Source organism: Carcharhinus amblyrhynchos, chromosome 4 (genome assembly GCF_965287045.1).
Source record: "Carcharhinus amblyrhynchos chromosome 4, sCarAmb.v2.hapA, whole genome shotgun sequence".
NCBI lineage: Eukaryota > Metazoa > Chordata > Chondrichthyes > Carcharhiniformes > Carcharhinidae > Carcharhinus > Carcharhinus amblyrhynchos.
The window spans coordinates 104,084,921-104,157,009 of NC_137327.1; positions in this window are offsets into that span (position 1 = coordinate 104,084,921).

Here is a 72,089-nt window from a genome sequence, read left to right on the forward strand (position 1 = left end):
GTTAAGAATTCATCCTTTATCCCTGACAGTTAAGCTTAATTTGAGGAATCAATACCAGACTTTTGCTGGTCTACAGCTGAATCTGCAACGGCACCTCTTGGTGCTACCATGTGAGATGGATGAATATATGATTTATTGCTGTTTGCTATTAGCTGTAACTCAATTAGTAACATTCTCACCTCTGGGTCAAAACATCAAGGGAATGGTCTTACCAAAAAATTCTAAGTGCCAATCGAGCATGAAAACTGGAGAACATCATATCTGCTTTTTTTTAATGAGGCCACAAATAAAATCTTATTTCATTCTGTGCATAATTTTTTACACAATCTGATTCCCATCCGTAAGGGGAAAGGGATAGCTAAGCTTGCTGGAAAGCCAGCTGCCCATGCTAGATGGTGCAATTGTGCATGTGCAGATCTATCAGTCATCTCCCAATCGGATGTGATACTGGAGAGCTGCCATTTTAATGAGATTTATGATATTCAAATGTATTCAACTACAGTTTGTGACATGGTGCAGTAGACTTCCCGACCCACAATGAAAGTCGGTGTGAAAATTGCAAACTGTCCTTTGGGCATTCATCACATTTTCTGCCCATCCATCGGGACTTCCACCACTGATGGGACCAGAAAATTTCACATGTTGATAGAGATCAATTGTTATAATTAGTCAACAACTCCATTCTTATTGTATTAAGTATTTACCAAGATGGTAGAAAACAAACTGTTGGGCCCATAGCCTCTCCTTAATCTAGCAATAGCTACGTTCCTGTGACATTAATTGTGGTTGAATTCTGAGGTTCCAGAACTATTCTGAAGGAATACTTCCAACAGGGAACACAGCTCCAATGCTTTGATTTGAAGCTGCGCTGGAACTGGGAAAGAGGAAGTGTCAATTTATGATAGAAGAAACATAGAAAATAGAAGCAGGAGTAGGCTATTTGGCCCTTCGAGCATGCTCTGCCTTTCATTTTCATCATGGCTGATCATCGAACTCAATATCCTAATTTCCCCTTCCCCCCATTTCCCTTGATCCCTTTAGCCCCAAGACTTGTATCTAATTTCTTTTTGAAATCAGACAATGTTTTGGCCTCAAGTACATTCTGTGGTAATGAATTCCATGCAGTCACCACCTTCTGGGTGAAGAAATTTCTCCTCACCTCACTATTAAAAGGTTTACTCTTTATCGTCAAACTATGACCCCTAGTTCTGGACTCCCCCACCATTGGGAACTTTCTTCCTGAATCTACCCTGTCTAATCCTGTTAGGATTTTATAAGTTTCTATGGGACCCCCTCTCACTCTTCCACATTCCAGTAAATATAATCCTAACTGACTTAATTTCTCCACACATGACAGACCTGCCATCCCAGAAATCAGCCTGGTAAACTTTTGCTGTACTCCCACTATAATAAGGACATCCTTCTTCAGATAAGAACACCAAAACTGCACACAATACTCCAGGTGTGGCCTCACCAATGCCCTATGCAATTGTAGGAAAGTATCCTAGCCCTATACTCAAATCCTCTCACTATGAAAGCCAGCATACCATTTGTCTTCTTTATTGCCTGCAATCCCTGCACGCTTACTTTCATTGACAGATGCACGAGGACTCCAGGTCTTGTTGAGTATCCACCTCTCCCAATTTACATCCATTCAAGTAATAATTTGTCTTCCTATTATTGTTACCAAAGTGGGTAACATCACATTCATCCACGTTATACTGCACCTGCCATGCAAGTGCCCACACACTCAGCCTGTCCAAATCATGCTGAAGCATCTCTGCATCCTCCTCATAGCTCACCCTCCCGCACAACTTTGCGTCATCTGCAAATTTGGAGGTAATACATTTGGTTCCCTCTTTCAAATGAAAATGTAATTTGAACAGTTGGGATCCTAATACAGATCACTGACTGCCAATCAGAAAAAGACCCATTTACGCCAACTCTTTGCTTCCTATCTGCTAACCTATTTGTCTTTCTATTTGTCTCAAGATATTATCTGCAATCCCGTGTGCTTTAACTTTACATAGTAATCTGTTATGTGAGATCTTGTTGAAAGCCTTCTGAAAGACTAAGTCAGCCATATCCACTGGTTCTCCTTCGTCAACCCTACGAGATACATCCTCAGAAAATTCCAATAGATTTGTCAAGTATGATTTCCCTTTTGTAAGTCCATGCTGACAATGTCTGATTCTACCACTGTCTTCAAAATGCTGATTTATGAAATCCTGATAATTGACTCAAGCAACTTCCCTAGTACCGATGTTAGGTCACTGCGGCGGCACGGGGGCACAATTGCTGGTATTGCTTCCTCACATTGCCAGTGACTGAAGTTTAATTCTGGCCTCAGGTCACTGTCTGTGTCGAGTTTGCATGTTCTCCCCATGTCTGCATGGGTTTCCTCCAGATGTTCCAGTTTCCTCCCACAGTCCAAAGATATGCCGGTTAGGTTGATTGGCCATGCTAATCTGACGTGAGTGTCGGGGGATTAGCAGAATAAATATGTGGGGTTGCGGGAATAAGGCTTGGGGTGGGATTGTAATCAGTGCAGTCTTGATGGGCCAAATAGCCTCCTTCTGCACTATAGCGATTCTAGGATTCTATAATTCCCTGTTTTCTTTCTATCTCCCTTTTTGAATTGCGGGCTTATATTAGCTACCCTCTAATCTGTAGGAACTATTCCAGAGTCCAAAGAATTTTGGAAAATAGCCACCTATGGATCTACGATTTCCAGGACCACTTCCTTAAATATTCCTTGATGAAAATTGTCAGGACCTGGAGATTTACCCACTTTTAGTTAATCTCCCTAAAACCATTTCTTTACTAATGCAGATTTCCTTCAGCTCCTTGCTAAAACATGTTTCCCTCAACACTTCTTGTACATTATTCATGTCTTCCCTTGTGAAGACTAAAGCAAAGTTTAAATTTAATATCTCATCCATTTCTTTGTCCCTCGTTATGAATTCCCCTATTTCTAGCTGTAAGGGCCTACATTTGTTTTTGTCAATCTTTTTCTTGACACATATCTATAGAAACTTTTACAGTCAGTTTTTTTGTTCCCTGCTAGTACTCTATTTCACTTGTACTCTATTTTTCCCTTCTTAATCAATCCCTTGATTCTCCTTTGCTGAATTTTAAACTGATCCCAATCCTCAGGCCTATTGCTTTTTCTTGCCAATTCGTATGCTTTTTCCTTGAATCTGATGCTATCTGTAATTTTCCTTGCAGTCACGGTTTGGCCTCAATTTCCTTACAACTCTTGCACCAAACAGAAATAAACAACTTCTGAAGTTCACCTATTTGTTCATCAAATGCTTCCTATTTTCTGTCCATTGTCTTTCCTTTTAGTAATGTTTCCCAGTCTATCATGGCCAATGCATGCCTCATGCTATCATAATTACCTTTATTGATATTCAGGAAGCTGGTCTCAGAATCAACTATATTATTATCCATCTTGACAAAGAACTCTATCATATTATGGTCACTCATCCCCAAGGATTCTCTCACAGCCATCTAATCCTTTCTCATTGCACAACACCCAGTTCAAGAACCCTTGTTGGTTCCTCAACGTATTGCTCCAGAAAACCATCCCATATGCACTCCAGAAATTCCTCCTCTATTGTACTGTGACTGATTTGACTCTCCCAATCTATATGCAGATTAAAATCACCCATAATCACAAATGTTCCTTTAACACGTGCATCTCTGATTTCCTGTCTAATGCCATTCCCAACATTACCACTACAGTTTGGTGGTCTGTTCACCACCCCCACCAATGATTTTTGTCCCTTGTTGTTTCTTAACTCGACCCATACAGATTCCATATCATCTATGCTGATATCTTTGCTCAATATCGTATCAATATTATCTTTAATCAACAATGCAACTCAGCCACATTTTCCCTTCCATCTGTCTTTCCTAAATACTGAATATCCTTCAATATTTAGTTCCCATCCTTGCTCACCTCAGAGCCACGTTTCCATAATGCCAACTATGTCATACCCTTTTACATTTACATGCACATCTAGTTCATCCATTTTGTTTCAAATGCTCTGTGCATTCAGGTACAAAACCTTGGTGGGCACTTAACTGCTCCTTGACACCAGTTCTTCCTCTCCCCGCTATAGAGCCAGGGTCACTACGGTGACTTCACAAGAATGCTCTTTGGTAAAGACTCTTTTCCACCTTTGCTGGATGTTCTTTTCCTGCTTGTCTCAGTCGGGTTTCTTCCTCTCTCACTATACAGTCAAGATGACTGGAGTGATTGTCTCCCAAAATGCTCCTCCCTGAAGTGTCTCTGAAGAAGATTGGCTTTTCTTTCATTAGCCAGCTGGTTTGATTCTAGTCCTCAAAGGAATGACAACATGGCTCAAAAGCAGAGGAGGATCTTATATCTAATTGGTATAGTGCATGTTGGAAATCATAGCCTCACCTACTTGGATAGCATGGCTGCTTGAGGTACAGTCTTCCTTCTACAGGGAGTCTACAGGATGGAAGATAGCTGGAATCAAGGATGCCAATACATTCACAGCAAGAAAAGCTGCCTGAGCATTTCCACTGTACACGCTGAGGCAAACCTGAGATAGCTCATTCGTACCTTGGTAGGACTTGTTGGAAATAGAAATGCTTTACTGAAGGATAGGAGGAGAAAATACCACAGTTCTGAACTTGAGGATTTCATCCCAAAATGCAAATGAGGAAGAAAATTGAAACACCTGGACAATATTATTTGTGAACACAGCGGCCCAATGTCAAAAATAACCAATTAGAAAGGAGAAGAACCAGTCGAGTAAGGAAGAAGATTGATGGGCGATCATGGTCATCATGCACTTACGTGAGCATGTCTGTCCGTCAATATATTTGCTTTGGGATGTTTATGCTTTCTGTTTGTCAATGTACTGGCTGGCACAAATCTCTTTAGGCAGCTGTTCAGTAGCAGGATCTAGTTATAGATATTATACATTATTTTACATTATACATCAGTCCCTTAGGGAAATTTCACTTCAGCTGTCTTCTTGTACAGTGATTCAAGCAACAGGGAACATGACTGCGGGGGTATTTACTTGCATAGAATACATCCATTCCAAAAAGAAACAAAATGAAAACGTTAATCTGTGTTGCCTGATCTAAAATAAAACATAAAGTAACAACACTGCGCGTCAGTAAGATTCGCTAGGAGAAATGATTGGCAGACAGATTGTGATAATACATAAAATGAAAGCGTGAGGCAATAGGTGACCTTTTCAACTTTGCACAGTCTGCTTCTCAATATCATGAATTATAAAATGCTCTCATCTGTGAGTTATAAATTAAAATCAACATGTCAGTTGTGCAAGGAGTACCATTTACAGGACTAAAGGAGTAATAAGCATCATTTGTTCATGTGAAGAACTTAATATTTCCTGATAATTGTGTGCTTATTACAAACATTAAGGAAACATTGAAGGGGAGCTTTTAATGTAGCTAAAAATAGTCTAGTAGCAGAGTGAGGATAAGGACACATGAAGCTTGACATAATTTAATTTTCAACCAAATGAAAAGCTGCTGAATGGACTCAGGGATGAAAAGGAGGATACTTTCAGGTTGACTTGTGGTCTGCATGTTGCATTGTGAAAGCACAAAGTTTTCTATATGAACGTTAGCAGCAGCCCTCAATGGAATACTGTCTTTGCACTTTGATATTTTCCATTGCAATCAAGATACAACAAATGATATTTGCACAGATCTACCCACAATGGCAATTGAGTACAGCTGCCAATAGAATCAGACATCTATGTACGTGAAGGGACGACAATAATAACAAATCGTTCACAGATCTCGATACAACAAAACTGCCACAGTGCTCACCCACTCCCTCCACAAGTGCAGAGACACATGTCTCAGTGGGACCTAATTCGAGAGCAGCCTTGGGGCCTCAGTGCCACAGCAAGCAGAAAGAAGGGGACATCCCAGGATGTTGGCATTCAGAGGATTGCTGAAGCTGGAATCTACTCAGTCCCAAACAGATGAGGAGCCTCTGACTCTGGAGCCTCTGGTCATACTTCATATGTTTAGGATCTATGAACTGTCTGCACTGCACGTCACCATCATCCTCCTGAAATGTAGGCACTCTGAGCATCCCTGCAATCCCACGAGATATCACAGAGAGTGTGCACTGCCATCTGTCACAGCACAGCACTGGTCACAGAAGCCATGTGAAGGTAATGGATGTCTTCACTGGATATGCTCATCACTCCTCATGAATGTAGTGATAATCAAGCTCATCTGCCTCTTTTGCACATCGCCATGGCTTCATGGCCAACAGCCCTAGCCTCGAGTTTCTCCTCCACTTCATCCCCTTTGACAGCCTCCTCACCAGAGGAAATGTGTCTCTTCTCCATCTCATTCCCCATTTCAGTGCCAGGTTGCGCAAGGCACAATCGGTGACCATGATATATGACATCCTCTGCGGATTACACTACAGGGGTCTCCCAGATTGGTCGTGGCACCAGAACCTCAACTTCAGCATTCCCATAGTTTGCTCTGAAAAAGTGTGAATATCAGCATGAGTCTCAAAGGACCCTGTCTCAGCTATGCTCTGTAGCTTCCACATAGGCACCATCAGTCACCTCTTCAGTGGGTAGCCTTGTCCCCAAGGGGACAACCATGCAGCCTCTGTAGACCTGAAAAATGTCAGGGATCTGAAAGTGGCTCAGAATATTGGTCGCACTTCCTGGGAATTGAGCACACATCTGGATGATGTGTTTGGTGTGGTTGCAGAATAGCTGAACATTCAGCAAATAGAAACCCCTGCAGTTCACATAGTTCACCATTTGATGCCCTGGTGATCTGAATGCCACACGAGTGCAGTTGATAACACCCTATACCTGTGGAATGCCGAAGAACTGCACAAAGCCCCTCATTCTTACATCCTGGCTTGCTTGACGCCAGTCAAAATGGACAAAGTTATGTATTTTTGCGAAGATTGCACCTGTTACCTGCTGGAAGCACTTGTGTGCCGAGACTTGCAAAATCCCTCGGAGATCACCCGTGAAGCCCTGGAGGAAGGCACTGGCATAAAAATTTAATGCTGCTGCAATTTTATCGACACTGGTGGTGAACAACCTCCCTCTAAGTCCTCATGAAACCAAATCCTGCAAAAGATGGCAAACCAGTTCCCTGGATGTGCACAGGGGTGGCACGGTGGCACTGTAGTTAGCACTGTTGTCTCATTCCTCCAGGAACTTGTGTTCAATTCCTGGCTTGGGAATCCTATCTGTGCGGACTTTGTACTTTCTCCCCATGTCTGAGTGGGTTTCCTTCAGGTACTCCGGTTTCCTCTGAAGGTGTGCGGGTTAGGTGCATTGGCCATGCTAAATTGCCGCTTGGTGTCCCGGGATGCATGAATGTGAGGGATTAGCGGAGTGGATGGGTTATGGGGATTGTTGTCAGTGCAGACTCAATGGGCCAAATAGCCTCCTTCTGCACTGTAGGGATTCTATGGATTCTATGCACAATCTTCGGTGACACTGGTTCTTGAACAGCTAACGGCATGTTAGGCGCTGTCTGAGTCTAGTGCTACTGAGTGATGCATGAAACAAGTCTTTCCAGTCTCTTCACAGTTCTGGTCCTGCCTTTGGTGAGCCAGACGCCTTCATTAACATCTTCTACTTCTTTCCTGTCTCTGAGTGAGAAGAATGATGGTGTGATCATCAGGCTCCATGTTCTGTGCAATCTCTTCATTGCAGTATCAGAGAGCAAGACTTGATCCCTGCTCACCTCTGAACTCCCCTTGGAGGGGAAGTCTCTAGTTGCACACCTTTTGAATTCAGCTGTGATTTGCATTGTTCTGGCAGCACGCCGCCATGGATGGATTTTTTGACAGAGGGTTTAATTCCAGCGTATGTGCCCAATGATGAGATACAAATTTATTCTATTGATATTCCTGATGTTAAATTGTAGAAACCCTGGCCTGACACTGACAGGGGGAGGAGGGGACGATTGCTGCCGACTTTCATGCTGATGTAAAATGTGACTTTAGCTTCATCATAATATTTCCCGCTCCTATTACCGAAACTGCCCGACACTAATGAGAGCGGCAAATCCCAGCCACTGATGAATCAATTCATTGATGCGACAGAAAGAATAACACTTACAGTACGTTCTGGCAAATACCAGACAACAGGAGGCTCAAATGCACTCGTTTTGATTTAAAAATAAATCTGGAACTTGCTGCTCATGTTATGGAAGCAGATAGGGTGAATGATTTCAAAAGGAAATTGAATAGGAACTTGAAGTAAAATAAACTAGCAGGGATACAGGAATCAAGCAGGGAATGGGTTTGACCTCAGGTTGCTCAACAAAGCGCTGGCAAAGATTCGATGTGCGGAATTTTACCATCTTGCTCGGGCTTGTAAAATCCCACCCGAGGCCAACAGAGAATCCAGTTATGCGGTAAAATTCCAGCCGATGGATCAAATGACCTCCTTCAGTGTTGCAAATGAATCTGGCTATTTGTTATTGATGTCAATCTGTCTTCTGGAGTTTGCGAAGGTTCATTTCTTAACATTCTTTTGATATTTTTAGCTCTGCATTTGGGAATTTCCTTCAGTCGCGTGACGGTGGTGCCAGAGGATAGGAAACACTATAGTCCTGTTTAACAAAATAGCAGATGTGGATTCCAAGCCCGTCAGCTTAATGTGGGAAGATTAATTGGCATTTGGACAAGAATGGGCTAAAGTCAGCATAGATGTGTGAAAGATAAATTGTAGTTGACTATCTTGATTGAGTTCTTTGATACATTAGTGGAGAGGGTGATGAGGGTATGTGACTGATGTTGCGCATTTGAAATTTCAAAAGGCGTTTGACAAAGTACAACATGAACTAGTCAGCAAAATCAAAGCAGAGGGGATTAAATGGATTGTGGCAACAATGATACGAAACTTGCTCAGGGGCAGAAACCAGAGTGAATGATTGTTTTTAGAATGGACGGATGTTGGGGAGAAATATAGATTTGTGCTGCCTATGCGTCAATATTAAGAGCACTGCTCCTTTTAATTGATATCAATCATTTATTTGGGGTTATGGGGCATAATTTTAAAATTTGCAGATGTGACACTCAGATGTTGTAAACACAGCAGGATGATAAGACTGGGGGATATAAACAGGTTGTAATAATGGAATTGGTTGTCCCTCCCTCCTGCTAATCAACCACGGTAAAAAGTCTGACAACACCAGGTTTTAGTCCAACCGATTTATTTGATAGTAAACTCACAAGCTTTCGAGGGGACTGCCTCTTCGTCAGGTGAATGGAGAGTTCTGGCCTCAGACAGAGCATATAAAGCACAGACAGTTTAGAGATTACTGATTAAAATGCGAATCCTTACACCTAACCTGCTGTTCAAGACCTGAAGTGGCTGACAATGTGAGTGGAAGGAGCACTGATCACAGGTTACAGAGGTGTGTATTGTCTCCAGACAGTACAGTAAGTGAGGTTTTGCAAACCCAGGCAAGTCACGGGGGTTACAGATAGTGCGACATGAACCCAAGATCCCTGTTGAGACCGTCCTCATGTGTGCGGAACTTGGCTATCAGTCTCTGTTCAGCGACTCTGCGCTGTCGTGTGTCATGAAGGCTGCCTTGGAGAATGCTTACCCGAAGGTCAGAGGCTGAATGCCCGTGACCACTGAAGTGTTCGCCAACAGGAAGGGAACAGTCTTGCCTGGTGATTGTCGAGCGATGTTCATTCATCCGTTTTCGTAGCGTCTGCATGGTCTCCCCAATGTACCATGCTTCGGGACATCCTTTCTTGCAACGTATCAGGTAGACAATGTTGGCCGAGTTGCAAGAGTATTTACCATGTACCTGGTGGATGGTACTCTCACGTGTGATGATGGTATCCATGTCGATGATCCGGCATGTCTTGCAGAGGTTGCTGTGGCAGGGTTGTGTGGAATTGTGGTCACTGTTCTCCTGAAGACTGGGTAGTTTGCTGCGAACAATGGTCTGTTTGAGGTTGTGTGGTTGTCTGAAGGCAAGAAGTGGGGGTGTGGGGATAGCCCTGGCGAGATGTTCGTCTTCGTCAATGATATGTTGAAGACTCCGGAGAAGATGTCGTAGCTTCTCCGCTCTGGGGAAATACTGGACGACAAAGGGTACTCTGTTCACTGTGTCCCGTGTTTGCCTTCTGAGGAGATCGGTGCGGTTTTCCGCTGTGGTGCATCGGAACTGTTGATCTATGAGTTGAGCACCATATCCTGTTCTTATGAGGGCATCTTTCAGGGTCTGGAGGTGTCTGTCACGATCCTCCTCATCTGAGCAAATCCTGTGTATACGGAGGGCTTGTCCATAGGGAATGGCTTCTTTAACATGTTTAGGGTGGAAACTGGAGAAGTGGAGCATTGTGAGATTGTCTGTGGGCTTGCGGTACAGTGAGGTGCTGAGGTGGCCATCCTTAATGGAGATGCGTGTGTCCAAGAATGCAACTGATTCTGGGGAATAGCCCATGGTGAGTCTGATGGTGGGGTGAAATTTGTTGATATCATCATATAGTTGTTTCAGTGATTCTTCACCATGAGGCCAAAGGAAGAAAATGTCATCGATGTATCTAGTGTCTAGCAATGGTTGAAGATTCTGTGCAGTGAAGAAGTCTTGTTCGGGACAGCACCGGTGCTGTGCTCCAGGTAGTAAGCTGAATATGAGCCTGTAAGTGTCTCAATATGTGTTGCCAATAAAGTTTATGTTTGTTTGCAACAAGCCTGCTCCTACTTCAAGTTATTACATTATTACACTGGTGAAACAGGCAGACATACTGTAGATGGAGTTCAACACAAAGGAGTGTGAAGTGACACATTTTGGTATGATGGATGAAGAGAGGCAATATAAACCAACAGTGATAATTTTAGAGGGGTTTAGGGGTGGAGATACATGGGTGTGGATGTATAAAAACTTCTAAATATGGCAGAGCAAGTTGACAAGGTTATTAAAAAAGCATATATAGAACATAGAACATAGAACATAGAACATTACAGCGCAGAACAGGCCCTTCGGCCCACGATGTTGCGCCGACCAGTTACAAAACAATGACCCACTAACCTAAACCAATCCCTTTTCGTCCATAAACCTATCCACGGATCTCTTAAACGCCCCCAAACTAGGCGCATTTACAACTGCAGCAGGCAGGGCATTCCAATCCCTCACCACCCTCTGGGTAAAGAACCTACCCCTGACATCCGTCCTATAACTACCCCCCCTTAATTTAAAGCCATGCCCTCTCGTGCTAGATTTCTCCATCAGAGGAAAAAGGCTATCACTATCCACCCTATCTAAACCTCTAATCATCTCATATGTTTCAATAAGATCCCCTCTTAGCCGCCTTCTTTCCAGCGAAAACAACCCCAAATCCCTCAGCCTCTCCTCATAGGCCCTCCCCTCCATACCAGGCAACATCCTGGTAAACCTCCTCTGCACCCTCTCCAAAGCCTCCACATCCTTCCTGTAATGTGGGGACCAGAACTGCACACAGTACTCCAAGTGCGGCCGCACCAGAGTTGTGTACAGTTGCAACATAACGCTGCGACTCCTAAATTCAATCCCCCTACCAATAAACGTCAAGACACCGTATGTCTTCTTAACAACCTTATCTACTTGATTCCCAACTTTCAGGGATCTATGTACACATACACCTAGATCCCTCTGCTCATCCACACTATTCAAAGTCCTCCCATTAGCCCTATACTCAACACATCTGTTATTCCTACCAAAGTGAATTACCTCACACTTCTCCGCATTAAACTCCATCCGCCACCTCTCGGCCCAGCTCTGCAACCTGTTTAAGTCATATAATCCCTGGGTTTTATTAATAGAATCATAGAAATGAACAAAAGAAAGAAAATTATACAAAATCCTTGAAAATTCTTTAGGCTGAATTGCAGTATCATGTTCAAGTTTGGGCATCACACTTTAGCAAGGATGTTAAGGCCTGAGAGTTGATGTTGACGAGATGGTACCAGGGATGAGGCGGGATTTTGGCTCTGTGGAGAGACTGCAGAAACTGGTGTTGTTCTATTTCAGGCAGAGGAGGTTCAGAAGAGGCTTAATAGAAATGTTCAAAATCATAAATTGTTGTTTCAAGCGACAGGCCTTTATAATGACCAAACACAGATTAAAGGAAGGAAGAAATAGCAAAACATCTGGATAGAAATTGTCCCGTTGGAAAGACGCAGCATGTGTTCATGAAAAGCATGTCATGTTTAACTAATTTACTGGAATTCTTTGAGGACATTTTATGCACGGTGGACAATGGGGAACCAATGGATGTGGTGTATCTGGATTTCCAGAAGGCATTCGACAAGGTGCCACACAAAAGGCTGATGCATAAGATAAAGGTGCACGGCATTACGGGGTAATGTACTTGCATAGATAGAGAATTGGTTAAATAACAGAAAGCAAATAGTGGGGGTAAATGGGTGTTTTTCTGGTTGGTGATCAGTGACTAATGGTGTGCCTCAGGGATCAGTGTTGGGAGCACAATTGTTTACAAATTACATAGATAATTTGAAGTTAGGAACCAAGTGTAGTGTGTCAAAGTTTGCAGATGACACTAAGATGAATGGTGGGGCAAAGTGTGCAGAGGACACTGAAAGTGTGCAAAGGAATTATAGGTAGTTTAAGCGAGTGGACGAAGATCTGGCAGATGGGATAAAATGTTGGCAAATGTGAAGTCATCTGTTTTGGTAGAAATAACAGCATGATGCCGCTGTGCAGAGGACTTGGATGTCCTTGTGCATGAATTGCAAAAAATTGGTTTGCAGGTGTAGCAGGTAATTAAGAAGGCAAATGGAATTTTATCCTTCATTGCTAGAGGGATGAAATTTAAAAACAGGGAGGTTATGTTGGAGCTGTATAAGGTGCTGGTGAGGCCCCACCTGGAGTACTGTGTACATTTTTGGTCTCCTTACTTGAGAAAGAATATACTGGCACTGGAAGGGATGCAAAGGAGATTCACTGGGTTGATTCTGGAGTTGAGAGGGTTGGCTTTTGAGGAGAGACTGAGTAGACTGGGGCTATATTCATTTGAATTTAGAAGAATGAGGGGGTATCTTATAGAAACATATAAAATTATGAAGGGATTAGATAAGAAAGAAGCAAGGAAGTTGTTTCCACTGGCGGGTGAAACTAGAACTAGGCAGCATAGCCTCAAAATAAGGGGGAGCAGATTTAGGACGGAGTTGAGGAGGAACTTCTTCACCCAAAGGGTTGTGAATGTATGGAATTCTCTGCCCAGTGAAGCAGTTGAGGCTATCTCATTGAATGTTTTTAATGCAAAGATAGATGGATTTTTGATCAGTAAAGGAATGAAGAGTTATGAGGAGCAGGTGGGTAAGTGGACCTGAGTCCATGAAAAGATCAGCTATGATTTTATTGAATGGCGTAGCAGGCTTGGGAAGCCAGATGGCCTACTCCTGCTCCTAGTTCTTATGTTTTTATGTAGAACCAGCATCAGAGGTAACAGGAGGGAACATTTATAAATAAAGCATTGATACAAGGTTGTAGTAGCTGAATGTAGTTTCAATCACAACATTCAAAAGTGAATTAGATAAATATTTGAAAGGAAACAAAAATACAGGACTATGGGGACAGAGCAGAGGATTGAGATTAGTTGGATAATTCTAGCAAAGAACAGGCCCTAGGTTAGGAATTCTGCTATGTGTAACTCCCCAAAGTCTGTCTACCATCTACAAGCAACAAGTCAGGAGTGTGATGGAATATTTTCCACTTGCCTGGATGAATGCAGCTCCAGAAACAGACATGAATCTCAACACCATCTAGGATAAACCAGCCTGCTTTATTAGCACCATATCTACTCCCTCCACCAGCATCGCATCGTGGCAAAAGTTGTAGTATCTACAAGATGGACTGTAGCAAGTCACCAATATTCCACAAAAAGAATTCTAAACCCATTACCCCTACCGTCTAACTGGAACACCACCATCTGAAAGTTCCCCTCCAAGTCACAGGCCATCCTGACTTGGAAATACATCACCTTCCTTTCACTGTTGTTGGGTCAAAATTCTGTAACTTTTTAACATTGTGATTACCAATATAGCCTTTTATAAGCAAGTGTTGATCTGCTGCAAAGCACCTCACCTCAAATATGATCCTGTTTGCCTTAATTTGCTTCCCAGATGTTTTTAACCACATTAGTTATCATGGGAGTGGTTTGCAGCTTTTCAAAATGTCATGTTGTTTTTCAAGTTTACATTGACAGGTTTATAAAAATACTCAACAGCTAATCAGAAACAGAACCTACATAAATATAGTTAGCTTATGTCCATTGAAGTTAGAAAATAGCTTTATTAAGTAATACCTGAAGTAATTCACTTCATTTACAACTTTAAATCTGTTGACAAATATAACTTATTTTAAAAAAAAACTTCCATCTGAGGCTACTTAATAAGCTAAGGCCTGTGGGTTGGGAATTGGCTAACTGACAGAAGACACACAGAGCTAGGATAAGAGTATTGGGATCAGAAAGATATACTAACATTGGAGGCAATCCAAAAAAGGTTCACTAGTTAGATCCCAGGTATGGAGGGATTTTCTTACAAGAATGAGTAGGTTGGTCCTGTACTCACTGCAGTTTAAAAGAATGAGAGGCAACCTTATTGAGACATATAGGTTTCTCAGGAAATAACAGGGTAGATGCTCAAAAGTTGTTTCCTCGTGTGTGAGTGTGTGTGTGAGGTGGGGGGGGGGGTGCTCATGCTCAAGGGAGCAACATCCCCTGCCTCCCAACTCCTGGGGGGTCCCCAGTTGCTCCCCTTTCACACCAGCAGGGTCTCCCTCTAATTCCTCCAAACTGGGGAGCTACTCTAAACTCCATTGGAGTGAAATTGTGCTGGTGGGGTGGAAGATGCTATTGGGCTCGGAAAATTCAGTCCTGGGCTCACTAATCACATCTAAATCGCATTAAAAGGAGATTAAAATTACTTAACTGGTGTTCCTGCCAGTTTCCTGCGTAGTCCCGGCTGCGCCAGATATCCAGCAGTGGGAGATGCGCGTACATCAGGAATGCATGCACAAAATCCCGTGAATCGGCACACGTGCACATCTCCCAGCCTGACACGACAAAAAATTAATGGTTTGTATTGGGCAAATTACCCCCTGTATGATTTCAAGAAAAAATTATATTTCGCTCTTGGGACTAAAGGGATCAAAGAATATGGGAGGAAAGCGGGAACAGGCTACTGAGTTGGATGATCTGTCATGACCATAATGAGTGATAGAGCAGATTTGAAGGGGCGAAACTCCTACGCCAATTTTCTATGTTTTATTTCAGATCAGTCATGATCTCGTTGAATGATGGAGCAGACTCAATGGGCTGAATGGCCTGCTTCTCCTTCCACGTCTTATGATCTTATGGTCATCAGAATCATAATAGAAAACTGACTACACTGTCAAAATAAATGAACTCATAGTTCTTTATCTAGAAAAGAATAGAACACTTGACATGTGTTTGGCCTACTTCTGCTCCAATTTTCAATGTTTGCATGTAATAGTTTAATGGAAAGAAACATGTATTATGCTCTGAAAAGACTGAATTTATATTTTTGGGATTCTTTCTTTCCACTGTTTAATTTAGCAGGATGCTGTGGATTTATTAGATTACTCGCTCTATGCCCTAGCCTTATCACATTATGTTTCACAGTTTTATTCCTTCCACCTTTCATTCTCATCCTTCTTGATTTAAAGTCAAGTAAAGTTTACTTATTAGTCACAAATTGGCTTACATTCACACTGCAATGTTCGTTTTCACCCATTTCATGTTCAGGAGTAATTCTAATAAGATTGAGAGTGCTCGAACATAAAATCAGCAAAAGAGGAACAGCCCAGCCAGGATATTATCTATTCATCCAAACAACAGATAAAGTAAAGTTTATTTATTAATCACAAGTTGGCTTACATTCACACTGCAATGAAGTTACTGTGAAAGTCCCCAGTCACCACACTCTGGTACCTGTTTGTGTACACTGAAAGAGAATTCAGTGTGGCCAATGTTCCTAACGTGCACACCTTTAGACTATGGGAGGAAACCAGAGCACCCAGAGGAAACCCACAAAGCCCCAAGGGGCACATGCAAATTCCACACAGACAGTGACCCAAGCTGGGAATTGAACCCGGTCCCTGGCACTGTGAGACAGCAGTGCTAACTGTGCTACTGTGCCACCCCTTTTATTACTTAAAAGAAAAGACTTACTACTTACAAGAAAGCAGTTTCTCAGTTTTCCACTACACTTTCTCAAAACTTCTAAAACTTTACTTACCGCAACTCAGCCTGCCAACAGCCTCAGCCTGTTGGCCTTCAGAATCATTGCCTTAACTTCCAGGTGCCCCAAAGTCTTGCCTTGCTGACTTATCCATCCAGCCTCCTGACCCTGTCAGCTCATCAGCACATCTTTCTCCAGCTTCTGACCCTGTGTTCCAGCCTCCTGACTCATTCACCCAGTTTCAACCAGGTTAACCCACCAAGTTCCCAAAATCTGCTGACTTGTCACTTCTATGCCCTGACACTACTGAGTTGATGCATTAGCATCATGACTCGACTCTCTCAGTGCTCACGATCTCTGATCCTGACTGTTCACTCGTTTTCCCAGGCTTTTGAGTCTCACTCTTTCCATTGTTTTCTTCCAATAGGGTATCTAAGTTTAGTTGAAGACATGGTGACTAACTTTTCTATTTTTCACTTCAGCTTTAGTAAAAGGGGACTTCAGTTGAACAGAAAACTCTCTATGTTGAATATTGTTTTCCTTTCAAGCTGCAGAAGGCAATTGATTCAATATTGACATTGTCTTAAGCATCTTTGCTGAATGAAATTGAAACTGTGTGGAGCTTGCAAATTCTTCCTGTGTCTTCATGGGTTTTGTCTGGGTGTTCCGGTTTCCTCCTGAAGTCCAAAGATGTGTGGGTTAGGTGGATTGGCAATGCTAAATTGTCCCTTTGTGTCAGGGGGACTGACTAGGGTTACAGCAATGGGACCTGGATGGGATTGTGGTCAGTGCAGACTCGATGGGCTGAATGGCCTCCTTCTGCACTGTAGGGATTCTGTGAAACAAAATGTCACAATATGTATCATAATGCAGATTGTGGGATAAAGCAAAAGAAAATGGATGCAGTAATTTGCGAATCCAGTTTGACAAACTGACCTTACACCAATGTTAAACCCATGCACACCGTCAAGCATATTTGCTTAAAAATATATTGTTTGACGCTGCTCAAAATTAAAATCTGAAGAAGTTAAGTTTCAGTGTATCTTTGTTTCTTTGCTATCACATAGTTTATACTCAGCAATGTTGAAGGAGGAAAGAACGTTCGTGAATATCGTGAACAAGAGAGCAAAGTTGAAGATATGAGAACTTGTTGAAGGAGGTGATTGGTGGTGTGTTACAGATCACTTTGCAATGGCAATGTGTACTTTTTACATGCTTGTTGTAATCCAGAGCTATATTTGGTGATAGTAGAGGCACCGACTTCCTTTGCATCACATGGCTGACCAGGAATCTCCCCTGCTCTTAAGGGCTGGAATTGGCATGTTTTCGATGGATGATAATCAGCCTGCTTGGGCATGCTAATGAACGCACATCTCCTGACCTTGAAATCCTGACAGGGACTTGAATGCAGAGCTTCAACCTTAGAGAGAGTGCACCACAAACCCAGAAGGAAGCTTACAGGAGTGCAGGCCAAGATAAAGAAAGAGTATGGTCATGTCAGACAACTTGAAATTGAAAATTGGAAGCTCTTCCAAGAAACTGAAGAGGATAATGCAAGATGAGCAAAGGACCTGCCCCAAGGCAAATCATTATTACTCCAGTTAGTAATGAATAATAATCCAAAATACAAACAAATGAATCAGTTTTACTTGTAGCAATAAGGTAAATTCATCATAGTTCCAGATGACCATCAAGTGCACTCCCCTTTGAGGAGGCGAGCTGACTGGTGATTTTTAACCTGAGGATCACTACACATTAGACAAAGGGCAGGTTGAGAACTGGGGCGGCAAGGCAGCATGGTGGTTAGTACTGCTTTCTCACAGCACCAATCACCCGGATTCAATTTCCAGCTTGTGTCACTATTGGTGTGGAGTCTGCACGTTCTCCCCAGGGCTCCGTGCGTTTCCCCTGGGTACTCCGGTTTCTTCCCACAGAGCAAAGATGTGCTGGTTCGGTGCATTGGCCATGCTGAATTTCTCCCTCAGTGCCTGAGTGTGGTGACGAGGGGATTTTCATAGTAACTTCATTGCAGTGTGAATGGAAGCCTACATGTGACAAATAAATAAAACCTTCATGAATAATCTCAGCTGGTACAGGAATTGAATCCACGCCGTTGGATTTGCTCTGCACCACTAACTAGCTATCCAGCCAAATGAGCTAACCTAACCTACTCCCCAGCTGCAGCAATATTATTATGTTGAGGAGGAGTTGATCAGTTCTCAGTGAAGGTGACCTGCCAGAGAATGGAGAGTCTTGGGAAGCGAGGATTGTTTAATTCCCTCCTCCGTGCAAAAATAACTTAAAAGATGAGTCTCTGACAAAGGGTCATCCAGACTTGAAACGTTGGCTCTATACTCTCTCCACAGATGCTATCAAACCTGCTGGGTTTCTCCAGCATTTTCCATTTTTGTTTATAGATGAGTCAGTCAGTTTCACTGTGTGATGGCTTCTCAGTTTGTCAGTTTCACTGGTGAGGCGTTCTCCTCTCTGCCCTCACCTTATTGAAACTGAGGAGTTCCACACAGTTCGGGGAACCTTTGTGCTGGCTGTTAAATGCCAGGATGCTGGGTTAATTAATTTCTCTGTTAATTACCTCTTTGAATATTTTAATTATTTACCAGTGAGTTCTACAGGGTTCTTCACTTTGCTCCAAAGTTGTCCAGATTTAACCGAGAAGTGGGTGGCATCATGCCAGCTTCATGATCCAATGCAACTTTCCAGGCTTTTAACCCTTAGCCTGCATCCATAGAAACCTCCCCTTCGCAGTTAAAATTCTGTCCATGATATCCTGACACTGGACATTCATTACCTACCAAAAACCGCTCTGCAATCAAATTTGCCAAGGTCAAAACAGGTGAATTTTTTTTTATAGGGACTGAGATAATATTAGCCTTAGCATCTTTTGTCATCCATAATGTTTCCCTTAAATCTTTTTTCTCACCTTTTCTATCATCCCCACTTTCCCACTAATAGCCTGAGGTGTGCAATCATTTGGGCTTTAAATATGGCTTCAGCCTCGGCTTTTTAAAAAGTTAAAGCTTATTTATTGTTCACAAGTCGGCTTACATTAACACTGTAATGAAGTCACTGTGAAAATCCCCTAGTCACCACACTCCATTGCCTGTTTGGGTACACTGAGGAGAATTTAGCATGGCCAATTCACCTAATCTGCACATCTTCAAACTGTGGGAGAAAACGGGGGCACCTGGATGAAACCCATGCAAGTACAGGGAGAACATGTAGGTGCCACACAGACAGTGACCCAAGCCGGGAAACAAACTTGGGTCCCTGGCACTGTGCGGCATCAGTGCTAACCACTGTGCCACCCCAGCCTCGGCTTGCTGCAGGAAGAACTGTGGCAGAGCTAGAAGAGAATAATTGGTCACTTAAGGGCTTCAATTGGCCCTGGTTTGGGTGGCCTTCCAATGCTTATGCAGGGTGGTGCCTGAAAAGATGCCAATTTTATGCCGTCTGTTCACCTGGCAATCCACCTGCAGGTGACCATAAACTTCTGTCCTATATAAATAAATCATAGGTCTGAGGATCCACCTATATAGGGAATGGTATGTCTGCGCTAACCATATGGATACACATGATCCAACTGGAAAAATGTTGGTGACTTATTCCTTCCAGAAAGGAAGTAAAGGTCATAAGGCCTAAACTAGTATTTTTTTCCCTCAAACACATAGAAAATTAGAATTGATAGCCATTTAAAAATAAATAAATATTAGTAGGCTTTACTGAAAGGTCAGAAATGTTTTAAATACTGATATTGCTGTCATTGATATTTATTCTAAAAATGTTATAAAATGCAGCATTTATTGCAGAGGCAATAACGAAAAAGCTTTTCAAAATGTATTGAACTGAGATGAGTAGCATTTCCAGAGCTTTAAGTAAAGAACAACCATTCAAACTTTATTTAACTTCATTGTTAATAGTAATAAAATAAATGTGACAACACCGTACAGATCATTTTTAATTTAATGATATTACTGTTTATGTAACATCTTGTAATACTGAATAGTTTTCACCTGAGATTGGCAACTGTGAGAATAAAATGCATGTGTTTGTTTTTAATTGGAATAAATTGTTACATTCTATACTTTACTTATGTTATTATACAATTGCTGATATTTTTCTCAGCCTTAACACAGAGCAAGAAGTTGAATTAATAAATAATACCAGAGGTTCAATGAAGACATTGCCGTTGTAGCTATTGCTGCAATATAGGAGTGGCATGGTGACACAGCGATTAGCACTGTTGCCTCATAGTGCCAGGGACCCAGATTCAATGCCAGCTCAGGTCACTGTTTGTATGGAGTTTGCACATTCTTCCTATGTCTGCATGGGCTCCCTGCGGGTGTTCCAGTTTCCTCCCACAGCCCAAAGATGAGCAGGTTAGGTTGATTGGCCATGCTAATTTGACCTTAGTATCAGGGGATAAGCAGGGTAAGTATGTGGGGTTATGGGAATATGGCCTGTATGGGATTGTGGTTGGTGCAAGCTCGATGGGCTGAATGGCCTGCTCCTTCACAATTGGGATTCAAAGGATATTACATTTTTAAGCTTTCAAAATGTTTCTTTCCATCTGTAATCTTCAAAACCTCTGTAGAAAATTAAGAAGTAGCTTTAAGAAGAAATAGCAAACAGGAATCTTCACAGAGTTAACCGTACAGAATGAAATTGAGTTCCATGCACCACCAAATCATATCCCATTCTCCCTGTTTCATAGAATTGCTGCTTCAACATCCAAACACAGGTTTAATACAGAAACCCACGTAGCTCCTAATGTGCTTTATTGTTTAGACCCTGGAACTGATTTTGTGCAAGTGGGACATATGAAGGCCAGTTGTGATGGCAAACAGACATTATAAAGGTTGTGCCGCAAAAAGTCAGCACCATGTGCTTTCACAAATTAAAAAAAAAGCAAGATGAAGAGGGTAAGAGATTCAGGAATTTATGCAATTTCTAAAGTAGAATATATATGCAATAGAATTTTTATCAATGCTTCATTAATAAACATAATTGGCCTCCGTAATTGGTCATTATCCTTATTCCGTTTCCCATATTTCTGAGGATAGGTTGTTGGACAGCACATTGGCACAGTGGTTAGCACTGCTGCCTCACAGCACCAGGGACCCCAGCTTGGGTCAATGTCTGCAGAGTTTGCACATCCTCCCTGTGTCTGCTCCAGTTTCCTCCTACACTCCAAAAGATGTGTTAGTTAGGTGCATTGGCCATGATAAAATTCTCCCTCAGTGTACCTGAACAGGAACCAGAGTGTGGTGACTTGGTGACTTTCACAGTAACTTCACTGCAGTGTTAATGTAAGCATACTAGTGACAATAATAAATTAAAACTAAATTACACCAACCTGCTCTGGTTTCCACTGGAGTTTCAAAGTGAGGAGTGACTTGATTGAAATATCTAAGATTCAGAATGATATTGACAAGGTGTGGAAACAATAATTCTCTCTTGTGGGTGAGTCCAGAGCCATAGGCCGGAATTTTATCGCCCTACCCATCACAAGAATCCAAGTGAGGGGTGAACCTTGGGAATGTCCATTGACATCGGGGGGGGGGGGGTTTACTGTTTTGGGATGAGTGAGACTGTAAAATCCCGCCTGTAGAGACGTAGAATGCAGTAAAGGACAGAGATCAGGAGAATCTTCTTCTCTCAGGGGGTTATGCTACTTTGGAACTCAGCCTCAGAAAGTGGTGGAAGCAAGGTCACTGAATCTTTTTAAAGCAGAGAGAGAGGGATTATTTTGGGCAAGAGAATCAAAGACCATTGTGGGTAGATGAGATGTGGAACATAATGCAAACAGATCAGTCATGAAGTTAGCTTGAAGGGCCAAATGGCCTCCACCTATTTCTTGTATTCAATATTTACTTTATATCCATTTCTACATTTACATAAGAACATAAGAACATAAGTAGTAGGAACAGGAGTAGGCCATCTAGCCCTTCGAGCCTGCCCCGCCATTCAATAAGATCATGGCTGATCTGAAGTGACTCAGTTCCACTTTCCCGCTTTCTCCCCACAACCCTTAATTCCCTTGCCTACGAAAAACCTATCTACCCGTGACTTAAATATATTTAGCAAGGTAGCCTCCACCACTTCAACGGGCAGAGAATTCCAGAGATTCACCACCCTTTGAGTGAACAAGTTCCTCCTCAACTCCGTTCTAAACTGCCCCCCTCTTATCTTGAGGCTGTGCCCTCTAGTCCTGCCGTCCTTTCTGAGCGGGAAGAATCTCTCTACCTCTACCTCTACCCTATCCATCCCCTTCATTATCTTATACGTCTCTATAAGATCCCCCCTCATCCTTCTAAACTCCAACGAGTACAGACCCAGTCTATTTAGCCTCTAAATCACTAAGGTGTCTACTATCACCTCTGCCATTTCCTTCAGAACCCTGGGATGCATTCCATCCGGCCCTGGGGACTTATCCACCATCAGTCCTGCTAGTCAATCAAGCACTACCTCTCCAGTGACAGTAATCGCATTCAGGCCCTCAACTCCTACCATCCTTCTATCTGCCCACTTACCTTAGAAAAATACCTTCTCCCTGGCTTCTCAGTGGCTGGAACTTTAAATGTATCTGCTTTATGGCAGCTGCAGCCATACAAAAGAGGTATCCTCCTTCCCTCCTGGACAGAAGGCCACGGCAGCCGAGTGCACTACATAGATCTTTTCTGGCCTGAATCAGAAGGCTTGATGAGATAGGAGTGCCTGAATTTCCAGTTAAGTAACTATGAGCAGAGAGGCAATCCGATTCAATTGCCAGTCTCCCAGAAGTTATGGCCCAATGTGTTTTCAGCTTAGTTTTCAACCAATTTTATCCAATGTTAAGCTTGGCAAAAAAAACGATTCCTTACAGATGTGTAACCGCTGTAAATATTTAACTTCTCACCTTCCAATACATGTGACCATGAGATGCCACTATCAAACCAAATATCCAGGACATCCTCTCCCTTGACATAATTAGACACATCAGAACCACCACTGGTAAAAAAAAATTGTTGTTCCTAAGAAGTCATATTGCACTTAAAGAACAAAGAACAAAGAACAAAGAACAACCCAGCACGGGAAACAGGCCCTTCGGCCCAACGAGCCCGCGCCGCCGCATCACCCTACACCTATTCTACCCTGCATGTCTACGAATGGGACCCTACTCAGTCAGATTCAGGGAAGAAATAGTGTCAATTTGGTAAAAACCGATTAGCCTAAGAGCACATCTTTGGGGTGTGGGAGGAAACCGGAGTGCCTGGAGGAAACCCACGCAACCACAGGGAGAATGCGCAAACTCCCACAGACACAGGCCCAAATCCATGTGTCTGCACAGCCAGCAGTGCTAGTAACTGAGCTGTTGCGGCGCCTGTCTACCGGTCCAGGATCAAGCACACACACCGACATGAAGTACTAGGCCACTCCTGGACTTCCAAGAGCAGCCCACGCACGACCCGCCGTGTGCATGCCCCTCGCTTGACACGAGGTGGACCTCCACCTGTGGAATAAAGACAAAAAAATATTAATCATACAGCCTGCCCCTTCCGGTGTCTCCCGAGGTTTAACCCTATTTAAAAGCCCCTACCATATCCCTCCATTCTCCAACAAAGCATTGACTTTGTTTCCCTCTGCACAGATGCTGCTAGATCTGCTGAGTTTTACCTGAAATTTCTGTTTTTATTGCAAGCAAAACTATTTTAACAGAGTGTAAACCATTGCAGAACTCTAAACGAAAGAGAATAATGAGATAAATGATACGAGCATTCCGAGAAAACAAGTAACCATTCCCCTATTGCGGTCTGTAAGTAATGTGAGGTGATTTTTTGATTTTCAGCTTGTATTTCATTTTGTATTTAACCAATTTGACCTTTTTAGTTGTTTACCTGAAGGCTGACTGCTTGCTTGTTGTTGCTTGTTATTTGAGCAGGTCATACCCTGGGAGCTGTTGCTTACACATTGAAGAAGACAAAGACAGAGAGGCTGAGAATTGTTATTTTAACCTTAATTGTTTTTTTTCTCTGCATCATGCATCACTTGAAGTGCCACTAATGCGTCCCTGACCTTGAGTCATCCAAAGTAATTGTGGATGGGATGGTAATGCGCCAACAGTGAACGGCAGCCCTTCAGTCTGGAGTTTTTTCTGAAAAATGGATTAAGGCACCTCATCTCTGATGGAATACGTTACTTCGATTTGATTGATTTGGCAAGACTTGGCAAAGGCCCTTTGTAGTACAGGGTTAGGGATTCCATCACTCTCAAAGAAAAGATGGTGACAGGACTGTAGTGTTTGGCCATTTGTGCAGAGTATCAGATAACATCTTATCCGCAACAACCGTATGACTGCAGAAAGCTCGTGTCACAGGTAATGAATGTAATTTGGTTATATTTTCAAAAGGGGTATAATATTTGACCAACAAGGATGCTGATCAGCAAACTTCACGATTGACAGACCACCAAGACTCATTTTTCACACTATTAACAGAAACAGAGGAATTAAATGGCCCACTCAAGCCCCAAGACTCAAATGGCTCACTCATTACATTGACTGGAATGAGATATATTTCTCCACAGGCTCACCAGTGACATAATTACTTTACAAATTATTTAATTTTAAACATCGCCAACCCACAGACAAAATTTGTTTCTCTGTGACCAATTACAATGACAAGGTATTGTTTCGCAGAGTTAGGAAATGGACAGACTGCACTGTATAGAAGATATTTATGTTCTTGTGAACATTTCCGGCCATTGTTAAAAAGGAATGGATCAATCTCAATTTTAAAATGATTTAAACTGGGTATAAATTAGAAAGTTTTCCATCATATTGATGTCACAACAGGACTCATGAATTTTAAATTTTGGTTCAAATCTCTCCCATATTTAGCTCTGACATTTCACTGATGCAAATGTACTTTGGGATTAGTGTGCAAATAACAACAGCTGAGGTTAAAAGGGTAAATGTTTAGTACAAACAACTAAGCTCATTCTTTTAAAATGTTTTGACATTTTGAAGCCAACCTTTTGTTTGTACACAACATCTAGACCCGATTGAGCATTATGCTTCAGAGATTTACAGAGATGATACACCAGCTTCTATGGGCTTAACTAAAGATTCATGTTTCAAAATGTCTGCCCTCACCTGCTTACAGCTGTTTGCCTCAACCTTTTTCTTTGAAGTGACCACACCCAGACTTAACTAATCTTACACAGTAAACTGTTGAATTCAACAGGCAGACATAATCAAACAATGAACAATTGAGCACTACAGGCTCCTGAGGGCATAGGCCCAAATTACTGAGGCATTTATCATTGCAACACCCTCTCATCCCTGGAACTGACCTAATGAACATTCACTGTATCATCCCCTAAGATATGGGGACTACATCTGTACAAAATACTCTCTTGGTGGGGGGTTTACGGCCTCACTCGTCCTGAAACCGTAAAATCTTGCCTGACATCAATGAACCATTCCATGATACATCCCTTGCCCACTCCGATTCTAGGGGCGGGAAGATTGGTAAAATTCCATGTGGTCTCACAAAATTTGTACTCAGCTGTAGCAAGATTTCCTCATTCTCATATTCCAATCTGTTGGCCATAAAGGCCAACATGCTATGTGTCTTCTTAATTGCTTGCTGCATCACCACGCTAACTTTCTGTGTGCCTTGCACAAATTCATCCAAGTCCCTCTGAATATCAAATTTAAAAGTTGCACTCCTTGTAAAAAATAGTTTTTGTTTTCTTATTACCAAAGTGAATAATCTCTCACTCCTCCAGATTATACTCTATCTATCACCCAGTTGCTCATTAATCTAATATGTTCATATCTCCTTTCAATTTCATTATGCCTTCGCACAGATTACATTCAAACTTGGCTTTGTATCATCGAACTCCATGTAGATTATATAGTCTGCCACAAATTATTTAACTGTAATTAAAAAAATATGGATTTCTAATAATGTCGTAATCAATAATGTTTGAGCCAAGCGACAGCAAGATCGTTTTATTGGAACTAAATATTTAAATGTTGTTTTTCAAATATACCACCTTGAAAATACGTTTTCCTAATCCATGCTTCTGTACTCCAATATTGTAATTGCAAAGCACCTGACTTCTATTTTCTTCAGGCACCTTGGAACATAAGAGCAGGAGTAGGTCATTTGGCCCTTCAAGTCTGCTCTACCATTCAATTAGATGATGATTGACCTGGTTATGGTCACAACCCCACTTTCCTGTCTACTGCCTCCACACCACTGACCACCCCCCTCCCCACCCCCCACCAATTGTTGATCCCTACATCTGTCAAAAATTGTTTGTCCTTTCCTTGAGTAAATCTGATGGTCCAGCCCTGATTGCTATCTGGGAGAAGGAATTCCACATGCTGATGACCCTGAGAGAAATATTTCTCCTCATCACAGTCTTAAAAGGAAACCTCTAATAGCGGAGACCTGCTATAAAAGGCTCATGTAGTCACCTGCACAATAGTGGAGTGGTGCACTGGGCTCTTCAAAATGCGATTCCAGTGCCCAGATTGCTCTGGTGGGGCCCGACAATACAGCCCTGTGATCTCTTCCTGCATTGTTGTTCTGTGCTGTGCCTCGCACAACCTGGCACAACAGAGAGGTGACCTACTGGAGGAAGAAAAGGAGGAGAAAGTGGAGGCTGATCAGCTGGGCATCGCTGGGGAGGGGGCCGCCTGGCAGGGGGAGGAGGAAAAGGAAGATGAGGAAGAGGAAGAGCCCGCCAAGGAACACAGCACAGGTCCTGGAGGGCTGGCAGCTTGAATGAGGCGTGCGAGGGTGGCTAGAGAGGCCCTGATCATCAGATGGTTCAGTCGCTAGGGGCATGTGTCTGTGGGTTCCATTTCTGTGTCCCCACTCCCAAGTCCTTCTATTTTCTGCAACGTTGTCACACCAGAGTGGTGTGCCAGGCTACACTGTGTTAGTGAGTTTCTTTGGCAAACAGGAGAGTGATGACAACTCACTAAGCACGGTTATGATGACGCCTTGGTGAAATCTAGTCTGACTCCTCCCTGAGCTCCGCATACACACTGGCAACTGGGCCCACGGCTGTGTGGTGGGTAAGGAATCTGAAACCCCCAGATAGGGCTCTGGGCAGATGGGGTGGGGGATGGGGGGGAAATCACTTATGGGTTCTGCAGAACCAATGGCTTCCTTCTCTCAGTGACACAGCATTGAGGGGCCTCCCCAACTGACATCAACACGAAGCTTCCCTCTGGTGATGATCAATGGAAGAGGATTCCTATTCGAGACAAATCTGAGACAAATGTCACAGGCGGGTGGTGAAAAAGCATTCAATGATTACAATAAAGGTAAGTTCTAACATAAAAACTTACAAACCGAAAATGTTAAAGATCTCTCTAACTAGTGCAGCCTTTCAATCCAGCCATCTTAGCCCAACTATAACTTCCTAACCTTACGTGGCCTACCACTTAAGTCTCAGTGGCTCCCCACAATGTACATCAGAGGAGGAAGGAGCCAGCTGCCTACTGCATGCAGTTAAGTGATGCGCGTGGCGGGCATCCTCTGGAGGCCTTGGACCTTAAGAGTCCTGGCCAGCTTCCAGGTGTCTGGGGCATTTCCATGATATCCTCTTCATCGTGCTACCCTTGGGATGCCCCGATGTCAGGAAGAGGGGAGTCAGAAGGTGTAGCCACAGCCACAGTCTCCTGGCTGAAAGGCCCTGACATGGGCGTGGGCCCTTCCTCCTGACTTGGGGTTCCTGTGGGACCCTGGGTCGCACGATGGGATTACGGTGCTTCTGCAATGAACTCCAGAAGCTCCGATGTCACCTCGCACTCCCAGTCCTGGAGGACTACCTGCGGCCTCCCCATGTGGTCGAGCTGTCTGTGTTGGCCATTTGAGTCAGGCCTCACCTAACAATGGCCGCAGCAAGTGCCCTCTGAGGCTGGGCCATGCTCTTCTGCTCCTCAGCCATAACCATCTGCGACTGGGCCTGTTCTGAAGGGCTGCTTCTGTCACCCACTGTGTCTCAGCGTTGTCCGCTGGGTCTCCTGCAAGCTCTCGAGCCTCTCAGCCAGGGGCTGCAGAATTTCGAGAAGTTTGTTCAGTCCCTTACCTGCGGCCTGCTGTGACTCAGTCACGGCCCTCTGGGACTCTGCTGTGGCCTGCTCTGTCTTGGCCATCACTTGGAGCCTGCCACTCATGGTGAGGATTCCCTGCCCCAGGCGTTCCACTGTGGACGCCGCCCTTGCAGTGTTGGCCTGGGAACCGTGCAAGACGGGCAATAGCTGATCTGTATGAAAGCTTTGTCCTCCCAACAGCCTCGCAGTTGGTCCAGTGTGGCCGTCAGCCCCTCCTGCATTCCCTGGCTCTGTTGCTGCATCTCCAGCAGCTGAGAGAGAAGTGATCTCAGAGGCCCAGCATGCAGCTCGGAACAAGCTGAATCCTCGCCTCTGGAAAGCCCCCATGTGCCCAAGGCCTCAGATGTTCCATTCTCCAACCAGAGTGAGATATTGGGCCTTATTTTGCCATCTTGATTTTTAAGTGCTGGGCGGACATGAAACTAGGAGTGTTTCAGTTCTGATTTTTAGGCCCATTCTGAGGTGCCCCCATATGCACTCTGCCTGAAAAATATCAGTGATTCCGAATCGTGCTGCAGAAGCCTGTGGGCGGGACTTATTGCTCCCAAAATGCTACAGATCCGATTGGCGCCTCCAACTGCACATGCGCAGTAAAAAAAACATTGAATACTGCTCCCCTGCCACACCCCTTCCAGGCTGGATAGTGCTTTCCCCTGGTCCCCACAAACATTGCCTCACCCTCGCATCATTACTGACCACCCTCCCCATCTCCCCATTCCCTTGCTACCTAGACTGATCGCCTGCCCCTCCCCCCTTCCCCTCACTGATCTCAGGCAGAGTGGCAGCGGACTCCCCCCCCCCCCCCCCCCCCATCCCCACTTCCCCCATCGATTTCAAGCAGAAAGCCATTGGACACTAGGCACTTACGCCCTCACTAACTGGAGTACCCGAATCGGACTTCTATGGAGTATGTCTGTTTCACGCCGAATCTGGATGGGCGAATGTGGTAGCAAAGGGGGAAGTGTCGGTAAAGTTGGGCTTGCAGCCCATTAAGTCAATTTAAATGCATGCCATTTTCAGGCCATTTTCAGACCTTGGTAAAAGGGCAACTGGTGTGAAGGTGGACGCAGATTGGGCTACTGACCTCACGCCCGACTTTACCAAGTTTATGCGCCCAAAAACAGGTGCAACGTGATGGTAAAATGGGGGTCCATTTTGTTAATTTTTAACTGGCTTTTATGCTTGCTGCTATATAATTGTGTATTCTGTTAAGGTTTTGTTTCTGTGTTTAACATTGAAAAGTATTATCGGCTTTTCTTGAGCATGCATTGCTTTGCAATTATATATTTAAGCTCACAGTCTGCACAATAAGCAACTTCACTCATAACAGTGAGGTAGCTTAAGAGGGTGTCTAGCAGGTAGCTCCTGGGGAATGAAAGTGAGAAATGGACACGGATCAAGTTTCTTACCGTTGGTGTTCGGAAAAGGTTTTTGATTAATCATTCCCTTTTTTTTGTGATTGTCTTTTGCTAAGGCTGAGCTGCCACTTCTTTTCTCCTTTGAAAAGCCTGATGTTGACCACTCAATCCAGACAATGCTTAAATAAATCTGGATGAAAAACCTGCTCACAGCTAGCGCAGGCAGACAATCACCTATTCAACACAAGCAAAATGGGTTGGGAATGTCCTGAAACAGCAGGGAAACTAAACATGCAAACAGCGCTGTTTTAAATTATTCAGAGAATCTCTTTGATACAGAAATGCTCCATAATTTGTTGCAGTAGTCAATATTTAAAGTGGCACTTTTACAATGTGTCATCAAGTGCCAGCCAAAGTAATAGAGGAGAAAGGATTTTATACATAGCAGATTGAGGTGGATGTGGATTCACTTGGAGATGAATAAATTAAATTGTTTCTATACAATTAACATGATATCAATAAACAGGAATACTTCTCATGGATGTAGTGAAATATTATCTATTTGGAAGCATAGTATTGCTTATTCCTTTCCTAATCTGCCATCTGGAAAATACATCATAAGGTGGGGTGGCATGATGGCACAGTGGTTAGCACTGCTGCCTCACTGTGCCAGAGACCTGTTTTCAATTCCAGCCTTGGATGACTGACTGTGATAATGGGCCGAATGACCTCCTGCGCTGTGGGAATTCTGTGAGTAGGCTGAGACAACATCTGATATTGATTTTTTTTTTCTCTATTTTAACACTTGAGTTGGGAAATATGTGTTCAAATGTTTGCAATTATCAACTGTGAGCATTATTTTACTGATTGTGGCCACTTGAAGGATATTTTATAAAGACCAACCTCTATGTAAAGAATGAAAAAAATGTTGCAAGCTTAGCCCTCATCCTATAGGCTGTTCCTCAAATCAGATCCGCATTATTTAAGGATATAGTTCAATATTAAAACAATTAAATTATATAATTGAAGCATTACTTAAAGCATAATACAAAAGATGGTTTTTGTACTGCTGGTGGCAGTGGTAGGGTTTTAGGGGTTGTGAGGGCTGGTGGTGCAGGGGTGTGCTAAATATTGAAGTATTTATTTCTCTATTTCTCTGAATCTAGGAATTCAATTTCAGCAGAACAGAGCATTCAGATAGAATAGGGATATAAAGCATGAAGATTTATTTTTCAATATTGAGCTCAAGGTGACCGACAATGTGTATTGCCATTTCTGAAGGATGTGTGCGTAACAGTCTTTTATGATAATAGCAGTAATTTTTACAATTGGAATTTCCCTCAGCCCATATGCCACAGAAGCACTCATCCACGACTTTTGCCTCTAGACTTAATTATTTCAATATTTCTCTGGGCACTCTCTCATTTTCCATCCTACGTTCACACATATGGGGCGGCATGTTGGCACAGTGGTGAGCACTGCTACCTCACAGCACCAGGGACCCAGGTTTGATTCCCAGCTTGGATTACTGTTTATGTGGAGTTTGCACATTTTCCCCGTGTCTGCATGGGTTTCGTTTGGGTGCTCCGGTTTCCTCCCACAGTCTGAAAGACGAGCTGGTTAGGTGCATTGACCCGAACAGGCGTCGGAGTTAGGTGACTAGGGAAATTTCACAGTAACTTCATTGCAGTGTTATTGTCAGCCTTGCTTGTGACTAATAAACTAACTTTAACTTTATTTACACCACCAACACTATGATATCCGTATCTTAACTCACTCCAAATCTCATTTGCCAATCTTCCCCATGTGCTTGCCGTTCTTTACTGACTTTCCAGCCTCAATTTTAAAGTTCTCATCCTTGTTTCTGAGTTCCTCTGTGGCCTTGCCCCTGCTTATCTGTTCAGCTTCCTCCAGCTCTACCAGCCTCTGTGTTCCTCCAGTTCTGGTCTCCTGTACTTCCCTAATCATAATCGCTCCACAATTAACAGTGCTGCTCCAATAGCCATGGCCCTACCATCTGAAATTCCATCCTTAAAGCTTCGAAGGACTTTCAATTCTTTAACCTATTTAAGCTGCTCCTAATATCCTATCTCTTTGATTGAACTTTTGGTCATATTCTCCTTCTACGGCTCAGTGTCAAGTAAGAAACAAAATTTTTTTTTATATAGATATCACACTTTGTTTTGATACATTAAATGTGTTGCATCAATGAAACTTCTTGTTACTATTTATATTGGCCCATTGAATTTTAAAATGAGTTAAATATTTAAACCATTCAGAATGCAGGAGTCAAGACTCCTATTGTTATGAAAGAGTGGACTCTACAGCCACAGATTTACCTTGCTCCCATGTTTTCATGATGAATTTTGTCAATTGCTTTTAAATTAGTGGAATGTTCTGGGCCCCGCCTCAAGCGGGAAACTTGGCAGGTGGCTGAACTTAATTTAGTGGAGGCCAAAAATCATCCCGGTTTTCCCATGCCGGGATGAACTTCAGCAATTAAGTTCTCGGAATATGTTGGGAAGCCCCTTTGCATGTATTTACTTGGAGTACATGATCATTAGAGGGCTGGCTTGCCAGAATTAAGTTACCTGCCTGTGAGAAATTCACATTGATGACTGCACATGAGTGACGTGCACCTGGAGAAGTTGATTTCTTCATAGACTCGGATGTGAGTCGCCATTACAAAATTTGGTTTTAGCTGGACAAGAGAATGGGAGGGTTCAAGGGCGCGAGTGGCATGAGCATTTGGATGGTTATGGGAATAGAAGGGAGAGCACAATTGTCAACACAAATGATAATTGCTCCAGGATAATGGGAAAGTTGAATGATTACATGGGGGAGGAATTAGGAGATACTGATGTGTATGATGATGGAGGATCTTGAAGTGGATCGAGTTGGGTATTGGCAAATCTCACACATATCATGCTTGAAGCTGTCAAATTTCTCCTGGAGTTCATAAAACCTTTCAGTATTCAATATGGGAGGGGTGTTGTTTCAGGTGGGAGGAGTTAATGCTTCCTTTTCATTGGGCTGAATGAAGAGGATGCCTATAAAATATTTATCAGCTCCATGGCAGAGGAAGAGAGAGAGGAAGGGAGGAGATACTGCTCCCAAGTAAATGGTATTGGCTATTAAGGGCTTATGTGACAAATCTTTCTTTTGCAAAGGCAATGGCCTCCATTGAGTGTTGAGGGAAATGGAGTCAAGGTGAATAGTGTCTGAGGGAAGGTTCTCGCATCCATGCACATTTGGATATGAGGGAGGAACACTCAGCTGTGGTTTTCCGGGATGTCCTTCACCATGAAGGATGGAGTAGGGAGGCCATGCTTAGGTGGATGCCAGACACAGAGCTTAGCATTAACTTAATAGCTCAAAGATAGAGACAACTGGATCACTACAATTTGTTCACTGGTTCACTCAGGCGTAGTTGATGATAAAACCCTGCCATTTGACTGTCTCTAGTCCAGATTAGGAAGAACTGGCACAGTTTATACTAGGGCCAGATTCAGCAATGCCCAGTGTAACAAGAGGCAGCAGGCCTCAACATGCTGGTGACCAGAGGCTAGTGTGACAGCGAGCACTGGTCTGAACTCGGCCATATTACAGGTGATGCAACTAACTGCAGATGGGCAAGACAATGACAGAGGTGATTTACGATGTCATGGAATATGCTAGCCTCTCCATGAACATTGGCTTCTGCAAGGACTTGGAGGCAATTTCACACCAATGGCATTAAAGGGCATTTTCCAGTCTTTGACCTCCAAGAGCATTAGGGAGGAGACAAATGCCCTGGTCAGGGAAATGCACCAATTTCTTAAAATCTCCTTGGATCCCTAAAACCAGGCAGCCAGATCTTTAGTTTTATAGCAATCTCAGGTTTCCCACAAGTGCAAGGGGCTATTGATTGAATACCTGTAGCAGTGAGAGCTCCCTCAATCAGCAAATCACATTCGTCAACAGGAAAGATGTCCACTTGTTGAATGTGGAGGTGATACATGATCACAGAAGACAATCTCTTCATGTGTGTGCAGTTCCCAGGGAGCATTCACAATGCCTACATTCCAATCCACTCCCAAGTTCCACACATTTTTGAAGAACCTCAGTGATTGCAAAGCTGGCTTTTTCAAGTCAAGGGTTACCCGCAGAAGACTTGGCTAATGATATCTGTTCATCATCCACAGCATTCCTGTGATGAGAGATACAATGCTGCACCAATTCCACCACTAAACAGAAAACAGGCCTCTTAAAGATGAGGTTTAAACGTTTGGACTGCTCAGTTGGGGCACTCTAATGTTCCTCACAGAGAGTGTCCTAGATCTCCTGTTGTCCATTGTGCTCTGCGCACCCTTGTGCAATGAAGGAAATATTTCTTTGCAGAGTGAAACATTGGGGAACAAGATGTCTTCCCTGATGATGGGGATGGGGAAAGGGATGGTGCAACTGATGGCCAGGATGTCACAGATGTACATGCTGAAGTCATTGCAAAAGAGGCAGTACAGTGGCACAGTGATTCGCACTGCGACCTCACAATGCCAGGGACTTGGTTTGATTCCTGGGTTGGGTGACTGCGTGTGTGGAGTTTCCATGTTCTTCTCGTGTTTGCTTGAGTTTCCTCCATGTATTCCGGTTTCCTCCCACAGTCTGGAAATGCGCAAATTAGGTTGATTGCCCATGGTATATTGCCCGTTAGTGTTAGGGAGATTTCAGGGGATTAGTGGGGCAAATATGTGGGGTTATAGAGGTAGAGCCAGTGTGGGATTGTTGACGCTACAGGCTCGATGGGCTGAATGGCATCTTTCTGCACTGTAGATATTCTATGATTCTATGAATCAAAGGTACAATATGACAATCTAATAGCTGACAGATTCTAGGCAGAGTAAGATGTCAATAGATATGCTTTGCTATTTTGTTTTCAATGCTGTGCTGGCTGGCAGACTGCAGCTCCTCATTTGTAACACACATCATAGTTCACTCTCGTGCACCTTGATTTATGACAACTAAGTTAAATTGCACTATTTATTGTCAGTCCTGCTGGTGGTGTGATCCTTTACATGTGCCAAACTGTGCTGATAGACAGACCATTTGAACCAAATTCATAACCCACAGACCGTAATCAATAAGGAAAGGCGATAACACCTCCTCCATGATTATTCTCAACACCAGTGATCCACAGGCCATGTCCTCAGCCCCTTACTATACTCCTTATACACCTATGATTGTGTAGCCAAATTCCCCTCCAACTCAATTTTCAAGTGTGCTGATGACACAACCGTAGTGGGTCGGATCTCAAACAATGATGAGGGTGGAGTACAGGAATGAGATAGAGAATCTGGTGAACAAGTGCGATGACAATAATCTCTTCCTGAATGTCCACAAAATGAAGGAGTTAGGCATTGACTTCAGGAAGTGTAGTGGAGGACATGCCTCTGTCTACATCAATGGGGACAAAGTAGCATAGTGCCTGTATCTGCAATTCTTACTCCTGCTCCTCTTCCTCAAATGGCTCCCAGGCTGCATTGCCATCAACCTCCCCTGGGCCTGTGACCTCTTGAGGTGAAGAGGAGTATCCGCCTTGCCTCTGTCACTACCAGCATCCTCCCCAGGTCACCCTCAGTGAATTGGGGAGCTGGTCATGTAGTCACTTTTTCATGTACTGCCTGCCTGCTTGTCTATCCTTGTGTTTTTTTATGGAGCTACCCCTCATTAGGGTAGATCAGCTGCAGGTAGTTTTACACGGCATTCCAGCAAGTTACACACAGTTTGCTTGTTGGCACTGAGGGAAAGGTAAGTGAGCGTCTGCAGGTGTGCTGATTGGGGTTAGAGGGAGGTGGGGGTTGGTTGGGTGGGGGGGTGGTGCGTGATGGATCAGTCCTCTATGATTAGGGACAGGAGAGAGAGAAGGAGGTGTCATACAGCCATCAGAGTCAGGAGGAGTCAGGTGGTTAGGTGCATTGACCCAAACAGATGCTGGGCTATGACGATGAGGGGATTTTCACAGTAACTTCATTGCAGTGTTAATATAAGCCTTACCTGTGACTACTAAATAAACTTATAAAAAAAATGATGTGGTCCTTGTGCAGGAAGGTCCGGGGTGGGGACGGAGGGGGTTTCACTCTGCCTGAGATTGGAGGGGAGGGAGGGGAGGAAGGGGAAGGGTGGATCTCTCTGCTTGAGGTTGGTAGGGGAGAGGCCTGCGATCAGTCTGGGTGGCGGGGGGTGGTGGGTGGGTAAGAGGGTCAGCAATGTCTGTGGGGGCCAGGGAGAGGCATTATCCGGCCCGGGAGGGATGTGTTAGGGGAGCAGCATTCTATCTTTTTTTTGCGCATGCGCAGTTGGAGGCCCCAATCATAGCCACAGGGCTTGGGGCACATTAGGCCCTGCCCACAGGCTTGTGCAGCACAATTCGGAATCACTGATATTTTTGCAGGCAGAGTGCATATGGGGGCACCTGAGAACAGGTCTAAAAGTCCGATCTGAAGCACTCCCTGTTTCAAGTCCGCCCAGCACTTTGAACCAAAATGGTAAAATAGGGCCCAGTCTCTCACACTGTAAGTGCATTTGACAATTGCACTTTGTATGTTCATCTGATAACTGGAGACAAGGTGGGGGAGGCCTGTCGCACCTTCAGCACAGTTAATGTCCCATTGTCCTTGAATAGTTGGGCAGTGAGAATTCTAATATTTGGTACACTGTTGATCCTGCTCCCCTCAGTTGAGAATATCCTTGTCCTGCAGGCAGAAAGTTTGAGTGTTATCCCAATGTGTGCATTAGCAGTTTAGGAGTGTGCATACCTAGGATTCCTCCCTCGCAATTGATTAACAAGCATGGTGTCCTGCAACTGATAGAACATTGAGAATATGAAGCGGCTGCCACACATCCAGTGAACTTGTCCCATCTGCTGCTGAGTCCTGCAACCCAAACTGCTGTCTGATATTAGTCTGCAGTTGCATACTTGTAGTGAGCTGAGATTATGACTTACCATGGTGGAGCACAGCAGATCTTTCATCCTTTTTGGGCATTGCTGGTCGGATCTTTTGTGCACTAACCTCTGCTGCGACCATTACCCCGGCTACTATTGTCAGAATGGAGGGCCCCCTGCTGCCTTTCCTAGGAAAGAGCCTCCCCCTGTCTTTCCTGCACAGCCTAGGGGAAAACTTGCAGAGAAGCATCACCGAACGATGGGTGCATACGCTGCCTTATCTGCAACATTCGCATCAATGCAGACTCTGGAGCTCCTGGCTTGCAGTTGGTGAATGGCTGTTTGAGTGCCCTTCAAAGATGGCACCAAGGTCTTTGACCCACTGAGGTAAAAGCAGGAACAACAAACCTGTACCCACTGCAAGATTATTCTTATTATTTGCCCTTTCGCTTCTCCGTCCCTTGCATTGTTTTCCCTTTAACTTCATGAAAACATTTTTGACAGCTGGAGTTAGGTTCCAGGCTGCCGATCATTCTCTAATATTTCACTTGACCTTTCACATATTCATTGAGAAAGTCTGTGTCAATAGCCTATTCAGCAATGGGCATGATGTGGTTGGGGAGAAGATCATGAGATGAGAGATGCCAAATTCAAGCCCAGTCCTGCTATCAACCAATATGGAAGCACATTTTCGAAACAGCATTATGGCTAATATTTCCTTTCCCTCGTCCAGTGATTCCAAGTGAAGGGTGAAAACTTATAGAGGTGGAAAATACACTAATCTGTGTAGATATTTTAGCAATTGGATTCTAAATTTAAACAACATACTGCAGAAAAAAGGCCATTCACAGCCTTCTATTGGCATCTACCGCTATACACAATTCTTGAAATGTGGACTTGGTGCAACTTCCGAGTGTTGACAGGGTTTATAATTAATGCAATGATTTCACAAACGATGAAAAATCAAATATTTAATATAGCCTAAAAAGAAACAAAACACTGAATACCTCTGCTATTTACATTGGATCAAGTTTGATCCAATCCATGTAAGATAATGATAAAATATGTATGAAAATATTAAGCAAGATCTTTAATCAAGAACCTCCAGTTCTGCTACTTGACAGATATTGAAGTTGAATAGCTGGCTATTACTCACAACTAGAGAACCATTTCTAACTAATTGGAACTATCTAATTGTTCTTGCATTTGGAATGTAGCTAAGAATTATTTAGGATATTGAATCATGCATTAAAACCATAGCGGAATCGGTTTGAAGATATCTTTCGCCACTTAGGCTAAAATTCAATTAAAAGGAGAAAGACATTGACATATCAGAGCAATTTAGGCCTACTTTTTATAGAAGAATGATGGTCATTACTTTAATTCCAGTTCTATTTTCGAGTTGGTTGATTGCGTGATTTGTTGTGCTGTACACATTTTGATCGTCACAATGAAATTTTCAAAAAAATTTAGACATACATATTTCCTGGATTTTGGTTTTCTTGCAAAACAAATTTTGTTTAGGCTTATTGCAAACTCTGGGGGTGATACCTGAGCTTGCACAGCCAGCGGGTAATGTGTCCTTTCAATGGAGTGTTTTAGAAAAATCACAGATACATAGACCATAATTTCCATCCAAGTTTCCAATATGCACTGTCAGTTTACAAAATCAGAACAGAACCACTAGAATTTTGCGTATGGCTTTTCAACAATGGTTAATATAGTAAAACCTATCCTTTACCTCCAATATTGGCCAACTGGTCATTAAGGATTTTTTTCATTCTACTGCTGCTGTTTATCCAGCTAACATTTTGCCAACCCATCTGCAAGGATGATCAAAACTTCAAAAGCATCAAATGCTGAGACTTTTTTTTGAGCTACCTACTTAATGTGATTGAGATGAAGAAACATTGGTGTAGTGCCTTTCAAATACAGAACATCCCAAAATGCTCTATATCTGAATAAATGCATTCAAAGTTAATTGTTGAATTGTCAAGAAATGACAATACAACAATTTGTCCATTTGTGCACAGTCAGGTTCTCCAAACAACAATGAGATAGGGGGTGGCACGGTGGCAATGTGTTAAGTACTGCTGCCTCACAATGCCAGGGACCCAGGTTCGATTCATGGCTTGGGTCACTGTTTGTGTGCACATTATCCTCATGTCTGTGTGGGTTTCCTCTGGATGCTCCAATTACCTCTCCCAGTCTGAAAGATGTACTGGTTAGGTGCATTGAACCAAACAATGTGAGGCGAATAGGGGAATTTCACAGTAAATTCATTGCAGTGTTAATGTAAGTCTTAATTGTGACTAATAAATTAATTTTACTTTGTAAATTAACAACGAATCTGTTTCAGAATTAGGGGGTGGAATGAAGGATAAATGAAGGTCAGGAAACTGAAAGAAATTTTCCTCAAGGTGTGTCAAGGAATTTTTTCACATCCACTCATAAAGCAGGCCTTGATTTAACATTTCATATGAAAAGCAGGGGCTCTGACAGATCAGTACTAAGAGCTCAGCAAAGCACAGTGTAGGCAGTAGTTTACAGTAGGCTCCAGAAACAAATGTGAGCACACCCACATGATTGTTTCATCCACATGAAGTCAACTAGCAAATTGTTCTTCTTGGATTAGGTCCTCCGAGTCTCATTGCTCATTTTCTGTTTTCATGAGCAATTATACTGATATTATTTCTATATTAATTGCATTAGTAAACTCGATCATAAAATATTCTGACAAAGATTCCCTGGACATTTTGTGACAGCTGTACGCTTTCCTTTGTGATTTTCAACCTACCAAATGTTCAGTCCAAGGCAGACCAGAGGCAAAGCATAACATGAAGGAATAACAAGGGGGTCAGCGATTGATAAGGAAATGTTATGTGAAACAAATCGATGCAAGAAAACTACCAGTAGACTTAAAAACGGATTAAAAAGTAATTATTGTAATTGAAGGCAAATACGTTGACCAGTGTTTTTTTAAAACAACCCAATTTCCAACAAGCTACCCCTCTGGCCCCCATCTTCCCCTGCCACCCAGATGTATGTTAAGGCCTGTATTTAACATATAAGACCCCCCGACACCCTCATTTTTGAGCTAATAAATGCATGTTTAAGGCTATACTACATTAGGTGAGGGCCTTAATTTTTAAGTTCATGTACATGTGCACATTTTATACTCAGTCTATAAGTTGGCTCCTTTTTTGAGAGGATTTTTCTGAGGCTTCAAAAATTGGTTTGTGATCTCTGGTACCTTTAAATAAGTACCAGCATTGTGAGATCTAATGCTGTTTACACAGGCTCACAATTCTTAAACTGTATACCAATTTTTTTAGGAAAAAAAGAACAACTGGCAAACTATTGGCTAAGTCAAATGTCTCACCATGTCCCTTATTAACTACATAAAGACAATGGAGGATATCTTAAAAAAATATTCAAAGTGCTAAATAAGGGTGAAAATGGGAGAGTCTCAGATTCATTTTTAGAGCAAGTTTAAAAGTCCAATCTGATGCAACTCTGAGCAAAAAAAAAAGCAAGATCTGTTTTCTGGCAGCAGGGAAGAGGATGGCGTCTAAGCTCACTGGAAAGTTGGTTGCTTACACCAGAGGGTACCATTGTGCATGTACAGATCTGTTCTGTCAGGCATCCAAACATGTTATCACTGGCCTCTACCTGTGATTGCTAGCCTCACCTCCCCCCCACCCCCCCTCCCCCCCCACCCACCACCCCACCAATTGGTGACCTCTCCCCCCACCCCACAGTCACTGGCCTCCACCCCTTCCTTGGTCACCTCCCCCCCCCCCCACCCCCTGCCCCCCACCTCCCCACCCACCGCAGTCAGTGACAATCACCCCAGGCTGATCACTGATTTCAGAGAGCAAAATGCAGATGCAAAACCCCCTTCCCTCAGGCCCCATCCCCTTCCTACAGGCCCTGCCCTCTCAGGCACACTCCCTTGGCACTGTCTGGTGCCCAATAGGCACTGCCAGTGCACCAGTGCCAGGTGTCCACTGGGCAGTGCTTGGGTGTTAGGCTGGTAGTGTTAGGTAGCACTGCCCAAGGGGTACCATGCCCCACCCCCAGCCTATGACCTCCTGGGGGCCCTGATTTATCCTACCAGTGAGGCTGTCATGAAGGGTCCTGATTGGTGTGGACTATGTGTGATCCTTGCCAGTGACTACCTTCATTAGTGAGGCTGCCAAAGGCAAGTGAGTCCAGACGATTGCGTCCGAGGCTCACTTGTAATATTTAATTCAAAATTAACATTAATTTAAGTATTTTTGGATGTGAGGTTGATGTAGCCAGATATTCTGGCTCAGTAAGATCATTATAGACAAGAAATTGAGCACAAACCCGATTTTTTGCCTATCTAGTGATCTTACCAGCTCAGCCAGCCCATTCACCAGTGGGACGAGAAGGTAAGATCGCCCCCGATGTTCTAGATTTCCTTGTATTTGAAGTTTTTTTTCTTTCTATCTGGCCGTACACATTTTACAGATGACTCAAATACTTTAACTAAGATGAGAAACATAAGAACATAAGAACATAAGAACATAAGAAATAGGAGCAGGAGTAGGCCAACTAGCCCTTCGAGCCTGTCCCGCCATTCAATAAGATCATGGCTGATCTGTCGTGGCTCAGTTCCACATTCCCGCCCTCTCCCCATAACCCTTAATCCCCTCTCTCATCAAAAACCCATCAACCCGCGTCTTAAAAATATTTAGCGAGGCAGCCTCCACCACTTCAACGGGCAGAGAATTCCAGAGATTCACCACCCTTTGAGTGAAGAAGTTCCTCCTCAACTCTGTTCTAAACCGCCCCCCTTTTATCTTGAGGCTATGCCCCCTAGTCCTACTATCCTTTCTGAGCGGGAAGAGTCTCTCCACCTCTATCCTATCCATCCCATTCATCATCTTATACATCTCAATGAGATTCCTCCTCATTCTTCTAAACTCTAACGAGTTCAAGCCTAATCTATTCAGCCTCTCCTCATAGCTCAACCCCCTCAACTCCGGCATCAGCCTGGTAAACCTCCTCTGCACTCCCTCCAAGGCTAAAATATCCTTGCGTAAGTACGGCGCCCAAAACTGCACACAGTACTCCAGCTGCGGCCTCACCAATGCCCTATACAGCCGCAGCAAGACCTCCCTACTTTTATATTCAATCCCCCTGAGAGGAGGCAAGCTACAACTATTGCTACAAGAAAGGATGCGGTGATAAGCCAATGACATTCCCTTGACTGGTTTTTCCATATGCTGGCAATGAGTCACCTGTTCTCCACTCAGGTTCCCCTCACAGCAGAACAGGTTCAAATGAAGAATGTGGAGTAATGGTTGCTTGTGTCAAAGCTCCAGCGTGCAGGGCTTGCCAAGTTGCCTTACATTGTGTTTTTAATATTCCAATTGTGTATTTTGACAATGCTTTAGATTAGTTCCTTCAACTACATGCAATGAATTTCAGCTTCCTCAACTAACTCAGCCTGGGTACATGCGATTTCATTGATCTTTTCATTGTTTCATAATCAATCCTTCGATAAGTCAGAAATGTATAATTGATCATAAGGCTGTTGATAAATATTTATTGTTTAAGCAGCCAATCTCATTTGGATTAGTTGAAACTGGCTTGTCTTTTTGCGTGCCAGTGTTGTAGCCACCGGGGTTTAACTGAAGTGTGATTATTACTAATTGACGCTAGGGGCTAAGTGCTGGAAAAGGAGCTTTGAATAGTTGGGTGTTTTGTTTTTCACCAATGCAGAAGTGATTGGCTGAAGGGCCTTTTTCTGCACTGTATACCTCTATGACTCTATGATTATAACACTTGAGGTAGTCCTCGACTTAAACACACACATTTGTAATGATATTAATGTGATTTCCAATAACTGTGAATCAGGTTAAAGTTATTAGAAGAAGAACTTCTTGTTTGCAAGAAATGGGATGAAGCTTGATCATTTGAACACCAAGATTGTTTTCCAGTTAAATTTGTACTCAAACTTGATTATGTTACCCTCACAATAAAAATATTTCTGTAATGATGCAGACTTCAGTCTTTATCTGGAACACAAAGGGTATTTATTAACAAAGAAAAGCTGCACCAAGGCTGGCAGCCTCATTGGCTGCCTCAGTTCCTACATGTCTAGATGTTTTATGCCCAAGAGAGAGGTCCACCCCCTGGAGTGATTATCCACTCTCAGTCCCAAGTGGTTACTTCAATCCAAGGTAACCTCTTCTTCTGTATTGTCCTTAAAGGGGCATTTACCACAATCTTTCTGAACCTTGGCTTTCTGGGGTCAAAAGACATCAACTGTGTAAAGTCTATGGCCTGAATTTTACTTCCAGTGCCTGCACGGAGTCAGTGCAGGTGGAACCGGATGTGAAACCCTCTCTTGCTCGAGATTGCTTTGTTAACATAATATCATGATTGGTGGCCAATCAAGGCCTTTCGAGCATGTAACATGTCTCTGGTTGGGCACACATTGAGTGAGGGTAGGAACCATTGAGTGCTGGGTCCAGTGAGAGTAGGGAGTTTAAAATCGGAGAAGGCAGCCCCCTAAAGGCTGCCAGAAGTTGTGGGGGAGGCTGAGTGAGCTCAATTCAACAATTGCAAGGAGTCTCGTGACAATAAATGACATCAGCACCAGGAGATCATGGAAGATGTGTGGGCAAGTTAGGTGGGCTAAGTGTCCCCAACTTTGCTGATTCATGCCTGGATGTTCCAGTTCAGGTGATCAGAGAGAAACAGCACATTCTGATGCTAGGGACGGTAAGTGAAAACTGCTTCACCTGCAAAAGGAAGGCATGGTCGGAGGTTGCCACCAATCTCAGTGGATGCAAATTTTTGTGCCTGGCTTCACAAATGTTAAATGATCACGAAGGAGACAGTATCATTGGCTTGAGTAAGCTTTGATGCCTTGGATGCCTAGCTGAAAGTTTGCTGGATCAATGCCTCACTCGTGCTCTTGTCCCCTGAATGTTCCTGTTTGTCTCCATATCCCCAAGACGTGGAGATGCCACGTTGGACTGGGGTAAGCTCAGTAAGAAGTCTCACAACACTAGGTTAAAGTCCAACAGGTTTATTTAGTAGCACAAGCCGCAGGCTTTCAGAGTGCTGCTCCTTCATCAGGTGAGTGGGAGTTCTGTTTACAAACAGGGCATATAAAGACACAAACTCAATTTACACAATAATGATTGGAATGCGAGTCTTTATAGGGTAATCAATTCTTAAAGGTACAGACAATGAGAGCGGAGAGAGGTCAAGCGCAGGTTAAAAAGATGTGTTTTGTCGAGCGGTGTTCATTCATCCCTTGTCATAGCGTCTGCATGGTCTCTCCAGTGTACCATACCTCGGGACATCCTTTATCTGCCACGTATCAGATGGACAATGTTGGCCGAGTTGCAAGAGTATGTACCGTGTACCTGGCAGATGGTGTTCTCACGTGAGATAATAGCATCCGTGTCGATGATCCGATACGTCTTGCAGAGGTTGTTGTGGCAGGGTTGTGTGGTGTTGTGGTCACTATTCTCCTGAAGATTGGGTACTTTGCTTTCAGACAATGGTCTGTTTGAGGTTGTGCAGTTGTTTAAAAGCAAGAAGCGGGGGTGTGGGGTGGCCTTGGCGAGATGTTCCTCGTCATCGATGACACGTGGAAGGCACCGGTGATGTTGTATCTTCTACGCTCCAGGGAAGTACTGGATGATGAAGGGTCCTCCACATAAGAACATAAGAAATAGGAGCAGGTGTAGGCCATCCAGCCCCTTGAGCCTGCCCCGCCATTCAATAAGATCATGGCTGATCTGAAGTGGATCAATTCCACTTTCCTGCTCTCTCTCCATAACCCTTAATTCCCTTGTCTGTCAAAAACCTATCTACCCGTGACTTAAATATATTTAGCGAGGTAGCCTCCGCCACTTCAACGGGCAGAGAATTCCAGAGATTCACTACCCTTTGAGTGAAGAAGTTCCTCCTCAAGTCTGATCTAAACTGCACCGCCCCCTGCACACCCCCCCCCCCAACCCCCCCCCCCCCCCCCCCCCCCCCCGCACCCCCGCCCCCCTTATCTTGAGGCTGTGCCCTCTAGTCCTACTATCCTTTCTAAGCGGAAAGAATCTCTCTACCTCTACCCTATCCATCCCCTTCATTATCTTATACGTCTCTATAAGATCCCCCCTCATCCTTCTAAACTCCAATGAGTACAGACCTAGTCTATTTAGTCTCTTTTCATAGTCCAACCCCCTCAACTCCGGTATCAGCCTAGTCAACCTCCTCTGCACTCCCTCCAAGGCCAACATAACCTTCCGCAAGTGCAGCGACCAAAACTGCACACAGTACTCCAGCTGTGGCCTCACCAGTACCCTGTACAGTTGCAGCAAGACCTCCCTACTCTTATATTCTATCCCCCTCGCTATAAAGGCCAACATTCCATTCCATTCATTAGGAATTCTATGATTTAATGACAGAAATAGTGCTGCTGCTCCAGGGCCTTTTAACCCACCCTTTGATGTGGATATGATAAAAATGTGATTAGCATCTGTATGTTTTTCCCCGTAGAAAAACTGAAATTCACATGGACAACATTAGATCCCTGTCAATTGGATTGTCAATGGTCTTAATCAGACCTTTAATAGTTGATAGGTGTTCAAGGTCTGTGTCCGATTCATACGCACCAACTTCAAAATGACACATCTGGAATAATGTGAGGAATCACGTCTGATGCTATTTGACAATAAATTAATTTCAGCTGGATTGATTGTGCACCAGACCCCCAAACATATCATCCTGGTCTATGTTTCAGTTTGAATGGTACATGGTTCATTCTGTAATTGTTATTAGGTCTCTATTGAATGTTGCAGAAGGTATTGAGCTTTCAATCTCCAGCCAAACAAATGTTTGGTATTGCAGAAAGTGGCTGATTAGTAATTCCTATTTATGTGTGTGAGATACAATTAGGAAGCAGCAATAGCTGAAAGATTACATTCACTATTTACCACAATGTCCATTACCACTTATTTTCCATGTAAGATATTGGTTTCTGCTTGATATTTAAATAACTGCCTCCCCTTTTACAGCCCACAATTTAAAAATGAATACTTCACTTATCTCAAGATTAATTCTCTTCAGAACTGCAAAGTTCTATGTCCTTCGCTTCAAAATTAACCCCCCACTTCCACAATCATGAGAAACCTAACCAGGATTTATTTATATAAATGTTAATTTAGCTGGTTTCTCCTTTTCCACTCCTCTTAATCTTGGCACTATTCTGAACTATGTACCTTGAGGTTTCATGATTGAAGTACTAACATTGCAAACAATCAAGGTAACAGTTATTATTTTACCTGGCCTGCAAACAGTTGCCTTGCTCCAGTTCCATTCATGTTAGTAATTATTTTGTTAATATGAACTGTAAAAATTGAAGATCCAACCCATAGTTGAATTTCTTCATTATGTACAAGTTATAACTTATATGTATGTACCAATGTCTTTACTTCTTGCTGTGTTTAATTCAATACTTAATATAGGTTCATCTACTTTGTTTATCAAAATTGAAAGCCTCTCAGAGATAATAGAATATTTCCATATCAATTCTTTAATCCTATCTAGTGACTCGGATTTGTTCATTCCTTTTTGTTCTGGCTCAAGAAAAACAAATTATTTTCTCCTCTGATCTATTCCTTCAGCATTTCTCATTTAATCTTAAAACACCCAACAAATCCCAAATTCCTATATTGTATTAAGAAATTCATCCAAGTCTTCATAAATAAATTTGCAAAAATCATTATTGCGTAGGAAACAATATGTTCACTTGCTATTCCATGTTTTGACATACTATATTGGTAGATTACGGAAATAACAGTGGAATACTGTGGCACGTTGCAATTATCAGGGATGGGCAATAAATGCTGGCCTAGCCAAAGAAGCCCGCATCTCCTGGATAAATAAACAAACAGACAGTTACGTAATTATTTTAACATAAATTGTTCTCAATGCCTTTGGTCCAATCACGGGGTGATATTGGATTTGCCCCAGTTAAATTAGAATCTAAGATTAGCACTGGAGTGTTACTTTGGGCTGCGTTAGAGTGCTTAAGTGACTGAGGGAGTTAGGTGAGGCAGGAGAAAAGTATTCCTTTTTCCATCCATCCTCAGAAAGGTGAGAGGTGGCCTTGCAGTGGGGTCCACCTGAGCCACCAACAGTGCCTTTTGTAGTTAATATCAGAGCTCAGAAACTGACACAATCTCAACAGAAACAGCTGATAGGTAAGTGATGCCTGTAGAGTATTTTCTTACGATTTTTAAGCTACTGTATATTAGCTTAAATAAAGGTGGGGACTTTTGATTCTAATAGAAGTGTTTGAAATGAAGGAAGGTCCCTAGCTTAAGTAAATTCTCCTAAAGAGAGTAACTGTCTCAACCTTGAGAGAAGTTATGGCTGGAGACCTCAGACTTGCAGTGTGCTCCTCTTGTACAATGTGGGGAATAAGGGATGGTTTCAATATCCTTAGTGATCATGTGTGCAGGAAGTGTATCCAGCTGCAGCTACGAACTATCCATATTTTGGAGCTGGAGCTTCAGGCGGACTCACCGTGGAGTATCCATGATGCTGAGAACACCGTAGATAGCATGTTTATCGTGGTGGTCGCATCTCAGGTGAGGATTACACAGGCAGAAAAGGAATAGATGACCATCAGACAAAGTAAAAAGCTCAGGAAGTAAGTGCATGAGTATCTCTATGGTCATCCTCCTCTCAACAGAAATACTGCTTTTGATACTGTTTGGGGAATAATGGCCTCTCAGGGCAAAGCAGCAACATACAAGTCCATGGCACAATGAGTGGCTCTGCTGCACAGAAAGGGAAGAATACAAGTGGTAGGTCTATAGTGATAGGGGATTCAATCATAATGGGTACAGACAGGTGTTTCCGTGGTCGCAGGCATGAATGTTGCCATCCTGGTGCCAGAGTCAGGGATGTCACAGAGCAGAGCATTCTGGAGAGGGAGGGTGAGTGGCCAATGGTTGTGGTACAGATAGGTACCAATGACATAGGTAACCAAGGGATGAGGTCTTGAAAGCTGAATGGAGGAAGTTAGGAGATAAATGAAAATGCAGGACCTCAAATGTAGTAATCTCAGGATTACTCCCAGTGCCACACGTTAGCGAGAACAAGAATAAGAGAATAGATCAGATGAATGTGTGGCTCGTGAAATGGTGTACCAGGAAGATGTTTCAATTCTTGAGGCATTGGAATGGGATCTGGAAAAGGTGGGCCCTGTATTAGCTGGACAAGTTGCACCTGTAAGAAGTCTCACAACACCAGGTTTAAGTCCAACCAGTTTATTTTGGAAACGGTGTTCCTTCGTCAGGTGTGTGGAAGGTTCTGATCAGAGAAGGGCCTATAAAGACACACACAGTTTGTCCACACACCTGACGAAGGAACATTGTTTCCGAAAGCTTGTGGGATTATTATCAAGTAAACTGGTTGGACTTAAACCTGGTGCTGTGAGACTTCTTACTGTGTTTACCCCAGTCCAATGCTGGCAAGCCTACATCAAGTTGCACCTGGGCAGACCTGGGAGCAAGACCTCCATGGGGGTTTTTGCTCGTACTGTTGGGAAGATTTTAAAGTAATTTGGTAGAGTTGAACCAAAGAGTAAGCTTAGATGGGTCAGCTTCAGATCAGGAAATGGGTGTAGAACATTAGTTAGTGATGTAGTCAGTGACTCAGAAAGACAGAAGACATGACGGTTAAAAAGCATTCAAAGGAAATTACTGGTGTTATGCTGTCTATACTTCAATGCAAAGGGGTATTACAACAACAAGGCAGAATAGTCTAAGGGCATAGAGAAGCACATAGCATGGCAACATGATATCATTACTATAACAGAAACCTGACTAAAAGGGGGGCAAAATTGGCAGCTCAAAATCCCTGGTTATAACGTTTTCAGGCAGGATAGAGTGGGCGACAAAAAAGAGGGAGGGTAGCATTAATGGTTAAATAATCGTAGTTTATGTGAAGGTATGATGTTACTATAAGGGTTAACAAGTGAGACTTTATGGATTGAGTTTAGGAATAAAAAAGCCAGGAGTATACTACAGAGCTCCAAATAGTGATTTGATTTGATATTGTCACATGTATTAGTAGTGTACAGTGAAAAATATTGTTTCTTGCACACTGTACAGACAAAGCATACTGTACATTGTGAAAGAAAAGAGAGAGTGCAGAATGAAGTGTTATAGTCATAGGGGTGGCATGGTGGCACAGTGGTTAGCACTGCTACCTCACAGCTCTAGGGACCTGGGTTCAATTCCCAGCTTGGGTCACTGTCTGTGTGGAGTTTGCATGTTTTCCCTGTGTCTCATGGGTTTTCTCTGGGTGCTGCGGTTTCCTCCCACAGTTCAAAGATGTGCAGGTTAGGTTCTTTGGCCATGCTAAATTGCCCCTTAGTGTCCCAGGATGTGTAGGGTAGAGAGATTAGCGGAGTAAATATGTGGAGTTATGGGGATAGGGCCTGGGTAAGATTGTTGTTGGTGCAGACGTGATGGGCCAAATGGCCTCCTTTTGCACTGTAGAGTTGCTATGATTGCTATAGCTAGGGTGTAGAGAAAGGGCAGCTTAATGTGAGGTAGGTCTGTTCAAAAGTCTGATGGCAGCAGGGAAGAAACTGTTTTTGAGTCAGTTGGTACATGTCCTCAGTGAGTACAGTGAATACAAAAATAGTGAGATGGAGATAGAAGAACATATATGTAGACAAATTTCTGCCTGTAGGGCAATAACTTTAAGTATCCCACTATCAATTGGGTTTCAAACAATATAAGGGACATAGAGGGTGAAACATTCATGTACAGAATCCAGGATTTTTTTAAACAATTTGTGACAAAGCCAACAAAAGGAAACACAATTCTGGATTCAGTCTTGGGAAATGAAGATGGCCAGGGGGGTGAAGTGACAATGGGCGACTATATTAGGGATGGTGATCACAATTCGATTAAATTTAATATAATTAGAGCAAAGGACAGAGATAAATCACAAGTAAATGTTCTAAACTGGCAAAGGCAAATTTTGTAATACTGAGAAGTGATTTGGCTGAGGTGGACTGGATAAAAGTGCTATAGGATAAATCAGTGGTTAACCCAATGGGAAACACTAGTAAATCAGATCCTTAGGGTACAAACCAGGTGTGCTCCCTTCAAAAGAAGAATGTGCTACCAAACCTAGACTCCCATGGTTGTCTAGAAAAAGTAAAAAAGTCTGACAACACCAGGTTTTAGTCCAACCTATTTATTTGATAATATACTCACAAGCTTTCGGGGTTAGTCCCTTCGTCAGGTGAATGGAGAGTTCTGGCCTCAGACAGAGCATATAAAGCACAGACAGTTTAGAGATTACTGATTAGAATGCGAATCCTTACACCTAACCTGCTGTTCAAGACCTGAAGTGGCTGATAATGTGAGTGGAAGGAGCACTGATCGCAGTTTAAAGAGATGTGTATTGTCTCCAGACAGTACAGTAAGTGAGGTTTTGCAAACCCAGGCAAGTCACGGGGGTTACAGATAGTGCGACATGAACCCAAGATCCCTGTTGACACCGTCCTCATGTGTGCGGAACTTGGCTATCAGTCTCTGTTCAGCGACTCTGCGCTGTCGTGTGTCGTGAAGGCCGCCTTGGAGAATGCTTACCCGAAGGTCAGACCTTCGGCACACGACAGCGCAGAGTCGCTGAACAGAGACTGATAACCAAGTTCCGCACACATGAGGACGGTCTCAACAGGGATCTTGGGTTCATGTCGCACTATCTGTAACCCCCGTGACTTGCCTGGGTTTGCAAAACCTCACTTACTGTACTGTCTGGAGACAATACACATCTCTTTAAACTGTGATCAGTGCTCCTTCCACTCACATTATCAGCCACTTCAGGTCTTGAACAGCAGGTTAGGTGTAAGGATTCGCATTCTAATCAGTAATCTCTAAACTGTCTGTGCTTTATATGCTCTGTCTGAGGCCAGAACTCTCCATTCACCTGACGAAGGGACTAACCCCGAAAGCTTGTGAGTATATTATCAAATAAATAGGTTGGACTAAAACCTGGTGTTGTCAGACTTTTTACTGTGTTTACGCCAGTCCAACGCCGGCATACCCACATCATGTCTAGAAAAATACAGGGGAAGATTGAATGGAAAAATAAAGTTCATGATAATCCCAAAAAACACAACACTGCACATGGCCTCGAGGAGTATCAAAAGTATAGGGATCAAGTTATAAAAAAAAGAAACAAAATGATCAAAGAGAGGGCATGAAAATAATATTAACACGCAAGGTTAAGGAAAATCCAAAAGCGTTTTGCTAGTATATAAAGAGCAAAAGTGTATTTCAGGAAAAAGTGGGACTTATCAGAGTTGAAGAATGGAACTTGTGTGAAGATGCAGAGGATATGGGAAGAGTTTTCAATGTTTTTCTTTGTTCCCATTTTCAGAAAGGAAAGGGATGATGTGGATACAATAATCCAAGAGAAATAGTGTGAATATTGGATAAATTACAGTCACCCAAGAGTGGAATTGAAGATTGGAGAGTTTAGAAGAATAATAGGGTACTTAATCAAAAAAAATTTAAGATCCTGAAGAGTATTGACAAGATGGATGTGAAAAAGATGTTACGTCTTGTTGGAGAATCTGGACCGAGAGGTCAATGTTTAAAAATAAGGTTTCACTCGTTTAAGACAAAGCAAAAGTAAAACTTTACCTCTCAGAGGTTGATGGGTCTCTGGAATTCTCTTCTTCAAAAAACAGTGGAAGCAGATGAAAAACTGAAATGTTGGTCATCCGGGGCCACCCACACTCAAAATATTGGTTCTGTTCTCTCTCCATAGATGCTATCAGACCTGTTGAGTTTCTCCAGCATTTTCTGCTTCAGATTCCAGCAACTGCAGTATTTTGCCTTTATCTGAGTGAAAGCAAGTCTTTGGCTGGAACTTTCTGGCTGTTCTTGCTGGTGGGATCATCCCGCACCCCTGCCACAGGTTTCCTGGTGGTGAAGGACACATTCAACGGGAAACCCCATTGGCAATGGCAAGACAAGAAGTTCCTCCTGCTGGCCAGTAGCCTACTGCCTCCTGCTGCTACGAAACATGTAGCAAGTTGCATGGTAAATTCCACCCTTTGAATAGTTTTAAGGTAGAGCTCGATGGATTTTTGATTAACAAGGAGAGTGAAAGGTTATCGGGGTAGGCAGGAATTTGGGGTTGAAGCTACAATCAAATCAGCCATGATCTTACTGAATGGCAGGGCAGGCTCCATAGAAAGCATAGAGTCCTTACAGTGCAGGAGGCCACCATTTGGCCCATCGAGCTGGCACCAACTCTTCAAAAGAGCATCTTACCCATGCTGTCCCTTGCCCCCATTCCTGTAACCCCGCATATTCACCATTGTTAATCCGTCGAATCTACACATCCCTAGATATTAAGGGTCAATTTAGCATGACCAATCCAGCTAATCTGCAAATCTTTGGACTGTGGGAGGAAACTGGAGCCCCCAAAGGAAACCCATGCAGACACAGGGAGAATATGCAAACTCCACACACAGTCACCCAAGGCAGGAATCGAACCTGAATCCCTGGCAGTGTGAGGCAGCAGTGCTAACCACTGTGCCACTGTACTGCTGTCAAGGGGCTTACTCCTATTCCTGATTTGCATATTTGTATATTCATCACCACGTATACATAAATGACTTGTCACCACCTGCCAGAGAAGATAGTGAATAAATTTGTAAGGATGCCCTCCTCAGTAAAGTGCTCTATTATGGGCTCAATTTTACCATTGCGTTGCGCCCAATTTCGGGCAGGAAAACTTGGTCAAGTCAGGCTTAAGGCGAATAGCGTGATCCCCACTCGCCCCATGCCAATTTCCCCTTTACCCGGGCCCGAAAATGGATGCGATCAGGACCGTGCTCGAAATGGATACAACATCAACTTAAATGCATTTGCATGCATTGTTCTCAGCTGGGGACGGGGGAAGGACGATGGAGGCCAGATCGTTCTTTGATGGGGGGCAGAGGGGTTAAGCCAAATTGTTGTCTGGTGGGGGGAAGGAGATGGGTCAGTTGTATCCCTGGTTGGGGTGGGGGGGAGTGGTGTTGGGGGGGTGGGATGAAGGAGGGAGGACCGATTGTTCTCTGGTGGAGGGGTAAGAGGGCGGGCCAGATGTATCTCGGTTGGGGGGGGGGGGGGGGGGGGGAGGTAGGCCAGATCATTCTCTGGTGGGGGGGGGGGGGGGGAGAAGGGGGAGGCCAGATTGCTCTCTGGTGAGGGAGGGGGGAGGAGGGAGGCCAGACTGTTTTCTGGTTGAGGGGTGAGGACAGAGGCCACATCGTTCTCTGGTGGGAGCGGGGCGCAGGGGGGCAGGTGCAAGGGAGGTCCACTACCACTCTGCTGGCTATTGGTGGGAGGGATGTAGACAGGGGATCGCGATCGGTCTGGGTAGCGAGGGAGTGAGTGGTACAGTTATGTTGTGGGGGTGGGGCCATATCTGTGGAGGCCATGTGGCAGGGGAGCATTTTTCTATTTTTTTTAATGCACATGCAGAATTGAAGGCTCCGATTGGAGCAGCAATGTTTCAAGTGCAATAAGTCCAGCCCACAGCGTGATTCAGATTTGTGAGTTTTTTTCAGGCGGTGTGCGTATGGGGGCACCTGAGAATAGGGTTTACAAGTCAGATCTGAATTACGCCCAGATTCAGCACTTAGAATCAAAATTGTAAAATAGGGCCCTATGTCTTGAATGTCTGATCTAAAGAGAGTGACGATGAAAAATTTCAGTATTTCACAGTTGGAAATTAACTGCATGTAGATCAATTGGGTGTGGATCAATGTTGTGTCCCATAGGTTAATGAATCGTTATTCTGCCAAGGGTTAGAGAGAGCTTATTAGAGGAACTACATAACAGTACATGGGGATAGTCCACATGAAAACAGTAACAAGAAGCTTTTTTTTGGTATACAAAGATAGGTAAACATTTGAAGAATTGATGAAACAGTGTAAAGATGTGTCTTAGAATGAGAAATGATCCAACCAGTGTTTCTTTCATTCCAAGGAAAAGCTCAATAAGCCCTTGGGAATCGATTCGTATTAGTTTTTTGAAGTAGGAAAGGAAGAGTACATTGTTTTAGTCAATAGTTGTAGCAAGTGGACTTATGTTGATTCTTAAATTCAATGCCTTAAGTGCCAAAACTATCGAGATTTTGAGAAGCTAGTTTCCAATTTATGGGTTCTGGAGATATTGATGCCAAGGAACAAACAAAGAACAAAGAAAATTATAGCACAGGAAAAGGCCTTTTGGCTCTTCGAGTCTGCACTGACCATGCTGCCCAACTTAACTAAAACCCTTCCAGGGACCAAATCCCTCTAGTTCCATCCTATTCATGTATTTGTCAAGACACCCCTTAAAAGTCACTATCGTATTTGCTTCCAGTACCACCACCCTCTATGTAAAAAAACCTGACTCATACATCTCCTTTAAACTTTGCCCCTCGCACCTTAAATCTACGCCCCCAGTAATTGACTCTTACACCCTGGGGAAAAGCTCCTGACTATACACTGTCCATGCCCCTCATAATCTTGTAGATTTCTATCAGGTCGCCCCTCAACCTCCGTCGTTCCAGCGAGAAAAAAAACAAGCTTCTCTAACTTTCCGTCATTGCTAATGCCCTCCAAACCAGGCAACATCCTGGTAAATCTTTTCTGTACCCTCTCCAAAGTGCCCACACCCTTCCGGTACTGTGGAGACCAGAATTGAAGACTATATTCCAAGTGCGGCCTAACTAAGGTTCTATAAAGCTGCAACATGACTTGCCAATTTTTAAACTCAATACCCCGGCCTATGAAGGCAAGCATGCCATATGCCTTCTTGACTACCTTCTCCGCCTGCGTTGACACTTTCAATGACCTGTATACCTTTATTGCCTCTGTCTATCAATGGTCTTAAGGGTTCTGCCACTTACAGTAATTTGCTATCTGTATTAGACATTCCAAAATGCATTACCTCACATTTGGCTGCATTAAACTCCATCTTCCATCTCTCCACTCATGTCTCCAACTGATCTACATCCTGCTGTAGCCTCTGATGATTCTCATCACTACCCACAAATCCACCAACCTTTGTGTTGTCTGCAAACTTACTAATCAAAGTACTCATTTAATACCTCGCCCATTTCCTCTGGTTCCACCAGTAGATTCCCTCCCCTGTCCTTAAGTAGGCCAACCCTCTCCCTGGCTACCCTCTTGCTCTTTATATATGTATAAAAAGCCTTGGGACTTTCCTTAATTCTGCTGGCCAATGTTTTTTCATGGCACCTTTTAGCCCTTCTTACTCCTTGCTTAAGTTTCTTTCTACTTTCCTTGTATTCCACACTTGCTTCATGAGTTCCCAGCCTCCTGGCCTTCACAAATGCTTCCTTTTTCTCTTTGACTAGGCTCACAATATCTCTCGTTATCCAAGGTTCCCAAAACTTGTCATATTTATCCTTCATCCTTACAGGGATGTGCTTGTCATGAATCCCTATCAACTTAAGATGATGATAATAATGTCAGATGATGATTCAAAAGATACGTTTGAAGGGTTTGAAAAATCTCTGAGTAAGAATGAAGTCGAGCACAATCCAATAGCGCCATATCATTCAGCATTGAATATTGCTGCAAAAATAAGTGTACAGTTTGTGAAGACATCTTTGTGGATGTAGCTGCTTGGGGACAAGCTAGGCAGTAATTTCTATGTTTCTCTTCGACACTGGCTACATAATGTTATGCTGTTACAGAAAGACTTAGTTTACTTAATCCAACTGTCAATAGCAAAGTAAAAGACAAAGTGAAAATGAATCAGATGAGAAGGAGTTGAATGGCTCCCCTCTTTGCCTTCTGCTCATGGTTAGCTTTCTTATATTTGATTTGATTTTTGTTTCATTTATTATGGTCACATGTATCAGTATTCAGTGAAAAGTATTGTTTCTTACATGCTATACAGGCAGAGCACACCGTACATAAAGAAGGAAGGGAGTGCAGAATGTACTGTTAGAGTCATAGCTAGAGTGTAGAGAAAGATCAACTTAATGCAAGGTAGGTCCATTCAAAAGTCTGATGACAACAGCTAAGAAGCTGTTCTTGAGTCAGCTGGTACACGTCCTCAGTCTTTTGTATCTTTCTCTCGATGGAAGAAGGTGGAAAAGAGTATGTCTGGGGTAGGTAGAGGCCTTAATTATGCTGGCTGCTTTGCCGAGGTAGCAGTAAGTGTAGACAGAGTCAATGAATGGGAGGCTGGTTAGCCTGAATGATTGTGCTTTATTGATGATATTTTGTAGTTTCTTGCAGTCGTGGACAGAGGAGGAGTCATACCAAGCTGTGATACAATGAGAAAGAATGCTTTCTGTGGTGTATCGGTAAAATTTGGAGAGAGTCGTAGTGGACATACCAAACTTCCTTACTCTTCTGAAGAAGTAGAGACATTGGTAGGCTTTCTTAACTATAGTGTAGGCATGGAGGGACCAAGACAGGTTGTTGGTGATCTGGACACATAAAAACATGGAGCTCTCGACCATTCTACTTTGTCCCCATTCAAATAGACAGGAACATGTCTTTCACGATGCTTTCTGGAGTCGATGACTATCTCCTTTATTATGCCAACATTGAGAGAGAGATTATTGTCGTTCCACCAGTTCACCAGATTCCCTATCTCATTCCACCTTATCATTGTTTGAGATCCCACCCACTATGGTGGTGTCATCAGTAAATTTGAAAATCAAGTTAGAGGGACGTTTGGCCACACAGTCATAGGTGTATAAGGAGTGTAGTGAGGGGCTGAGACACAGCTTTGTGGGGCATCGATGTTGAAAAGGATCGGACATCCATCATTATGAAGTGCTTCGAAAGACTAGTCCTGGCAAGTCAATTCCAGCCTCCCGGACTGCCTGGATCCATTACAGTTTGCCCACTACCACAACAGATCCATTCTCCCTGGCCCTGCACTCAACCCTGGAACGCCTAGATAACAAGGACACTGACGTCAGACCTCTATTTATCGACTACAGCTCAGCCCTCAACACCATTATTCCCAAGAAACTCGTCTCCAAATTCCATGACCTGGGCCTCGGCTCCTCCCTTTGCAACTGGGTCCTGAACTTCCTAACTCAAAGGCCATGATCAGTAAGGATTAGCAACAACACCTCCTCCGCAATCATCCTCAATACCAATGCGTCACAAGGCTGTGTTCTCAGCCCCCTACCAACTCCTTATACACCTATGACTGAGTGGCAAAATTCCCATTCAATTCGATTTTCAAGTTTGCTGACAACGCCACCATAGTGGGTTGGATCTCAAACAATGATAAGACAGAGTACAGGAATGAGATAGAGAATCTGGTGAACAGGTATGGCAAAAGTAATCTCTCCCTCATTGTCAAGAAAATGAAAGGGATTGTCATTGACTTCAGGAAGCATAAAGGAGAACATGCTAGTGTCTACATCAACAGGGATGAAATAGGAAGGGTGAGAGCTTCAAGTTTTTAAGTGTCCAGATCACCAACAACTTGTCCTGGTGCCACCGTGCCAATACTATATTTAAAAAAGCCCACCAATGCCTCTACTTTCTGAAAAGATTAAGGAAATTTGGCATGTCAGCGACGACTCTCACCAACTTTTACAGATGCACCATAGAAAGCATTCTTTTTGGTTGTATCACAGTTTGGTCTGCCCAAGACCACAAGAAACTGCAAAAGATCGTGAATGTAGCCCAATCCATTGCTCAAACCAGCCTCTCATCCATTGACTCTGTCTACACTTCCCCTGTCTACACTTTGCCTCGGCAAAGCAGGCAGCATTATTAAGGACTCTACACACCCCGATGTTCACTCTTCCACCTTTTTCCATTGTGGAAAAGGTACAAAAGTCTGATGTCACATACCAACTGACTCAAGAACAGCTTCTTCCCTGCTGCTGTCAGACTTTTGAATGGACCTACCTTGCACTAAGTTGATGTTTCTCCACACCTTAGCTACCACACTGTAACACTCTGCACTCTTTCATTTCCTTTTCTATGGATGGTATATTTTGTCTGTATAGCCTGCAAGAAACAATATTTTTCACTGTACGTTAATACATGTGACAATAATAAATCAAATCAAATCTGAAGGGGAAAGGATTGCTTGGTCAAATTAGTCCACGGGTGTAATTTTTCCATCCCACCCATCACGATTCCAGTGATGGGCTGGAGCCGAATTCCTCGTCTTGGGACACCGCCCGAAAATCCCGCCCCGTACAACTTAAAAGGAATTCAGTTTGTCACTTGGTAACTCAGTTGGATTCAGGTTGAACCCAGTGATCTTAGTGTTTTCACCTGGTGGTCTTTTCATGCAAGGTAATTTAAACTTGCAGATGCATGATTTAGTTTTCATAGAGTGGAATTGCATTCCTTCAGAAATAATTCCGCTCCCTAAACATTCAGCTGATGTGTGACTGTAGAAGGCAGTGAATCATACAGGACAATGCCCAGTATCCAGGCAGTAGTCATAATGCATTAATTTGATGGCACTTTGCAATGTCTGTTGAATCTGACCCTACGTGGCAAACCAAGGGTAAGGGGCAGCATAGTGGCAAAATGGTTAGCACTGCTGCCTCACAGCACCAGGACCTGGGTTCAATTCCAACCTTGGGTGATTGTCTATGTGGAGTTTGCACATTCTCCCCGTGTCTGCATGGAAAGGTGGAGAGTTGGCTTCGGTAAGATGCTCTGTCAGAGTTGGTGCATATTTGATGGGCAAAAAGGCATCTTCTGTACTACAGGGATTCTACGATTCTATGAAGGGTGATTAATTGATGACAAGCATTATACTCTGATGACATGGCTGACGATGCTGGTGCATTCCCCACGCTCATGTAGGCAGCACGTTTACACTGAACCCATGTTGCTACAAGAAAATATGATTGAGCAGATAATTGGAGAACGGAACCAACAGTTATCCTGCCTGGACAGCTCTGTTGGAGCCCTGCCATGTTCAGCAAAACAGTTGTTCAAGATTTGCAGTGTTCTGCTGCATCCTGCAAAGATATTCTAACAGCTTTACAGTGAGTGGTAGAGAAGCAAAAAAATGAAGCAGGAGCAAGGGCAGGGGCAGGAAGAGTGTGAAGAGGAATGGTGAGGCAACCTCAATAGTCTCTTTTTGGATGGCCTGATGTGAAAGAACTCATCCAAGTGCAATAAAACAACTCAAATTACACATTTACCAACAGTCCAATGCTATCTTTCCTCTGCTATTGGCCATCACAGTGCCCATTGGTCACAGTGTAAAAATAAAAGCCTCTACAAGAGAGACATTGTTAAATGTTAAAGTTAATGTATTTGTCATAAGTAAGACTTGTATTAACACTGCAATGAAGTTACTGTGAAATTCCCCTAGTGGTCATATCCTGGCGCCTGTTCAGGTCAATGCACCTAACCAGCACGTCTTTCAGAATGTGGGAGGAAACCGGAGCACCCGGAGGAAACACATGCAAACACAGGGAAGACGTGCAAACTCCACACAATGACCCAAGTCGGGAATCAAATCTGGGACCCTGGCACTGCGAGGCACCGTGACGCCCATTGCAAATTAAAGTTGTAATTGAATTGATGCCATTCTGTCTAAAAATCAACTCATCCCCCTTCTGCATTTCTTTAGCAGATGTCTTGGAGGTTATTTTGCTGTCCCTGTGTTGTTAATCAGTGCTACTCCAGCGGATGGTGAAATACTGTTCTCTTGCAGTATGAGATACTGAATGTGGCCTTACAGAATGACTTCAAGTAGTTGTGGAATGAGAAGAGCACTTTTGGGAGAACTGTGCAACCTCAAAATGGGTGCCAATAGTCTGGGGAGCTAGGCAGTTGACAGGCAACAGAATTGATATTGGCAAAGTGAAATGAATGGTACTTTGAATGCTAACTTCCTGGGAGAGAAGGGCATGTTTGTTCTCTGTTGGTCGCTGCAACACTCCCTTTGGCAGGTTACAAGCACTTTGGAGCATCCTAACTGAATCATGATAGCAGCAGTCTGAGTTTCCAGTGCAGCATTCAGAAATAAGGGGGGGGGGGGGGGGGGGGGGGGGGGGGGCGATTCTCCCGAAGTGCTGAATTGATGGGAAAACTGTTCTAAATCCCAACTGTCTGTCAGTTCAGCTTCTCACCCAAATCTCCGCACTCTGTGCACTGAAGAGGTCTTAGTCGGGAGTCTCATTAAAAACCCAGAGGGGCGGGGAATATTCACACTGGAGTTTGACAGTTCTGGAAATCTGCACACGCAGATCTCTCCCAGAAACAAGCCTCCCACCCAGAAAACCAACCCCCCAGCCCGCCCCAATCGCTGCCCTTCCTCCTTCCCAGACCAATCCCAATGCAGAATGGCAGTGCCCCCCCCCCCCCCAGCCTCACCACTCGCTGCTAGGCCCTGCACCCCTAGCACTTCTGATAGGCATGTCAAGGTTCCCCTGGGCAAGGCCACTTTGCCCCTTGGGCAGTGCCAGGGGCACAGACTGGCACTGCCAGGGTATGCATGACCAGGGGGCACCAATCCCTCATCGCCCAGTCCCCTAGGAGGCCCTGATTGGCCCCTTCACTTCATTCTGGCAGGATTTCCCACCAATTCCCTGAATGTGTGGAGCTACTCTAAACCCTGCCGGAATGAAGTCCTCCTGGTGGGGTGAGAGATTCGATTGGGACCTGAACGTCTTGATAATTAACAAAAATACAAATTTAAAATAGATTAAAAACAGATTTAAATTAGTTACCTGCCTTCTAACCGGTTTCCAGCATGGTCTGACCGGCGACAGTTCGTTAGCTCTGGAGGATGCGCATGCATTCCTGGCGCATGCACAAATTCCCATTCATGGCCACAGATGTGTGTTTCCTGGTCGGATCAGCCAGAAAAGTGGTGGGCCACAATGGGAGAATTGCGGTCTAAGTGTCCGTTGTTTGTGTTGTAATGGAAACTGAGACATCAGTCATCAGATGCTCTTCATGACTGTACCACACTGGAAAGCCCTATGTCAAGTTAGTCTAGGACTCCTCCTTGTTATTATTCACAAGTTTTCTGACGATGGCATACTTGATTTGTAATTGGATTAGTAATCCAGAGACCCAAGATAATGCTCTGGAGACTTGGGTTCAAATCCTACTATGGCAGATGGTGAAATTTGAATTTAATAAAAGTCTGGGATTAAAAGTCTAATGCTGACCATGAAACGTTGTTGTAAAAACCTACCTGGTTCATTAATGCCCTTTAATGTCCTTATCTGGTCTGGCCTACATCCAGACCCACAGCAATGTTGCTGACTCTTAAATGCCCTCTAAAATTGCTGAGCAAGCCACTCAAATCAAGGGCAATTAGGGGTGGACAATAAATGCTTACCCAGCCAACAAGATCCCCATCCCATGAACAAATAAAAAGAAAGGTTTCACATTGCACCCAACATTTTGCTGTGGAGTCCATCTGTGTTATTGTACTACCTGCCCAGTCAAATTTCTTATCTGATTCTTTGCAGCAAAACTCATGTCCTAACTTGTATTCCATGATTAGTTCCACATTATCCTTGTCCCTTGCCCTGGTTGCATCTCAGTATGTACAGAACCTGCTTCTATGTAGTACTCCAAATTAGGCAGAACATTAATGCCATTGTGCTGTTCCTTCTTATCATTGTCTTCTTGTTGTCCCTGGCTAAGTTGCATTCCTTGAGTACTTAAATGGAAAAAGGCTCAATGATAAGATTGAGGTACAGATTGGGGAGAAGGTTATCAAGTCAGAAGAGCACTTGCGGCTTTTTTAAATTCGTCTAGGGACATGGGCATCGCTGGCTGGCCAGCATTTAGTTCCTATCCCTCATTACCTAAGGGCAGTTGAGAGTCAACTACATTGCTGTGGCTCTGGAGTTACATGTAGGCCAAACCAGGTAAGGACAACAGATTTCCTTCCCTCAAAATCGCTCCTATAACATTTGATGATGAATTCACTGACTTTAACCACTCATGTGAGGTTGTTGAACTTGCAGGACTACATCCAATTCCTTAGGGCTTGACTCATGGCATTGGTCTCCATGTTTATCTGCTCTCACTTTCAGTATCTGGGGGGCTTTCTGTATAACAGTCATTGCATTGCCTCTCTCCTCTTTTTCACCTCCCTGTAAAGAACTTCAGTGCCATGTTGAGAGCTTTGAAACCTATTCTCTTTCACATATGGTGCTGATATTCAGTGTTTCCTAGATTAGAGCCACATCCTACTTTATCAGCCACAATGTACCTCATGGTTAAGATGTACTGGTCAGCAGTGTGGGCTAATTTTAAGTGGTGGTATTCACTAATGATATTGGTTCCTTCTTAATACATCCAGCCAATTATCAGCTGAAATTACTGAAATAAGAGGTAGCACAAAGTTGGCCTGCTGTGTTCATTGTAATCAACATGGTGGGTTAATCACACATTGTGATCCACCTAGCCATATTTTTGGGTGCCGTTAAATCTTATTTCCTCATTGTAATTTGCTTTCCCACATATTTTAGTATTATCTGCAAATTTGGCAATAGTACATTCTAACCCTGCATTAATATAGATTACAAATAGTTAGTGCCCAAGGACTGAACCTTGTGGCAGATCACTAGACTGAGAAGAGATCTAATTGAGATAGATAAGATGCTAAAGGGAATTGACAGCTCAGACATAGAGTAGGTGTACCTGCTTGTTGGATATTCTAGAAACAGAGGCCATAGTTTTAGGCTGAGGTGTGGCAGGTTTAAAATAGAATTTCTTCACATGGAGGATTGTGAATCTGTAAAATTCTCTACCCCAGAGTGCAGTGGATGCTAAGACACTGAACACATTTAAAAAGAAGATGGATAGGTTTCCAATTAGTAGGAGGATGAAAGGTTGTGGGACCAGGCAGAAAGTTGAAAAGAGGCAGAGATTAGATAGATATAATTGTATTGAAAGATGGAGCAGGCTTGAGGGGCTGAATTGCCCACTCCTGCTCCTAGTTTTTATGTTCTTTACCTGGCTTCAGTATTTTAAAGGTAAACTCTTCCATAGATCAAGTGGCGGCAAAATTATTTTTTTTAGCAAAGAAGAGTGGAAAATGAAGCAAAGCAAAATATCCTATATTATTCTTGCAATGCAAAAAGGTATTCGTTATCTGAAAAAATGTTTGAGCTACAATATTTGTATCTCTTTTACTTTAATTTACAACTTAAAGCATGTCATGTTTTCAGTTTCAAAATTAACTAGCCTTCCACCATCCTAGTTCAATGAATGGTTAGATATTTCTGATCATTGTGCTATTGAGATTTGCATTGAAGAGTGCATGTATACAAGAGACAGTTCCAAGATGCATGCACTCTTTGTGACCATGTGGAATCCATGAATACAGACATATAAGTGGTCATAGACTGCACTCTATTTTTAGTTTCCTTAAAAACTTACTATTTCAGTTTTATTTGCACTGCAGTCCCATGCTCCTGATCTATGGGCACCCAGTGTGGAGAGGAATGGAGAAGGAACTTGTTCCTGTGCCTGGCCAAATTTGGATCAAGATACTCAGGAAGTGGGCAATCGAGGGTTTCATCTGGCCCGGCTATCTGCCCCTCTGCCTTGGCAGTCAGGACCATTGGTGTCTGTTCGGGTACACTAACACCGATTAGCATGGCCAATGCATCTAACCAGCACATCTTTGGAGCGTAGGAGGAAACTGGACCGCCCAGAGGAAACCTGCACAGACACAGAGAATGTGCAGACTCCGCACAGACAGTGACCCAAGCCGGGAATTGAACCTGGGTCCCTGATGCTGTGAGCAGATGTGCTGACTACTATGCCACTGTACCGCCCAGTTTCCTTTTAAAGCTCTGTGCTCTTAATTTATCCTTTAGCTTGTTTGATTCAGTTTCATTGGTTGACCATTTAACTCAAAAGAGTGCACAAGCGGCAGTAAACTGGCAAATTAAACAGCTGATCTTTAAACTGTATAAAAGCCCGAATGAGCTGCTCAGCACTACATCACCTTCAGTCTATTTATAGAAAAGAGGTAAGAGCACTTAGCATCTTTTGATTGAAAATTATTAGATAAAACACAGCTTGACAACACTTCTATATACAGTCCACTTTTCATTCATTTACATCAACTCAGCATCATTTTCCACAATCAGAAGTACACAGATCATGTTAAACTCTGATGCTACCAACATTTCTTCTATTTTCTGGAGTGGTCAGGCATTCTTTTGTCTCCTTTATAAGTACATGAAGATGATAGCGTCTTTCGTATCACTTAAATTTTTAATGCTACATATTCCTGAAATGTCATGTGATATTAACTTGCCCCTTTCAATCAAGCGCATTATAAAACGTAATCAAAATTGAATTTTTTAATAGTATAGGAATGAATTAAAGAGCATAAGTTACTTAGCCACTGCATCAATCTGAAGGATAATATAGGAATAATTAATCTGTGTTATGGATGCACGTTCCATTAAAATTGAAATCCAAATCTTAGAGTCAGGTCCTCTTCATTGTAGGAACAATTAGCTGGAGAATTATAAGATTACTATGTAGGATATATGCTGAAGATTACTTTTATGTATTGCGTTTACTGTAATGTTGTATCCGGCTCATTTAGATTGTCCGATATAAAACCTTTCCCAATGAAATGGATTCAAACATGTTCTGCTAACAAACTTAATACAATGCAATATTGGTCAAAAAGAACTTAATTTTTGGTTTAATAAAGGGCAAGAAATGACTGGGGATGCAAAAATATTCATCTGATGCTATTTCATCAAATCATTGCCATAAATGCATACAACTGGCAGAGAACCCCACCAGTCAATCATGCATTTTGGGAAATTGCAAGTATATTGCCTATATTACTCATGTTTTTCAATGTGTGTAGCACCTGCTGGTAATGCATAATTATAAAATCAGCTCCTGTATTCCCAACTCTGTGCGTGCAAAGATAATATTTACAACTGACTGATCACAACAGCTACAATAACTGCTTTCAGGCTATCAGCAGCATAACATTAGCTAGAGTTGTGCTGAATATGATGGCCAGTTCTAAGCATTCCAGCATGATATTTGTAAAAAAATGTTCGTGATCCTTTGCCTTGGAAATGGTTTAAATATTCGGTGGAAGTTAATCTTTATCTGCAGGAATCTATCTGATTTGTTCACTTACTCCTGCTTCAAGTTACAGTGAAGCCTCTGTGACTGACTCACAAAGCATCTTCTTTGATTCTTCACAGCCTTATGGAAGTCATTTGTCATAGTACTGTTTAGTTCTTTCTCTGAATTGAATTCAGTCATTTTGACTTTTAAATATTTCCTTCTGCGCCCATTTCTTTCTGCTTCTTTCCCAGACTATCGTGTTTTTGGCTAATCTGGAGTATTCCAGACTGAAACTGCCCCTGAAATTGTTATTTTGAGAAATTGGGTGTGAAATGTAGTCGCTGGAAGCAGCATTAAGGGGGCATGGTACTATTTTCTGGGATCTCATACAGTTGCCCAGTGCTTTTTGGTACAATGATCCAAGTATGCCTCAAGCCTGTGAGGCAGCTGCTATTATGATTTGTATATTGGCTGGTTCGATGCCAGGATCTCAAATTTGGGTAACACTAGCCTTGGCAACAAATTTGTGTCACTCTGCAAATACCAGGCATGAGGCCATCAGAGAGCTCCGTGCTAACATTCCTTAAAGGGCAGTAGGAAGCCTAATTACAGATAAGTTAGTTTTTGACAACATTATATAGTATATGAAAGTACTCTGGGGTGTTTCCTTTCAGGGATGGCAGAGATGGAGACACAGTAAGCAGTCTCACAACATCAGGTTAAAATCCAACAGGTTTATTTGGTAGCACACACCATTACCTTTCAGGGCTTTGCCCTTTCATCAGGTGAGATCTGATCACAAACAGGGCATTATAAAGGCACACACTTAGTTTACAGAATACTGATTAGAATGTGAGCCTTTACAGCTAATCAAGTCTTAATGGTGCAGACAATGTGAGTAGAGATATCATTAAGTTTAGGTTAAAGAGATGTGTCTTGTCTCCAGACAGGACAGTAAGTGAGATGTATGCAAGCCCAGACAAGTCATGGGGGTTACAAATAGTGTGACATGAACCCAAGATCCCAGTTGAGGCCGTTGTCATGTGTGCGGAACTTGGCTATCAGATTCCGCTCAGTGACTCTGCGCTGTCGTGTGTTGTGAAGGCCTCTGATCTTCAGGTAAGCATTCTGCAAGGCGGCCTGAGAGGAATTTGGATGAGCGCTGCACATTACGAAATGTATGGCCAATTCTGTGCCATCTATACCAGATGCACAAGATTCCACTCAAAAAGCTTGTATCAGTCAGTAGCCTACGAGAAAACTTCTTTAACCTGGACTATGGACAGAGTGTTACTGTTGTGGAGTTCCCTTCAGTGCTCCTTTCTTCAAGCTTGTGCTGAAATGTCATAAACATGAGAGCTATTTTGTCTTTTAATAACCTGAGATCCCCCCAAGTTTTATCATCTGGATTTTAGCATTCTGGACACTGAATATTACATTTTTAAAAGTACCAAATTTCAAATAAAATGTAAATCACATCTCATCTGACTTTGTTAGGTTTATTCCAGACTCTCCTATAATGGAAAGATCTAAAGATGTTTATTAATATTTCAATGACAAAAGTGTGACATCTACAGCCAGAAAACGGTGTTTGACAGTTGGAATTATCAACACTCCACCAAATAAAATTTCAATAGAATATTCTCAAATCACCTCACACAGCTCCTCCCCTTCTCCTCCACTTGTCAATTACTTCTTAAGTGCTCAAAACAGCAGATAATTACCAGGTTGGCCTATTCAAGTGAAATGCTTTCCAATGGTTATCTGAGTCTATGTTCCTCACATTGCTATATTTGCTATTTTGAGGGACTTTTGTTGATTAAAGGCTGCAATGTTAACCATTAAGCTAAATATTTGTCCTGTTATATTTTCAATATTCTAGTGCAATTGATTTGAAGAAGATAAAATGAGAGTACAGAGTAATGGATTGCTGCCAATAGCAAAATACTGGCCTCAGCAATACCTGTGTGATAATATTAACCTGAAAAATGATGACACAGCAATTTGTTTCACTTTTTCCTCTCTCCATCTCTTTCTCTTCTAATTTTAAAGTGCAGCACCTTACTGCCAGTAACATAATGCCGCTGTGACAAAACTAGACTTAGACTTCTTAATTTTGCAAACGTCTGCTCTTCATTTAATAAAAAGGTCAGAAAGCCCAAATTAGGTGCAGAATTAAATTCTTCACCATTACTAAAATGGTGATCTTATTTCTGCTTGTGTCACATTTTGGTTAGATTGGGATATTTTTGTCCAACTGAACGAACAGTCTTTAGGTCGCTCAGCAGTTTCTGATTCTGTTCAGATTGATAAGCAGGCTAATTTAACTCCAAGGTGTGTTAGATTCCAAAACCTGTGCAGATTAGATCTCAGCTGGATGTGGGTTCTCTCATGATTAGATAAGATGGAACTCTAGTCTCAAAAAGGGATGTTTCTGATCAAATCTCACTGGGGTTTAAAAAGTAAATTATTGCGGACGCTGGAATCTGAAACCAAAAGGAAAAATGCTGGAAACACTCAACAGGTCTGACAGCATCTGTAAGGAGAGGAAAGAGCTGGCAGGAGTGGGTGGCATGGTAGCACAGTGGTTAGCACTGCTACTTCACAGCTCTAGGAACCTGGGTTTGATTCCCGGCTTGGGTCATTGTGCAAACTTCACACAGACATTCTCCTCGTGTGCTCCGGTTTCCTCCCACAGTCCAAAGATGTGAGAGTTAGGCTGATGGGCAATTTTAGCATAGCCATTAGTGTCCTGAGATGTGTAGGTTAGAGGGATTAGTGGGTAAATATGGAGGGATATAAGGGTAGGGCCTGGTTGGGATTGCAGACTCAATGGGCCAAGTGGCCTCTCTGTACTGTAGGGATTCTACAAGTTTACCTGATAGGATACTTTGATTAAAAACTTCTTTAAAAGACAAAGCAGAATGACAAGAGTCACAGGTTCAGAATTTTAACAGGTAAAACAGCAAGTGTATTCCCTTGCATAGCTAGTAATCTACACAGTGGCAGTGGTGAGCACTGCTGCCCCACAACACCATGGATCTGGATTTGATTTCCATGCTTATCTAGGCCCTATTTTACTATTCATTCTGAAGGCTGGGCAGACTTGAAACTGGGAGAGTTTCACATCCAACTTTTAGGTATATTCTCAGACGCCGCCATATGCACCCTGCCTGCAAAAAATATCGGTGATTCTGAATCATGCTTTGGAAGTCTGTGGTGGGGCTTAATGTGCCTGAAACCCTATAGCTCTGATCAGCACCACCAACTGTATATGTGCAGAAAAAAAAAAATAGAAAAACACTCCCATGCCACATCACTTCCAGGTTGGATAATAGCTCTTCCTGGCCCCCACAGACTTTGCTCCATCCTCACAACATTAATAACCCCCTTATTCCCCCCACCCCCAGAACACAGGCTGACCATGGCCCCTTACCCCCCTTCCCCTCACCGAACATATGCTGAGTGACAGCAGACCCCCACTTTCTCCCACTGAACACATGCAGAGTGGCCAGTGCCCTGACACTAACCAAGGTGGCAATTTCCTCCCAGGCTGCATTGCCATAGTTCCCCTAGGTCTGCATCCTCCTGGGGGGAAGGGGGAATCTCCCACCTCACCTCTGCTGCATCTAGTAGCATACTCAGGTCACCATCAGACAATCAGGAGGGAGGTGGGCTGGTTATGCACACATTGTTCTGTACTGCCTGCCTGTCCATCCTTGGTTTTTATGGAGTTGCCCCTCGTTTGGCAAATCAGCTACAGGCAGTTTGGCAGAGCATTCCAGCAAGTTACATGCATTTTGTTTGTTAGCATTGAGAGGAAGGCAACTGAGCACTTGCAGGTGTGTTGATGGAAGGAAGGGGGGAGGGAGGGAGCAGTGGATCAGTAGAACAGGAGAGAGAGAGAGAGGGAGGTGTCATACTGCCTGAGACTAATCTAAAAGTCGGATCTGAAACATTCCCAATTTCAAGTGTAGCACAATGGTTAGCACTGCTGCTTCACAGCTCTAGGGACCTGGGTTTGATTCCTGGCTTGGGTCACTGTCTGTGTGGAATTTGCACATTCTCCTCGTATATGTGTGGGTTTCCTCTGGTTTCCTCCCACAATCCAAAGATGTGCAGGTTAGGTTGATTGGCCATGCTAAAATTGCCCCTCAGTGTCCTGAGATGTGTAGGTTAGAGGGATTAGTGGGTAGAATATGTAGGTGTATGGGGGTAGGGCCTAGGTGGGATTGTGGTCACTGCAGACTCGATAGGCCGAATGGCCTCTTTCTGTACTTTAGGGTTTCTATGATTCTATGATAAGTCTGCCCAGCACTTAGAATCAAAATGGTAAAATAGGGCCCTTAATCCATAGCTGAATGGATTAATAAGAAGGATAATTAAGGATAGTTAAGGGTAGGACATTGCCTCATGATAGGTTATAAGGAGGCAGTGGATCAAGTGATTTTTCATCCAATCTGGCCAGGGGAATACTATAATGCTGTTCCTTGTACTCAAACAGCAGATTTATCTCCTCCAGTTGAATATTCTGAGAGGGAGCAACGAGTTCTGTGTGAAGGGCAAAAGGGAAAAAAAATAAACAAAAGACAGCAATTTTTCATTGTACAAGTTCCATAAAACTGTCCACAAAACTAACAAAGTGGCTTTCTAAGTACAGTTGGCAAATAATAGAGCAGCGTTGCTTTGTGTCTTCCATGACAATAATGAAATTCTATGCATTTTCAGGATATATTCACAAATGATATCATTGATAACCTTGGTTGTTTTAATGGAATAATATAGCCAGAAAAAAAGTGTGCATTTTTACAAAGAAACAAGTACTTATTTTAGTCAAAGAAATTTCATGCAAGCTGTGAGTTTGTATTTCTTATATATGTTCCAGTGCATGTACGTACAGTCCCCATGAAAGCACAAAGAACAACATTATCAAAATGTGTTGTACCGAGACCGAGAGCAGTAGACAAGATAAGGTCCGTCAAACAGGGACATTCAAGGTCAACACACACATATCCAGAGCACGGTAAACCTGCTGCAGGGACCGGCATGTGCCAAATAATCAATGCCACTTTCCGATTTATAATGCATTCTGATGCATTCCTACCTGGTGCTGAAACAAACTTCAAGCAGAATGGATACAAATGTTTCATTAGGGAATTTCCAAAGGTCGCCTTCCTGACAAGAGAAGGACTAATATCAGAATCCATTTCATGAGGAACTACTGTCAAAAATGTGCTGCTAAAAAGAACAAATTTAACCCATGATTGCTAGTCAGAAAAAAAACAATCCCTCAGAGTAAATGCACTAATGTCATCCATTCTAATGTGTCCAGTTTCTGTGTACAAGCAAGTTCCATGTAATTTAGCACATTTGCAATCCACCAGTTCTTATGCTAAGTTCAAAAATTCTAAAATTCTAAAAATTCTAGTGGGAAAGAGAACCTTCCTAAACTGAGAAACCATAAGGAACAATCCTCAAAATGTAAGCATCCTCTACATCTATTTACTGATGATACTGCAAAAAATCTCAGTCAGAATTCTCTGACCTCGTCTGTAGCTGGGATTCTCCAGTCTCACAGCTGTGAACAGAGATTTAGCTGAGCACTAAGTTCTCTCAGTAGCAAGGCATACAAGACCAGAAAATTTCAACCGTCCTTTCTCACTCTCTGAGCAACTATTGATATACTCAAATGTGTGATGATAGTAAGTGCTATAGATATAAATATATATCTTGTCGTTTTTGAGTTTAAGGAGAATGTTTAAAATTCAGCTTTATGGTGTAGGTAGTTGGGATGTTTGGAGGGAATGCAGTTCAGGTGTTAGGAAAACAGGTTAATTACTCATTGGGCCCTGTTTTATCTTTTTAATTCTGAATGGGCTTGAAACTGGGAATGTTTCAGATCCGACTTTTAGACTCGTTCTCAGGTGCCCCCATGTCCACTGTGCCTGAAAAAATATTAGCAATTCTGAATCACGCTGCACAAGCCTGTGGGTGGGCCTTAACGCACCCAAAATCCTGCAGCTCCAATCAGTGCCTCCAACTGGGCATACATAGGAAAAAAATAATAGAATGCAGCTTCCCCCTTCCGGGCCAGATAATGCCTCCCACTGACTCCCCCAGACATTGCCCCACCCCCAAAACATCACTGATCCCCTTATCCCCCCACCCACCCACCACCCAGTGTGATCATGGCCCCTCCCTCTTCCCCCCACCAATCTCCAGCAGAGTGGCTGCAGTTCCCCCTTTCCTTCCTACTGATCTCAGGCAGAATGGTAGCAGTCCCTCCTACCCACCAATAACCTAGGGCAAAGTGACAGCAGACACCCCCTTCTACCCTCTGATATCAGGCAGAGTAGCAGCAGAATCCTCCCCCCCCGCCTTTGCCCCCTACTGATCTCAGGCAGAGTGGCAGCAGAATCCCCTTCTCTTCCACTGATCTCAGGCAATGTAGCAGCGAACCCCCTTTCCCCCCCACTGATCTCAGGCAGAGAGCCGTCAGACACTTAGCACTTACCTCCTCATTAACTGGAATGCCCAAATTGGACTTTGGTGGAACATGTTTATTTTGCACCAATTCTGGATAGGCAAAAGCGGTGGTAAAGGGGGAAGTGCTGGTAAGGTTGGGCATGCAGCCCATTAATTTAGTTGGCAAAGGGGGGACCGGTGCAAAGCAGGGCACAGATCATGCTACTTGCCTCATGCCCGACTTTACTAGCACAATGGTAAAATCAGGCCCATTATGTCCATTTACTGTTTACTTAGGATAGAACTAATGGACTTCAGTTGACAAACCCTGAGGTTTTTGATTAAAGGAATGGAAAATGGATTTAGGTATGCAGGGTCATGTGATAATGTGACTAATGGGAAGAGAAATATGTAGCAGAGGAAATCAGCTTTCGATTCTGTCTGGAATTTGCTTAAGGACAGAGGTCTACAAGCTGCTCTTTCTCCACAAGGCTGACTGCGCTCCATATAGCAAATATATTTATGATTGCTAACTATTGTTAAAGTGGAATTTTAAGTTTGTACAAGAATGTTGTTTATTTGGAAATTAAACAGTGATAAGTTAGAAATTAAAGTTGTTTCATGTCTTTTTTTTAACCATTGTTCAGCTATTAAGAATTAAACTGCTTCATTTTGTTAGTGTTATGCTTAAACTGTTTGTAAATAAAGTTTGCTTTTATTCTAAAACATCCTAGAAAAATTGTTGGGCTTCTAATCTGGCTTCCTAAAGTAATTTGGAATTCTAGTCCTATTGAAAGACATAGGAGAACTGGAATCACAGAGTTACTGC